The sequence below is a fragment of the Natrix helvetica genome (genome assembly GCF_964273705.1).
Source record: "Natrix helvetica genome assembly, chromosome: 9".
NCBI lineage: Eukaryota > Metazoa > Chordata > Lepidosauria > Squamata > Natricidae > Natrix > Natrix helvetica.
This window is the reverse complement of record NC_138560.1, coordinates 4,651,520-4,715,173: the sequence shown is the minus strand read 5'-3', so window position 1 is coordinate 4,715,173 and position 63,654 is coordinate 4,651,520. Positions and strand designations below refer to the sequence as shown.

General features: G+C 46.1%; 1 protein-coding gene across 1 annotated transcript; it reads left to right on the top strand.

Annotated features, from left to right (window-relative positions):
• The first annotated feature begins 16,918 nt into the window (after positions 1-16,918).
• GRIK5 (glutamate ionotropic receptor kainate type subunit 5) lies at positions 16,919-52,449 on the top strand. Its single transcript, XM_081961491.1, is given in 20 exon segments — positions 16,919-17,048; positions 17,874-18,038; positions 18,646-18,743; positions 19,416-19,581; positions 22,557-22,735; positions 23,736-23,789; positions 28,683-28,844; positions 30,892-31,044; positions 32,336-32,440; positions 34,409-34,516; positions 37,574-37,777; positions 41,408-41,521; positions 42,652-42,688; positions 42,691-42,760; positions 44,469-44,642; positions 46,483-46,648; positions 48,188-48,413; positions 49,072-49,200; positions 50,268-50,389; positions 51,966-52,449. Coding segments are annotated over 20 exon segments (2,874 nt in total). The 5' UTR covers positions 16,919-16,963; the 3' UTR covers positions 52,323-52,449.
• The last annotated feature ends 11,205 nt before the right edge of the window (positions 52,450-63,654 follow it).

Below are 63,654 nucleotides of genomic sequence, written 5' to 3'. Positions count from 1 at the left end.
CCTCTTCTTTTCCTTCCCCCTCCCCCTCCCTTCCTCCTCCTTATCCTATCCCTTTTCCCCCTTTCCACATCCCCAATTCTTTCTTATTTTGTTTCCTCCTCACCCTTGCGCTGTTTTTATCTTGTCAAACATTTCTTCAGTAAAAGAAATCATGCATTTTTAAATTAAAAAGCATGTTGGTCCATCCTTGCCAGTCTGAAGAACCCAAGAAAGTCCATTTCGCTGCTTTTTGTGTGTTGCTTAAAGCCTGGGTGAAGTGCCCCCTTGAAGTCCTCCCGGCGTCCTCAGTTGCTTCCTCGCCGTGTACCAAACCTTCAGAGGCTGGAAGGGTTCCATCAGCTCTTTGTACAAGAAGAAAGAGATTTAAGGAACCTTTTTGCCCTGCCTCTGAAGGTCTCTGGATGAAATCAGCTATTTTGGTTTCGCCTTTTTGTTTTGGAAAAAGGTCTCCTTGGGGACACCTGCCAGACATCGAGCAGGGATGGGAAGACTGCTCTCGGCTCCCAGGGCAGTTGGAAAGAAGAGAAGAGAAGAGGAATAGGAATAGAATGAAGAGTGGGAATAGAATAGAATAGGAAAAGAATGGAGTAGAATAGAATAGGAAAAGAATAGAATAGAAATTAGAATAGAATAGAATAGGAAAAGAATAATTAGAATAGAATAGAAATTAGAATAGAATAGAATAAAATAAGAGAAGAATAGAATAGAAATTAGAATAAAATAGAATAGGAAAAGAATAGAATAGAATAGAAATTAGAATAGAAATTAGAATAGAATAGAATAGAAATTAGAGTAGAATAGAATAGGAGAAGAATAGAATAGAAATTAGAATAGAATAAAATAGGAAAAGAATAATTAGAATAGAAATTAGAATAGAATAGGAGAAGAATAGAATAGAAATTAGAATAAAATAGAATAGGAGAAGAATAGAATAGAAATTAGAATAGAATAGGAGAAGAATAGAATAGAATTCTTTATTGGCCAAGTGTGATTGGACACACAAGGAATTTGTCTTTGGTGCAGATGCTCTCAGTGTACATAAAAAGACAAGATGCATTCGTCAAGAATCATAAGGTACAACAGTTAATGATAATCATAGGGTACAAATAAGCAATCAAATCATACTAGGAAACAATCAGTATCAATCGTAAGGATACAAGCAACAAAGTTACAAGTCCTGCAGTCATAAGTGGGAGGAGATGGGTGATAGGAATAATGAGAAGACTAATAGCAATAGTAATGCAGCCTCAGTGAATAGTTTGACAGTGGTGAGGGAATTATTTGTTTAGCAGAGGGATGGCATTCGGGGGGGGGGGGGAACTGTTCTTGTGTCTACTTGTCTTGGTGTGCAGTGCTCTATAACGTCGTTTTTAGGGTAGAAGTTGAAACAATTTATGTCCAAGATATGAGGGGTGTGTAGATATTTTCACGGCCCTCTTTTTGACTTGTGCAGTGTACAGGTCCTCAATGGAAGGCAGGTTGGCAGCCATTGTTTTTTCTGCAGTTCTAAATATCCTCTGAAGTCCGTGTCTGTCCGGTTGCATTGCAGAAAGGGGGTAAGATGAAGAAGGGGGTGGCTAATCCCTTAAGCTTTATTATCTTTTCATTCTCATATTTTCTCCCTCCCCCTGCTCTGTATCGATTCCACAGATGCTGAGTTCTGTTTTCCAATTGTTCCTTTTGCCCAGGAAGCATTTGATATGCCAAAAGTACCGTTAATACGGTCGAACTATCAGATAAATACAGACCAGAACGGTTTGGCGGAGCCATGAAGGCTCACCACAAAGAGTGCATTATAAATAGAAAACAAACATGTCAAAGAATGTTAATTCATTCCCCACCTACTCATGTTAAATAGCAGCAGCTCCTTGCTTTCTTTATTTTTAATTTTTTGCTCGGTTTCACCGTCTGCCTCAACGGAGGGCTGTTGCTTGTGTTAACAGCCATCCTGAATGGGGAAAAAAAATATCTCTCGATTAGTTGACAGCAAGGCCTGAATTAAATCTCTGTGATTTGGGTGTAGTTGTGCGTCATGCATGTAGGTTGGGTTATATTTCGTTTCCGGTAGTAAAGCGTAGAGTGCGAATTTGCATTGTTTCGCTCACCCAAGTTTGCAAGGCGGGGTGGAAGGACAGAGGGAGGTTTGCAAATTTGATTATGCCTCTGTGGAGTGTGGGAAGAAGACCCCCTCAGGACATTGAATGGAAACTTTGATCTGACACACTGGCTCTCACCCCCCCCATTTTTAAAAAGATGGGTGAATGTTAAGTGGTTAAGCCGCTGGCCTAGAAACTAGGAGACTTGGAGTTCTAGTCCTGCCTGACGCATGAAAACCTAGCTTGGTGACTTTAGACCAATCACCAGGAGACTGGGAATGCTAGTCCCGCTTTAGGTACAAAAACTGACTTTGGCCAGTCTCCAGGAGATTGGGAGTTCTAGTTCCGCCTTGGGAATGAAAACCAGCTAGGTGAATTGGATCAATCATTAGGAGACAGGGAGTTCTAGTCCCACCTTAGACAGGGAAGCTGACTGGGTGACTTTGGGCCAGTCACTGTATCTCACTGTAACCCAACACACAGGGTGGCTATTGGGGAGGGGGGGAGGAGGGGGGTATGGTATTTAGCCATATTAACATTACTTTCAGCCTTTCAAATGTTTCTTGGGCAAGAGACGATTAGAAAACAGAACAACACACCAAGTCTCTCTGGAATCAATACAGAGCATATATGTGTATGTATGTATGTATGTATGTATGTGTGTGTGTGTGTGTGTGTATGTATATACACACACACACACACACACACACGTTCACCACTTTGAGTGATTTGTAAAAAATAACAAAGGGAGGGCACAAATGAATAAATACAAGCAAGACGTAAGTAAATGTTTAGTCACTTTTCCTGCCACTTTCAAGGGTGCAGTTTAAATCTTCACTGTTTGCTGAATGTGTAAATTGGAGCTGAAAAGTGGAGATGGCTCAGTTTTGTTCCATATATAGCCTTGTGGAGTCCTTCTGTTTCACGAACCTAGAATACTTAAAGGGAGGGGGGGGGGTTAGTAATGGATTTGCAAGGTTGTATGAGGACAATGAATTATCCAGTGTTTTATGCACCGTTTTGGAGGGCCGTGGAAAAGTTTCTTCAGAAAGCCGGAGATATGGATGAGATTGTGTTGGCCTTGTGACAAAACATCGGCGAGAGGGGAAAGCATCTCACATTTTCAACTTGCAGGCAAAAGGTGGGGTAATTACAGGTAGTTCTCGACTTACGACAACAATCGAGCCCAACATGGTTGCTAACGGAGACAGTGAAATGAATTTTGCCCTGTTTTATGACCTTTCCCGCCGTGTTGTGAAAGTGAAACACTCCCGTTGTTAAATTAATAACATGGTTGTTAAGTGAATCTTCTCCATTTGATTTACCTCATCGGAAGGTCGCAAAAGGGGATCACTTGGCCCCGGGACACTGCAACCATCATAAATACGAGTCAGTTGCCAAGCATCCGAATTTTGATCACGTGACTGTCTGAATTCTGCAATGGTTGTAAGTGTAACCAACAGTCCAAAGTTACTTCTTTCAGTAATGTTTTAACTTTGAATGGTCACTAAATGAACTGCTGTAAATTGAGGACTACCAGTATTCCCCTGTCCCAACCAGGTAGTCCTCAACCTATGACCATAATTGAGCCCACGGCTTCAGTTGTTAAGCAGATCACCATATGACCACGTCCATTTTTATGATCCTTTTCATTAAGCTAACTCATGGTTCGCTATGAAGGGTATTTGGTTTTTTTTATTTTTTTTTGCTAGAAGCCAGAAATAAATGCTGGTTTTTCTGGTAAAATTGTGTAAATTGTGGTCTTGTGACTGTAGGACGCTGCAACCGGTTATAAACGCAGGACGAGTTGCCAAAACACAGTGATGTGACAGCAGCGGGGAGGGCAGCTGTTTGGATGCTTGAATCCCTTTTTGGGAGATCCGTTGTAACTTCGGTCACAAAGCAACCGGTCGTAAGTTGAGCACTGCCTGTACCCCCCCGCATTGTATTCAGAACACAATGGTGGATAGAGCACACAATTCTACAGCTGCCGTGGTGTCTGTTTAACGCCCAGTGGGGTTGTTTCCCTTTTCGCTGAGCGGGATTCTTCCGTATTTTAATACCTGTAGATAGGCAAAGAGTTAAAATCTAACATTTTACTCATCACTGCCAGTGTCCTGCTGGTGTGAAGATCACCTGTTGGTTTATTTACTTTATTTTTGCTAGACGGCTTCTGGAGACATAGCAGGCCTGGTGGGGGGGAAATGGCAAATTTCCCCTTCCCACCTGCTCTTCCTTTTAGCCAGCTAATAGATAGATAGATAGATGGATGGATGGATGGATGGATGGATGGATGGATGGATGGATGGATGGATGGATGGATGGATGGATAGACAGATAGATAGATAGATGATAGATAGATAGATAGATAGATAGATAGATAGATAGATAGATGATAGATAGATAGATAGATAGATAGATGATAGATAGATGATAGATAGATGATAGACAGACAGACAGACAGACAGACAGACAGACAGACAGACAGACAGACACCCTGTTTCCCTGAAAATAAGACCTCCTCCGATAATAAGGCAAATTGGGCTTTTGAACGCATGCACGAAAATAAGCCCTCCCCGAAAATATTGCAACAGAGCAGCAGCCATGAGGGGACCACGCTCGCCGCCTCCTGCACCTCAAAAATAATAAGACCTCCCCTAAACATAAATAGTTGGGGGGGGGAATTTTTTTTTACACTGTAAAAATAATTAGAATGAGATAAGTGATCACATAAAGGTATATTGTTATTAAATAGATAATTAAAAATGCAAGGGAACTAGGCTTGTTAAAAGGGAAGAAATTTTAAATTGTAATTGATCATATGATGCAAAATGAAAGTAAGGTACCTATTCATGAGAGGGAGTGACTGGCCCAAAGTCACCCATATGGCTTTCAAGCCTAAGGCGGGACTAGAACTCACAGTCGTCTGGTTTCTAACATCGTGCCTTAACCAAATCCCCAAGTTTCAAAACACTGATCTAGAATTAATTTGGTTTTGTTTCAGCTTAGTCTGTTGGTTGAACCTAACCAGCATGGTTTATAAGACTTCAACATACCATGCCGCATGAATCCATCTACTTCAGAAGTGGTATTCAGCCAGTTCTGACAGGTTCTGGAGAAACGGTAGCGGGAATTTTGAGTAGTTTGAAGAACCGGCAAATAGGCTGGCCACGCCCCAGCTGCCTCCCAGCCTCCCAGTTGATCTTCTTTTGTTGCCCTGAACAGGAGAACGGAGCTGGAAAGCAGGTTAGTGGGGTGGGGAGGGAATGGGAATTTTGCAGTAACCTTTCCTCAGGAATGAGGAGGGAATCGGGATTTTGCAGTATCCTTTCCCTGCCACGCCCACAAAGCCATGCCAACAAAGCCATGCCCACAAAGCCATGCCCACAAAGCCACGCTCACAGAACCGGCAGTAAAAAAATCCCACCACTGATCTTGTGTAGTTTGTTTAATAACAATATATATGCATGTATACACACACACACACACACACACACACGCCCATGCGTGCGCGCACACACACACACACACACGGTGTTAGCATGATCCAGAGAGCTTGTTCAAAGGGTACCTTTCTCAAATCTTTGGAGAATAATATGCAGACAGAATTATTCAGAAATTAGAAGGTTGGAGTATTTAGATTTGCTCCATAAATCTATTATTTTATTCTATTTTATTCTTCCTTTCCTTTTTTCTTTTTGTAACCTTGTTTGCATGGACTTAAGCAAGCATTCAATGTTGTTAACCTGCCGGGAGGATTGTGACCGGGTGTGGGGAAGGCATTTGACTGGGTCTATTGCTTGTTTGAACTTTGGATGCAAATACTCCGGTTTTTTTTTTTTTGTTTTTTTGTTTTTAAAAAATGTGCTGTGAATACGAATGACGCTCATGCAAGTCAATGAGGGAGAACTTGGCATTTAAATATTCCGTTAAGCAGCACCTGAAAACGGAGCCCCAAATTTCCAAGCTGCAGGCAGAGGCTGGCCCGAGGCGCTGTATGCAAAAGGCTCCCGAACCTTTAGAAGGAAACGAAAATTTGCAGAGCCTAGTCCAATCTGAAAAGCTCCTGGGAGGACAGGATGATCACTTTAAAAAATTCTAAAAAAATAAGAATAACCACGGGGAGCGAGGCTGAGAGCTCGCCAAACACTGTAGGATAAAAGAAGAGGCTGAATAAGATTGTTTTCCCTGCACAAACACTTTGCCCCCTCCCCTGCTTGTTTATATTTATTTATTTGCTCGTTTGTTTGAATTTTATCCTGCCTTTATTGCTTTATAAGTAACTCAAGGTGGCGAACGTACCTGATACTCCTTCCACCTCCGCTTTTCCCAACAACAACAATCCTGTGAGGTGGGTTGAGGTGAAGGAGGGTGACTGGCCCAAAGTCACCCAATAGGCTTTCGTATCTGAGGCGGGACTAGAACTCACAGTCGCTTACTGATTGGCCCGAAGTCATTCAGCAAGCTTTCATGCCTAAGGCGGGACTAGAACTCACCATCTCCTGGTAAGTGGCCCAAAATCACCCAACAGGTTTTCATACCTAAGGCAGGACTAGAACTCACAGTCGCCTACTGATTGGCCCAGCAGGCTTTCATGCCTAAGGCGGGACTAGAACTCACCATCTCCTGGTAAGTGGCCCAAAATCACCCAACAGGTTTTTATACCTAAGGCAGGACTAGAACTCACAGTCGCCTACTGATTGGCCCAGCAGGCTTTCATGCCTAAGGCGGGACTAGAACTCACCATCTCCTGGTAAGTGGCCCAAAATCACCCAACAGGTTTTCATACCTAAGGCAGGACTAGAACTCACAGTCGCCTAGCAATTGGGCCAAAGTTCCCAGCCGGCTTTCATGCCTAAGGCAGGACTAGTGCCCACAGGCTCCTGAAGATTGGCTCAGATTCACCCAGCCAGCTTTCATGCATAAGCTGAGGCTAGAACTCACAGTCTCCCAGTTTCTAGGCCACCTGCTTAACCAGTACTTCAAACTGTCTTATCTTTATAAATTGTGAGGTATGAGTTAGTTGCTGAAAAAGAGGGAACATTGCTTCTCTTTCCAGACCAAGGATCCTATTCATGACCTCAGGAGTTATGACCTCCTTGAGTCACATTGCAAACACAGAAGAGAGTCTGGTATCCCATGGTGTGCAAATGAGGACTCATGGGTCTTCTGATCCCAATAAGCTCTAGAACTGTGATGGCGAACCTATGGCAAGCGTGCCACGGGTGACAGGCGGAGCCACCTCTGGGAGCACATGAGCCATTGCCCTAAGTCATCTGCAGTGCGCATGTATGCTCCGGCCAGCTGATTTTTGGCTTTCGAAGGGCCTCAGGAGGTCCAGGGGACGCTGTTTACGCCCTCCCCGGGCTTCAGAAAAGCCTCCGAAACCTGGGGAGGGCGAAAAACGGGTCTATCGGGCCTACTGGAAGTTTGGAAATGGGCCGGGGGAGGCCGTTTTTGCCCTCCCCAGGTTTCAGGAGGGGGGGTCGTGTGCACATGGGGGGGATTGAATTATGGGCGTGGGCATGCACGCTTTCGGCACCTGAGCCAAAAAAGGTTCGCCATCACTGCTCTAGAACGTCTTATAGAATTTGGGCCAAATTTGAAGGCTGACAAGAGAAAAATTGAACATAGAATAACAGACTCTGAAGGGATCTCGGACATCACCTGGTCCAACCGCCTGCTCAGGCAGGAGACCCTATACCAGGGGTGTCCAAACTTGGGAACTTTAAGACTTGTGGACTTCAACTCCCAGAATTCCCCAGCCAGCCATGCTGGCTGGGGAATTCTGGGAGTTGAAGTCCACAAGTCTTAAAGTTCCCAAGTTTGGACACCCCTGCCCTATACCATTTCAGACAAGTAGCTGTCCAGAAATCACACCTAAAGTTCATTTCCCCATCCTTCCCCATTAGGAGTCCTTGGTGGCCACAGGGTGGGAAAGCCAAGGAGAAAATGAAGAGCTGACTTTCTCTCTGGCTCCAACCTCATGGTGGGCCCCAGTTGCTCCTTCTTTGAAGGAACTCTCTTCCCTTGGAGGAGAGAAGGGGCAACTCAGTTGGGAAGGGCCGCAGCGCTGCAGATGGCTTTGCCTAGCAACCGTGGCATCCTTGTTAGCAGCTTCTTGTTGCCTGGCAACCGTAGTCACGTGGTACCAAGAGGCTGTTTTCCTCATTAGCCGAGCCAGGCTGGAGAAGTTGCTCACAGCAGTTCCTCCTTATTGCCTTGGCCTAAAGGAGGGGTGGTGGTGGTTTCCAACCTTGGCAACTTTATGACTTGCGGACTTCAACTCCCAGAATTCCTCAACCATCCTTGAAGTCCACAAGTCTTAAACATTGCCATAGTTGGAGACCTCTTGGTCTAAAGCTTTGGGCCTAGATAATGCTAGGATGGGCAATACGCTTGCCCTCTTTGGGGCAACTAGCAATCATGTCATGTGTTCTCTCAGATTTTGGGGCATTCACAAACTGATAGAAAAGGCACTCTGCACATGGTCAGGGAGACCCCACCAATCAGCAATATCCCAGGCCAGTGGTGAAATTCAATTTTTTTTTTACTACTGGTTCTGTGGGCGCTGCTTGGTGGATGTGGCAGGGGAATGCAAAATCTCCATTCTCTCCCCACTCCAGGGGAAGGATACTGTAAAATCTCCATTCTCTCCCCACTCCAGGGAAAGGATACTGTAAAATCTCCATTCTCTCCCCACTCCAGGGGAAGGATACTGTAAAATCTCCATTCTCACCCCACTCCAGGGGAAGGATACTGTAAAATCTCCATTCTCTCCCCACTCCAGGGGAAGGATACTGCAAAATCTCCATTCTCTCCCCACTCCAGGGGAAGGATACTGTAAAATCTCCATTCCCTCCCCACTCCAGGGAAAGGATACTGTAAAATCTCCATTCTCTCCCCACTCCAGGGGAAGGATACTGCAAAATCTCCATTCTCTCCCCACTCCAGGGGAAGGATACTGCAAAATCTCCATTCCCTCCCCACTCCAGGGGAAGGATACTGTAAAATCTCCATTCCCTCCCCACTCCAGGGGAAGGATACTGCAAAATCTCCATTCCCTCCCCACTCCAGGGGAAGGATACTGTAAAATCTCCATTCCCTCCCCACTCCAGGGGAAGGATACTGTAAAATCTCCATTCTCTCCTCACTCCTGGGGGAAGGATACTGTAAAATCTCCATTCCCTCCCCACTCCAGGGGAAGGATACTGCAAAATCTCCATTCCCTCCCCACTCCAGGGGAAAGGATATTGCAAAATTCCCATTCCCTCCTCACTTCTGGGGGAAGGAGACTGAAAAATCTCAATTCTCTCCCCACTCCAGGGGAAGGATACTGCAAAATCCCCATTCCCACCCCACTCCAGGGGAAGGATACTGCAAAATCCCCATTCCCTCCCCACTCCAGGGGAAAGATACTGCAAAATCCCCATTCCCACCCCACTCCAGGGGAAGGATACTGCAAAATCCCCATTCCCACCCCACTCTGGGGCCAGCCAGAGATGGTATTTACCGGTTCTCCGAACTGCTCAAAATTTCCACTACCGGTTCTCCAGAACTGGTCAGAACCTGCTGAATTTCACCCCTGTCCCAAGGCCTTCTCTGAAGGCTTAGCTTTCAGATGTTTGGGACAAGGGCAACCATGGGCTTGCGTCCTCTTGTGTTAGTCAAGAGGGTGGCCATAGTTGGGTGGCTGAAACACCACAATTAAAGGTTATGAAAGGTGTAAGGCCACAGTCAAGCAATAACAGCTGCCATTTTGTCTTCATTGATCTATCTGGTGGACAGATAACAGAGCTCAGCTACCGTTAACCTGAAGACAGCAGTTTAAGATGGAAGGAAGTCTTGTAGGCAGAATTGAGGAAGGTAAATTCGCTGAGGTAGCTTTAAATATATTATAGTAAGTCATCCTGAAAATTCTATTAGGATAGATCTGCAAATGCTGTTAGGATAGATGACTGGATGCACTTAGATTTTTTTTAAAAGTCCCGCCTTTATTATTTTTATGAATAATTCAAGGAAGTGGATATCTCCTTCCTTCCTCATATTTTTGCCTACCAGAAGAACTCTGAGAGATGGATTGGGCAGAGAAAGAGAGATTGGCCCCAAATCACTCAGCCATCTTTATTGGCTAAAGCAGGACTAGAACTCACGGTCTCCTGGTGACTGGACTTCAACTCATTTCCAGCCACTTTTCATGTTTAAGGTAGGTGGGGCTAACTGTCACAAAGTCACCCAGCTATGTTTCACAGCTAAGGCGGGTCTAGAACTCACAGTCTCCTCGTGATTAGCCCAAAGTCACCTAGCTGCCTTTCATGCTTAACGTCCGGACTAGAACTCTCAGTCTCCTGGTTTCTAACTTCACCACTAGACCAAACTGGCTTTTTCTCCATCTTTTTCCTTCGCTCAAGAGGCCAGGTGGATAGGCCTCAAAATCAAGCAGAAGAAGAGCCGTGGGGCTGTGGGGGTGCCATGGGGGGGAGGGGAGAGATTTAATAGTGGGCTCCTGCTGAGCAATGCATCTTGGCAAGGGCCCAACAGTGCCAACTGCTGATGCCAGCTCTGCTACGGGCTTTGCCAGGAGTTCATCTTCACTCAGCATGCAAATGAAAGAAATCATTAAAAAAAAGGGGAAAAAAGACTCGGTGTGAAAACTCTTAGAAGTTGGTTCTGGAATTCAGTTTGGAGACTGTTGTGAAAATGAATCTCTAATTAATTTTGGAGGCACATTTTCGAGAACGGATTTATTGAACAGCGTAAATGCCTGCTGCGAAACACAATCCTTAATTGGAGCTGGCGTTGAATAATCAGAATATAGACTACTAGCTGGATACCCGTGCTTCGCTACGAAACCATGTGATTGGGCTTGATTAATATAAGGCAACTGGCAGTTGGAACAGAGTTCTTTTCAGGTGGGGAGGGGGAGTAGAAGGCCTAACTCCTGAGCATCAGAGCTTGTTAATATAATACTGTATAAGAAATACTGATGATCTGATGGTTGTTTTGACAAATCCTTTCTTAGTGAGTACCCAGAAACCAAGGGAACCTCTTTGAATAGTAGTAAAGGTAGCCATCAACTTGCATCCATTCCTTTAGTGACCGAAGTTACAATGGCATTGAAAAAAGTGACTTATGGCCGTTTTTCATACTTGGGACCATTGCAGCATCCCCATGTTAATGCAATCAAACTTTGGGCATTTGACAACTGTTGTGTGTTTATGCCAGTTCCAGGTTCATATGACCACCATGTGTCCCCTTCCCAGCCACCTTCCGACAAGCGAAATCAATGGGGGAAACCAGATTCACTTAACAACTGCATGATTCACTTAACAACTGTGGCAAAAAGGTCATAACATGGGGCACAGCTCACTCACCAGTTGTCTTGTTTAGCAATGGAACTTTTGGCACCATTGTGGTCGTACGTCGATGACTATCTGTAGTATTGGATTCCAAAATGTGGCCTTTGTTTTCCTGTCATTGGTTCCCAGTTTTGTTACGCATTGATAAATCATCTAGGCTAGAGGTAGGTGACTATGGTCCCTTCACGACCTGTGGACTTCAACTCCCAGAATTCCTGAGCCAACCAAGAGTGAGCAGCGATGGCCTCTTTATGACCTGTGGACTTCAACTCCCAGGATCCCTGAGCTAGCCATGCTTGTATGGGAATTCTGGGAGTTGAAGTCCACACATCATAAAAAGGCCATAGTTGTCCATCTCTAGTCTAGATCTGTAGGATTGATGAGAGAGCACTGAAGAAACAAACATCTCCTGTGACGTTAGCTTGGATGTGTGGCTACTCCAGGTCTCCTTTTTCTGCGACAGAATGCAGGGAGGCGTCCTTTGTGAACGTAGCATGGAAAGGATCATTTTCTTGCGCCAAATGGCAGGGCCTGCTTCTTCCCCTTAGGCCAGGGCGTCAGCAACCCACGGCTCTGGAGCCACATGTGGCTCTTCCATCCCTCTGCTGCGGCTCCCTGTTGCCGGTCTGCTCCACAATTGATAGGGCTTTTAGTTAGGACAGGTAGATGAAAAAGGACACCACACTAGGAGGAGACTCTGTGGTGGGGGGAACCGGACTTCTGGTCGGCTCTAGAATTGAACGGGGGGCTTCCGGTTAGGACCTTTGCGGCTCTTTTGAGTGTTTACATTTGCAAACTCCTACCTTAAGCCATTGAAAAAAAGAGAACGTTGACAATAGCCACAGAAGAACGACCGATTTTGCTACCAGAAGCTGGGCTGTCAAAACTTCATATGGCGGTGAAAAAAAGGACCCCGGTTCATGGTCTCCAACTTCGCCAGCTGTAGGAAGAAGGAGCCCCTCCCTCCTTCCTCCCCAGGCTTCCCAATTCCGTCTCCCCTTCTTCTCTGCAGCCTGCTTGCTTTCCTTGGAAAAAGCCCAATCTAGAAATCCTCACCTCACCTTTAAGCCAAGGATGGTTGTGCAAATGTCAGCCTCCTCTCATTGTTTGCAGATCCGTTTCATGCTGGTGCCCCTGAACGTTCAGCCTTGCACAGAGGAGAAAGAAATTGCTGCCTGGTGCAACGGTGGTGGAAAATCCACCTTTAAGTCCTGGAGAAACTGTGTCGGTTTTTCTGGCTCGCTGGATGCAATCATGGCACCTCCAGAAAAAACCGACTTTCCCCCCGTCACGTTAGCAAATAGGTTAATGCCCTCAGGAAACTCAAAAGTGGGGTCTCCTCTCCCTGTTGTTGGCCTCCAGTACAGCTAGTCCTCGACTTACAATCATTCGTCTTAGTGACCATTCACAGTATCCCTGAAAAAGGCGACATACGACCGTTTTTCACACTTATGACCCTTGCAGCCTGCCCACGGTGGCGCGATGAAAATTCAGCCTCTACTAGAGCTGAGGTAGGAAGTCCTCAACGTACGACCGCAAACGAGCCCAGCATTTCTGTCACTCAGCTGTTAGAACCAACTTCTGCCCACATTTAACGACTTCTCTTGCCACAGTCGTTAAGCGAATCGCTGCCACGGTTAAATTAGTAGCACAGTTGCTAAGTGAATCTGGCTTCCTCGTTGGACTTCGCTCACCCGAAGGCCGTCATGCACCCGTCATAAATACGAGTCCGTTGCCAAGCGGCCAAATTGTGACCACGTGACCATGGGAACGCTGCAACGGTCGTAAGCGTGAATAACAGTCCGAAGTTACTTTTTTCAGTGACGCCGTAGCTTCGAATGGTCACGAATGGAACTGCTGTAAATTGAGGATTTCCATTTTTAATGTCAGTACTTTTTAATTATATCTTAATGTCAGTACTTTTTAACATATTGTAAAAACTAATGTGTATTGCTGGTCTTTGACCGTAATAAAGATTTACTTACTTACTAAGATTACAATACAATACAATACAATAGTAGAGTTGGAAGGGACCTTGGAGGTCTTCTAGTCCAACCCCCTGCCTAGGCAGGAAACCCTATACCGTTTCAGACAAATGGCTATCCAACATCTTCTTAAAGACTTCCAGTGTTGGGGCATTCACAACTTCTGGAGATTACTTGTATTCCCCTGTCCCAACCATGTAGTCCTCAAGCTAGGACCATAATTGAGCCCACAGTTTCAGTCATTAAACGGATCATCACCTGACCATGTCCAATTTTGATTGTAAGTCAAGGTGTAGCTGTCATTCAGGGACACGAGGCGTTTAAACTGGTTTAATGGAGGCTTTTTTTTAAAATTCTTTTGCTCTTTTGTGGCTGGGCTAACTTCTCTGTGGGACTTGATCTCCTCCCAGGTAAGATTTCAGAGTGCAGGACCTGATCTTTATTTTTATTTTTTAAAGCTTTGGTCCTTCTTCCCCGCTTCACCTGGACCGATATCTCCCTCCCCCCTCCCTCCTGTTTGCCGGTGATGGATGGAAAACAAAAATGAATGCTCAAGGTGAACACACAGTACTAGGACAAGGGAGTGTTGCTGACTCGGCGCAAAGCAGGACGGGTGTCATGTGCGACCGGGGTGCGTTGTACATGTGCGCTGGGGTCCTTTGCAGCATCAGCGGTTGGAAGGCTGCCTGAGGCTTAGAGGGGGGGGGGGAAATGCTGGAGTGAGCAGCCACTAGGAGGCGCTGTGCGGAAGGTTGGCATTTGGCCATGGGACCACTTCCATTTCTCTACTCATTTTTGCTGGAGGCCCAATGAGGATTCGCAGTTAAAGGAAAGATGTGCTGAAGTGAAGGGCAGGGAGTGTCACATGGGTCACCAAGGGCGTAACGGCAGGCGGGGGAAGCTCTGCGATGCTGGCAGAAATGGGGGGAGGGGGAGGAGCAGCATTTTCCCGAAGACCCTGCAGGAAGGAGCAAAAGAAATATTTACTCTAGGTCACCTCAGGTTTATTACTACGGGTAGATGACTTAGTCCCCATTCGTCTTAAAGTAAAGCATCCTTAAAATCTAAACATAAAAGTCTTTCTTTTGTTCTCTCTCTCTCTCCCTCCCTCCCTCTCTCTCTCCCTCCCTCCCTCCTCTCTCTCTCTCTCTCTCCCTCCCTCCTCTCTCTCCCTCCCTCCCTCCCTCCCGCCCTCCCTCCCTCCTCTCTCTCTCTCCCTCCCTCCCTCCTCCCTCTCTCTCTCTCCCTCCCTTCCACCCTCTCTCTCTCTCCCTCCCTCCCTCTTCTCTCTCTCCCTCCCTCCCTCCCCTCTCTCTCTCCCTCCCTCCCGCCCTCTCTCTCTCCCTCCCTCTCTCCCTCCCTCCTCTCTCTCTCTCCCTCCCTTCCTCCTCTCCCTCTCTCTCTCTTCCTCCCTCCCTCTTCTCTCTCTCTCTCTCTCCCTCCCTCCCTCTCTCTCTCTCTCCCTCCCTCCTCTCTCTCCCTCCCTCCCTCCCTCCCCTCTCTCTCTCCCTCCCTCCCTTCCTCCTCTCCCTCTCTCTCTCTTCCTCCCTCCCTCTTCTCTCTCTCTCTCTCTCTCTCCCTCCCTCCCTCTCTCTCTCTCTCCCTCCCTCCTCTCTCTCCCTCCCTCCCTCCCTTCCTCCTCTCTCCCTCCCTCCCTCCCTCCTCTCTCCCTCCCTCCCTCCCTCCCTCCCTCCTCTCTCTCTCTCTCTCTCTCTCCCCCTCCCTCTCCCTCTCTCTCTCTCCCTCCCCCCCTCTCTCTCATCGTGATACGTGAACTTCAATGGAGAATGGGGAGCACACCATTGGAGCAGGAAATGGATATGCTGAAATGCCAGTATGGCTGAACGTATGCCTCAAGAAGACCCCTTCTAGCCCTCATTCCTCCAACCACGTTTATGATCCTGTAGCTAGTCTGCCTTGCTGAGTCCTGAGATCAGTTTGTGTCGAGTGTTTTAAGGCACCAGGCTAGGAAGCAGAGTTCTAGTCCCACCTTAGGCCTGAAAGCCAGCCTGGGGACTTTGGGCTGTCCCTTTTGGTCAGCACCAACTCACCTCACAGGGTTGTTGTTGTGGGGGAAAACAAGGAGGAGGAAGGGACGCTGGAGAAGTTCACCGCCTTGAGTTTATTAGAAATAATAAAGGGAAAATATAAACAAGCCAAGCAAATGCACAACCGATGGGGGGGAGAACCCTATATTTCTGCCTGGGTTAATTAAAAAGGTAACGAACCAATAAACGGTAGGGGGAAATTAAGGATGCTTTATGCATGCAGGGGGAAACAGTGAAGCATGAACCTGTGGTCTGAAGCCAATTTGCAAGGTCCCCAAGAGAGACGGCGCAGGGTTTGCAATCCTCAATCTCCTTTGATTCAGCTAAATTTGCAGATCGGGGGCTGGTTGAACTTCCTCTTGCAAAAACCTTTTAAAAGGCTTTTTTAACATCTACTGTGTTTCCCTGAAAATAAGACCCTGTCTTATTTTCGGGGAAACACGATCGATGTTTTTTAAAAAACCCTTTTAAAGAGTTTTTGCAAGAGGAAGTTCAACCAGCCCCCGATCTGCAAATAAGACAGGGACTTATTTTCTTTTGACCCCCGAAATAAGGACTTGGCCTTATTTTTAGGGAGGTCTTATTATTTTTGAGGTGCAGGAGGCGGTGAGTGTGGTCACCTTATGACTGCTGCCATGTTGCAATATTTTCGGGGAGGGCTTATTTTACCACATGGACTCAAAAACCCAATTGGGCTTATTATCTGGGGAGGTCTTATTTTTGGGGAAACACCATATTAAACCCAAGTTTCTTCTTGCTCTTGCTCCATGTCGTCCCGATCAGCAAATTCCCTGCTTTTACCTGGGTTTCAAGTATTTCCAGAACAGTGGTGGGTTTCAACATTTTTTAGAACCTCTTCTGTAGGTGTGGCCTGCTTTGTGGGAGTGGCTTGCTGGCCATGTGACTGGGTGGGAGTGGCTTGCCAGCCATGTGACTGGGTGGGCATGGCCAATTTGTAAAATGTGGTGAAACTCACTTAACAATGCTCTTGCTTAGCAACCAAAATGTTCGCTCAGGAAGTCTGGCATTGAAGTGTGCAAGTCTTAAAGCTGTCAAGTTACAAGACCCTTGCACCCCTAACCCTTTAGAAAAAAACCCCCAGGGGTGTTCAAACTTGACAGCTTTAAGACTTGTGGACTTCAACTCCCAGAATTCCTCCTCTCGCTCTTCATCTTGATGATGTGCGGACGGGCGGGGGGAGGGAGCTGGAACCGGTTCTAAACGGCACGGTAGATTTGTGGAACCTCTTCTATAGAAAAGGTTAGAACTGGCAGGAACCCACCCCTGTTCCAGAAGAACTAAATTACAACCGCTGGGATCTTCCTTCTGTGAGGTCATTCGCCTTCAGTTGTCAAATGCTCATCCACTGAGACCTGTTCCAGGTACTCATGCAAGGGGGGGGCATCTCTCTGTCCTGCTTGCAGGTGGCAGCGCAGGGGCCACGGCCGAACATTCTCCATGAGGAGGGGTAGAAGATGCCGGCTTTGCCCGCGCTGCTGCTGCTGCTGATACTCGGCTTCACCCACCAGAGCCTGGAGCTGTTGTCCTCTCTGCGCATGGGTGAGTAGAAGACTTTTCCTATGGGACAGTGGGGGGGGGGATCAGTGGCATGGCTTGCCTCCAGAAATTGTGGGGCTCCCTCACTGGAGGTTTTTAAGACGAGGCTGGAGAGCCATTCGTCTGAAACAGTTTAGGGCAGGGGTGTCAAACTCAATTTCATTGAGGGCCGCATCCAGGTGGTGTTTGACCTTGGGGGTCTGGGGTGGGCATGGCCCAAGTGCTCTACCAGTGAAAACAGGCTTCCATTCATTGTACTGGCCAGGAAATCTGGGAGATGTCATCTCCACGTATTTGAAAGGATTGACAGTCATCTTTCGGATGTGGGTGAGAAAGTCAACTTCTATGCTCCAAAGAGTTTCATATCAGATGAAAGTTTCTTTGGCAGTGATCAAAACAATCCTTCCTTCCTTCCTTCCTTCCTTCCTTCCTTCCTTCCTTCCTTCCTTCCTTCCTTCCTTCCTTCCTTCCTTTCTTCCTTCCTTCCTTCCTTCCTGCTTTCCTGCTTTATCTGATCCTCCTTCTTCTATCTCTCTGATCCTTCCTTCCTGCTTTCCTTCCTTCCTTCCCTCCTTCCTTCTTCTATCTCTCTGATCCTTCCTTCCTTCTATCTCTCTGATCCCTCCTTCCTTCCTTCCTTCTTTCCTTCCTTCCTTCCTTCCTTCCTTCCTTCCTTCCTTCCTTCCTTCCTTCCTTCCTTCCACCTCTCTGATCCTTCCTTCCTTCCTTCCTTCGTCTATCTCTCTGATCCTTCCTTCCTTCCTTCTTTCTCTCCCTCCCTCCCTCCCTCTTTTTTGTACCCATCATCGGTTCCTGTCTGACGACAAGCTGCCATTTTGGATGACCAGACTGTGTGTGGCCGTGGGGAGCGACTCGCCTTAGCTTTGGCCCGCGAACACATCAACAGCATCATCGAAGTGCCTGCCAAGGCCCGGCTGGAGGTGGAGATCTTCGAACTGCAGCGGGACAGCCAGTACGAGACCACCGACACCAGTACGTTGGGTGCCCTCACCCATCTCCATTCCCCCCCCCCCCCACAGATTGTACAGTATCCTTCGCCTGGAGTGATGGAGGGAATGGGGATTTTGCAGTATCCTTCCCCAGCCACACCCAACAAGTCCGCCCCACCCACAGAACCAGTAGCAACAATTTTTTGAATCCCAGCACTGTTGTGCACCCCTGGTTTCGATAGCTTGCTTCAGGGGAAGATTGTCAACGCGGCTTCTCCGGCAAAAATTCTCACAGCATCTCTGGAATGCTGCCAGTCTCTCCCAATAGTTGGGCCAGAGATTTCTGTCTTGCAGGTGAGGAACAATAGAGGATAGTGCTTAGAAGTAACTCTTCTCTTTCTTGCTTCTTGGAGCCCGACGGGTAACGAGACTAGAATAAAGACTTTTTCACCTGCTAAGTTCTAGACTCTGGTCTTTTCTACTTTGCCAGTATGACATGACTGGCAGAGAGTAAAAAGAGAAGTCGTACAATAGAAGCTTGCAAAGGCTATAATTTTGCACAATGCAGGAAGCTTGGATTGTGGAAACATCAGGGTGTTTGGGTTATTTTTTTCCCCCAACCTTCTTCCCACCTTCTCTTTTTCATGCAGTGTGTCAGATCCTGCCCAAAGGGGTCGCCTCGGTTCTGGGACCAGCGTCCAGCCCAGCCTCTGCTTCCATCGTCAGCCACATTTGTGGAGAAAAAGAGGTTAGTGGACCCTAACCCATCACCATCCCTTAGATTTTTGGCATCGTCTATCATTTAGTAAGAGCAATAGCAATAGCACATACCGCTTCACAGGTCTTTTACAGCCCTCTCTAGGAGGTTTTTTCCAGAGTCAGCCTCTTGCCCCCAACAATCCGGGTCCTTATTGTGACCCACCTCGGAAGGACGGAAGGCTGAGTCAATCTTGAGCTGGTCAGGATCGAACTGCTGACAGTGGGCAGAGTTAGCCTGCAATGCTGCATTGTAATCATTGTGTACCATGGAAGGGAGGGAGGGAGGAGAAAAGGAAGAGCAATAGCACTTAGACGTATGTACCTTTTCACAGTGCTTTACAGCCCTCTCTAACTGGTTTAGAGAGTCAGCCTCTTGCCCCCCAAAATCTGGGTCCTCATTTTACCCCCCTCGGAAAGATGGAAGGTTGAGTCAACCTTGAGCCTGGTAAGCTCAAGGTTACCCTATCTTATCCTACCCTTATTATTCCTATTCCTATTTCATCCTGTCCTATCCTATCCTATCCTATCCTATCCTATCCTTATCATTCCTATTCCAATTGGCAGGTTGAGTTCTGTATTCGTTCTGCCCTGCTTTTGTAGTCACCCAAGGAGAGCAGCCTTATTGTCAAGAAACACCGACAATGTCCTTATCTCCCCCTAGATCCCCCACGTTAAGGTGGGTCCCGAGGAAACGCCAAAATTGCAATACCTGCGCTTTGCTTCGGTCAGCCTCTACCCCAGCAACGAGGATGTCAGCCTGGCGGTGTCTTGTATTCTGAAGTCCTTCAACTATCCCTCTGCGAGCCTCATCTGTGCCAAGGCTGAATGTAAGGATGTCACTTGTGCTGTTTGGCAAGGAAGAAAGTTTTAGGGTGCTTGGCATAGGGTGTGGGTGTGGGGTGTGGGTTGTTCTCCATGTACCTTTGGTTGATGGTAAAACAGGGAGCCAGGATTTACATCCGCCTGAATGAACATCATGCCCTTTTGAAAGAATCTTGCCAAGAACCCCAATGGGTGGCTGTATTGCACAGTGGGCAGAAGAAGTCCCTATTTTAAACTGATGTGGACAAAATAAGCTCAGCTAGCCCTTGGAGTTCAGGAACAAAACAGCTGATCAAGTACAAGTGCACTCTATTTCCCCCAAAGCAAATAGAAACCTGATTCTTCTTGTAGCCCGCTGCGGCCAGTGGAGCTGGCAGAAGATTCAGACAGCGAGGAGGTTGGGGAGGAACATGGGCCAGTCCTGGAGTCTAGGAAAAGCTCTGATGAGGGATCTGTGTTGGAGACAGAGGGGGGACAGAGCCGTATGCCAGTTATCAGCTGCCTTCAGAGTCAGACATAAGTGAGGCAGACGAACAGCTGGAGCCTGTTCCCAGTGTGCGCATGCGCAGAGTTGCCAGACGAAGGGAACAGCTAAAGAACAAGGGTTGACATGGGAGTAAGGCCACAGGTGGACGGTGAATGGCCCCTCCCATAGGGAATAAAAGAGGAGCGAAAGGGGAGTAGAGTTTGCAGGAGACCATTAGTTCATTCCTGCATTCTTGCCAAGTATTGCGGCGTCTGGAAGATCTCAGCCTGGCAGCTCTCCAAAGCCTGATAAAGGTTGGTCATTGTGAACTATCTTGAAAGACTGAGGGAGAGGAAAGACTTTGCTGGAGAGGAATTCACTGTCAATTAAATCAAAGGGGTTTATCGGGACGAGGACGAGGCTTGGTGCTGCTGGGGAAGCCTCAGTCAGAACAATTCTGCTGCTGACTAGATGTAATCAGTGCTAGCAGTAGAGGAAAAAATGCAAGGAGGGCAGAGGAAGAAAGACAGTAAATTTGAAACAAGCATCAATTTTTCTCTGAGTGATTTTAAGTGTAGGAGTGCTTATATGTTCCCAGGAAACTTACTGGATAAAATCTTCTTTTTTCTCTGAGTTTAAGCTTAGTATAAGATAGACAAAGCTGCTTTCAGAGGTGTTCCAAGTAGCACACCCATTGAAAGCAGAATCCTGAGGCAGGTCGATTCCTCAAAGAACAGCTCTGCTATTGTATTGTATTGTGTTGTATGTTTATTGGATGCATCAAATCAGCACAGCCAGGGAAAACCAACTCTGAAAAATTTGCCCTAGTCATGACATAATTAAAACAACATTTAATCCCCTCCCCTATTGTCACAGGTCACATTCTCCATTCAAGACATTTGGCGGGCGCCATGGTTAACTTTCCTCCTCCTTCAATGGCCACCTGTTTTTGACCTTGGTTCCCAAGAGAAAGCTTTTTGTTTTGACTACCAGCTAGATTATCAGGTCTCCCCACTCCCCACTTACGAGTTCGTGGCAGCTCTGAGGCTGCAGCAGATGGCTTCAGGCAGGCTCGCTTGAGAGTTGACAGGTAGTCAGCCATGGTTACTAGCACCCCCCAGCCAACGTGGCCTCTGTGATTGATGGGAATGGTAATCTGAAGAGTACCTGCTTGAAAAGGCTGAGATACAGGTAGTTAAATCTGCATTCAAAATCAAAGAAGCTAAATTAACAAGCCGTTAAGAACATGCAAATAGCAATGGCTGCTGAGGTTGGGGTGAGCAGAGATTATGCCTATTAAAATTATAGCAGGCAGGAGAGAGAGAGTATAGAGTTAATAATAACAGTCCTTCAGATAAAATTGGAGCAATTTTATTCAGGACTGCAGTCGTGAAAATTGCGTCCCTCCGTTCAGCCTGCTGAGCTGCTGATAATTATCAACACCTCCCTGCGACTGTAATTTTGGATTTAGAGGGGTAGGGGGGTGGGGGTGGGGGAAAGCAGACATGTTAAATGCAAAAATCAATTTAGGGTTACGTCTCTTCGTCTCTCGTCTGGGGTGAGCGGATTCGAAGAGCAACGTTCCTTCCCTCAAAAGTTGACGGCTCGGCAGAGGGTCCACCAGGAGACCCTCTTGTGAAGATCAAGCTCTCGTCGTGTTTTTGTGTTTTCCCGAAAAGCAGACGTCAACAGAGCCTTGATTCCCCGAACAGGCTCGGAAATATGAAATCATGTTTTATTTCAGTGCAGAAGAATTGTTGTGGCCTGCCAGTGGCCAACGGGGCTGACAGCAGAGTCGGAGAATGAGGAGGAGGTTGGGGAGGAGCATGGGCCAGTCCCTGGGGAAGGCTCAGACGAGGGCTCTGCGTCGGAGGCAGAGAGGGGGCCAAGGCTGTCTGGCAGTGATCAGGTACCTACGGCACTATAGTGAGGCAGAGGAACAGCTGGAGCCTGTTCCCAGTGTGCGCATATGCAGAGCTGCCAGAAGAAAAGAACAGCTCAGAAATCAGGGTCGACTTGGGAGTAAAGTCACAGATGGAAGGTGATTGTCCCCTCCCATAGGACATAACAGAGGAGCGAAAGGGGAGTGGGCTTTTGCAGGAAACCATTCATTCAGTCATTAGATTCATTTCAGGAGTGTGAAGATCTGTCTGTGAATCTCAGAGACTCTGCGCCCAGTCTTTCCTTGCACAGCACCTCATTTGGAAAATATTCACATGGCAGCTTTCCAAGATAGATAAGTTCTGTGATCATAAATATTCCTTTGAAAGACTGTTTGCCAGCCTTGTGGAATGGGAATGAGAGGAATTCACATTTGTTTCATAAAAGGGGTTTTGTTGGGACCAGGACTCTGCTTCGTGCTTTTTGGGGAAGCCTCGGTCAGAACAAGAGTTTACGTTCTGATTGAATGTGTCCGGGGGCCAAGTGGGAAGTCTTGAAGGCAGACCACAGGACTGAAGCTCTGGCTTGGAGAGAAGGTTGGCATAACCTCCTGCTCCTTTCTCTACCCATCAGGCCTGTTGAGGCTGGAGGAGTTAGTCCGCCAGTTCCTCATCTCCAAGGAAACCCTCTCGATCCGGATGTTGGACGACACCAACGATCCCACACCGCTGCTCAAGGAGATCCGAGACGACAAGATCTCCACCATTATTATCGACGCCAATGCTTCCATCTCTTACCTCATCCTGAAGAAGGTGAGAGAGACTGCCAGGGCTGAACAGAGGCAGGAACACAAAAGTTTTGGGGTTTGCCAATCGGGCAGAGTAAGCAACCTAATTTAACCCAGAGGTTTGGTTCGATGGTCTTTGGTCTTTCAGCATTATCTGATCTGTTTGTTCTTTAGGAACCCATGTGTCCCAAGTGTTGGATATGCCTGGTATAAACCTTAGTAGGATCAAAGTATAAACATGTTTGTACCTATTTGGGATCACCTGAAATACATTAAAATTTTTAGTCACCTGGTTATGTTGAAAAGAGCTGGAAATGATAGTATGTGTTGTGGACCAACAGCGGTCGGCTGAGCTGTTGGTGGAATCTGACAGCGATGAACATTATGGGATTGCCCTGGAGGCTGAGGAAGACTCTGGGGGGTGTTCGGAGTCAGAGCAGGGACTAGAGAGGCCTGTTGGCCATCAGGTGGCATCTGAGTCAGGGAGCAGTGAGGAAGAACAGAGAGAGGCTGTCCCTGACATACGTATGCGCAGGGCTGCGAGGAGGAGGGAGCAGCTTTGGAAAAAGGGTCAAAGAAGGAAATAGGAGCAGGTGGCTACTGATTGGCCGCTCCCGGAGAGCTTATAGGTGGGGCGACGGGAGGGAAATTTTGCAGGAAACAACTTACTGATCCAGCTGTAGAGAAAGATTGGGAGAATTTCGTGAGTTCAAGCCTTGTTTCATAGAGAGAGCTTTCTGGGCTCCCAGCCATGGGGTTGCTTATCTCCCGCCTTACTTGTGGCAGACAGCCAAGTCTGCGTCCGTATATATTGCAGAGGCTTGGGACAGAACAATATGTCAGGCCAAACCAGTCCAGCAGCTTCTGACCTGCCTGGTTTTAGAACCACCAATCATCCATATTAAATTTCTCAAAAACTTAGCAAATTTTTCTGGTGTTCTCAGCAAGCATAGCATAGTGAATGTTGTCAAGAAATTGAGATGTTCCCATTGTTGATTCTCGTGAACTGTATTTTCCCCCCCTAGGCTTCAGAGTTGGGGATGACATCTGCCTTCTACAAGTACATCCTGACGACCATGGTTAGTATCCTTGTGTTGTGGCCTGCCAGCGGCCAGTGGAGCTGGCAGCAGATTCGGACAGTGAGGAGGTTGGGGAGGAACATGGGCCAGTCTTGGAGTCTGGGGAAGGCTCGGATAAGGGCTCTGTGTTGGAGGCAGAGATGGGGCCAGAGCCATATGCCAGTTATCAGCTGCCTTCAGAGTCAGACATCAGTGAGGCAGAAGAACAGCTGGAGCCTGTTCCCAGTGTGAGCATGCACAGAGTTGCCAGACAAAGGGAACAGCTAAAGAACAGGGGTCGACTTGGGAGTAAGGCCACAGGTGGACGATGAATGGCCCCTCCCAGGGGAAATAAAAGAGGAGCGACAGGGGAGTGGAGTTTTCAGGAGACAATTAGTTCTCTTAATTGGTTGCCAAGTTTTGCAGCTATCGACCTGGCATGCATGCCCCAGGAAGCTTAGCTTCCAGTTTCCGGCATGCGCATGCATGCCAGTCACCTGGTCTTCCAGTTTCTGGCACACACGTGCTCACGGAATCCAGAAGAGCAACGGGCAACGGTTGGCATTCCCAGAGAGAGATGGCTCTGCATGCCACTTCCGGCATGGGTGCCATATGGTCTCTTTTAAAAACCCTTGTTTGATGCTTATTTTTCACTGCTCCCTCAATATTAAGACGGTGCATTGCCCATATTAAAATATAATATTACAATACCTCTTAGCAATTCCTTAAAGAAACTGCCTCTTTTTCTAGAATCTTCCCAGGAAAAGACATAGTTGCTTTAAGACCGATGCGCTGTTTGGGTCCTGTGTGTTCCTAAGCATCTCTGGGAATTGCATTTGAAGTGTTGTGCAGCTCCACTTAGCATTGCAAAATGACAACTCTAAAAGAGCTTCCAAGACTCATAGCTTCAGGGCAGTGTGTCAGAGGAGAATATCTAAGCGCTGCGCGGCTTGTAGCTCAGGCTGTTATAAGTAGACAGAGAAAGCCAACACGAATTGTGAAGTGTGGACAAATGCACAGGTGCTTGGTGTCAGTGTAGGAGGGACACTATACTGCTTAAATAACTCCATTTTATTTAAATAAAACCTGATTTCCAATCTAATCAGCAAAGCAGAGGAATGTAAAGTCCATTTAAAAACAAAAAACAAAAATCAAAGTTTGTTCTTACTCATTTTTTGATAAGTAGAATTCTTTATTGGCCAAGTGTGATTGGACACGTACGGAATTTGTTTTTTGTGCATAAGCTCTCAGTATACATAAGGAGAATAAAAGACATCAAGAATAAAAGATACAACAACACTTAGTCAAGGTTACTACCGGTAATAAGCAATCAAATCATACTAGGAAACAAATAAAAACAATACAAATTGAAAGATACAAGCAACATGGTTATGGTCATAGATATTAGGAAGGAAGAGAATAATAATATTTTTTTCTTTTCTAGATGTTTCAGATTTGCATGCCTTTTCCAAAGACGGCTTAAAAATATTCCTGAAAAGGAAAATGACTTTGCAATCTTTTACATTTACCTTATAAATGTTGTTACATTTCAGAGATCGGCTTTTTAAATCTGCATTGGCAGATAGCAGAAGTCTATTAATAGAATTCAATTGCATATATGACTTTATAGGGTTGTATTATGGGACGTGGTGGCTCAGAGGCTAAGACGCTGAGGTTGTCGATCAGAAAGGACGGCAGTTCGGCGGTTCGAATCCCTAGCGCTGCGTAATGGAGGGAGCTCCCGTTACTTGTCCCAGCTTCTGCCAACCTAGCAGTTCAAAAGCACGTGAAAGAACAAGTAGAAAAATAGGAACCACCTTTGGTGGGAAGGTAACAGCGTTTTGTGAGCCTTTGGCGTTTAGTCATGCTGGCAACATGACCACGGAGAAGTCTTCGCACAGCGCTGGCTCTTTGGCTTTGAAATGGAGATGAGCACCGCCCCCTAGAGTCAGGAACGACTAGCACATATGTGCGAGGGGAACCTTTACCTTTACCTTAGGGTTGTATTAATTTATCTCTCTCTCTATGTATGTGTCTAATTTAGTGTTTCTTAACCTTGGCAACTTGAACACATGTGGACTTCAACTGTCTGGGGAATTCTGGGAGTTGAAGTCCACACGTCTTCCAGTTGTGAAGTTTGCAAAACACTGGATTAATTTTATGTTCAGAAAGACAGTTGATGCTTTTTTATAAGTGGATGAATGTAACAGATTACAAATCATGCCATCCTTTTCTTTGCAATGTCTTTATAGTTCGTTTTGATTTTTTGCAATTCTTTGAGATGCAGAGTGGGCCAAAGCTAAAAACGATGCCACCAAAATGCCAACCTTTAACAATTTAAAAAAAAATGCTTTATGACTTCAACCCTGCGTGGATTAATTAACAGGGAGCAAAAATGACCCATCGTGGCAGGTTAACGCTGACGTGGGATCCGCCCTTCAGAAAGGCGGGTGGGCAGGTTGAAGAAATGTGTGGGATGGTGACAGAAAAAAATGCTTGTTTTAACTTAGGCTTATATTTAAATCTAATTGCAGTTAAATTAAATATAACTATTTTAATGACTCCCACACTCAAATAATAGATCTTTGGTTTATATCTCCTTAAGTCTGGAGAACCCCAGTTAAAAGTATGTAATTTTTCCTTGGGTCCCATAAAAAACGATAGTTCAGCCTCCCAGTCTGCTCAGCGCAGGTTTTTCAAATGTTTATTCCATCTTTTTAAAACCCCCCCTTTTTTTTGAGGACTACCTGTATAACTGCCTTCGTAATGGTTTCAGGTGTCAAAAATAAATCAAGTCAAGATGAAGCTCTTTAAAAAAAAATTAATATGGATTTTACTTGGAAACTGTAAACAGATTGCCAGAGGTTTTTATATCCCTGTAATCTAGTCATAGGGACACGGTGGCTCAGTGGCTAAGACGCTGAGCTTGTCGGTCAGAAAGGTTGGCAGTTCAGCAGTTCAAATCCCTAGCGCCATGTAACGGAGTGCGCTCCCATTACTTTTCCCAGCTTCTGCCAATTTAGCAGTTTGAAAGCATGTAAAAAAGATGCAAGTAGAAAAATAGGGACCACCTTTGGTGGGAAGGTCACAGCGTTCCGCGCGCATTTAGTCATGCCGGCCACATGACCACGGATACATCCTCGGACAGCGCTGGCTCTTCGGCTTTGAAACGGAGCTGAGCACTGCCCTCTAGAGCCGGGAACATATGTGCGAAGGGAAGCTTTACCTTAATCTAGTCATTCTTTCACCAGTTGGAACCAAATTCTCAAAAGCATCATCTTTGACTTCACACCTGACTGTCATTTGCTCAATGTAAAGTGACACGGATCCTCGTTTTATTTTAACCTTTATATATTCCCCGACTGCATCTTCTGTGGTCAGGATGTGTCTGTCAGAGACACTTTCCCTTGCCAGGTGATAAATTATAGATGGATTAAATTTTCTATCGAGGTACTGGATAGCATTGAGGCAATGCAAAATCAAAGCGTTCCATTTGTTTCTGATCACATTTTTGCCAGAATTCCGAGCGGCTGATAGAGGGGTTCAGATGAGGGGATACTGATTTATCTTTCTTTATGCGATTGATCTCCCTCTCAATCTGGAGGGCCTCCAGATGGTTAATTTGCTTTATTGTTTCACCATCATTTCGCCTTCCTGTTCCTTTCTCTCTGGAGGGATCCCAACGAATCAGGAATCGTGAAATAAACATATAGGTGATCCTAGGGACCAGGATTTCCGTGGTTCAAACAAGTGAAGAGAGTCAAGCCCAATTTTACAATCTTTTTGCCACGGTTGTTAAGCAAATCATGCGGTCGTTAAGCAAATCTGACTTCCCGCTTTGATTTTTGCTTGTCAACAACCAGCTGGGAAGGCCACAAGGGGCAATTATATGTAATCGGTGGCTGCAATTGTTGTAAATACACACCAGTTGCCAAGCCCCCGAATTTGGGTCGCGTAACCGTGGGGATGGTGCAACAGTCGTAAGTGCGAGGTCTTGTCCTAAGCCACTTTTTTTTTCAGTGCTGTTGTGACTTTGAACGGTCACTAAACAAAGGGTTGTAAGTTGAGGATTACCTGGAATTTAGTTTAGTTTACTGTCATTGCACCTTGTACAACAGAATTAAATGCCATTTTCAGTGTACATTATACATAAAATAAAAATAAAACACAAACACACCTCCTTCTCATGCTATATAATTGAAATTGAAAACCCCTGATATTGCATTAATATTGCACTATACAGTAGAGTTCAATATATAGTTACTGCCCTGGGATAGAAGCTGTTTTTCAGCCTATTTGTCTTTGTTTTTATTGTCCTGTACTGTCTGCCAGATGGAAGTTCAGTCCACTAATTCCACATCAGTCCACTTTATAATGCCTTGGTAAGGCCACACTTGGAATACTGCATCTAGTTTTGGTCACCACGATGTAGAAAAGATGTGGAGATTCTAGAAAGAGTGCAGAGAAGAGCAACAAAGATGATTAGGGGATTGGAGGCTAAAACATATGAAGAACGGTTGCAGGAACTGGGTATGTCTGGTTTAATGAAAATAAGGACTAGGGGAGACATGATAGCAGTCTTCCAATATCTCAGGGGTTGCCACAAAGAAGAGGGAGTCAAACTATTCTCCAAGGCACCTGAGGGTAGAACAAGAAGTAATAGGTGGAAACTAATCAAGGAGAGAAGCAACTTAGAACTGAGGAGAAACTTCCTGACAGAACAATTAATCAGTGGAACAAAAGTTGCCTCCAGAAGTTGTGAATTCCCCAACACTGGAAGTCTTTAAGATGTTGGATAGCCATTTGTCTGAAATGGTATAGGGTTTCCTGCCTAGGCAGGGGGTTGGACTAGAAGACCTCCAAGGTCCCTTCCAACTCTGCTATTGTATTATAATGCGTTCACCATCTTTCCAGGACTTCCCAATCTTGCACTTGGATGGAATTGTGGACGAACATTCCAATGTCCTGGGCTTCTCCATGTTTAACACCAGCCACCCTTTCTACATGGAATTTGTCCGTAGCCTCAACATGTCATGGCGGGAGAACTGTGAACTCAATCCTTACCCAGGACCGGCGGTAAGTGTGACAACCCAGGAAGGAGAGATGACCCTACAGGTGCACGTGTGTGGAAGGATTATCTAGCGCAGGGGTGTCAAACTCAAGGCCCGCAAGCCAGATCCGGCCCACGGGATGCTTAGATCTGGCCCACAGAGCTTGGAAACAGCGAAGGATCAGCCCACGGTGCCTCTGCCAGCGAAAACGGAGCTTGGGAGGGCTGTGTGTGGTCCTCCCGACCTCTGTTTTTGCTGGCAAAGCGCTCGGGCCACCACAGTCGCCGCCAACACGAGTCGAGCTGGCCACGCCCACCCTGACCACACACACCCATCCCCCCAAAGTCAAACACAACCATGATGTGGCCCTCAATGAAATGGAGGTTGACACCCCTGATCTAGCTGAGTAAGGACCACGGGATTTGAAAAAGTGGTGCATCTCTTCTTACAAATGGAGCTACAGAATAGCAATCACAGAATCATACAGTAATAGTCTTTCTGGGTTCCTCTACATCAGGAGTCTCCAAACTTGGCAACTTTGAGGACTTGGGGTCTTCCTCAGCTTCAGCAGCCAGTTGAGGAATTCTGGGAGTTGAAGTCCACAAGTCTTCAAAATTGCCAAGTTTGGAGACCCCCCTACGTATTTGTGGGGAAATGAACATCCGTCATCGTTCTCTTTGGAGAATTGTGACCTTCAGTTGCTTTCGAAAGGAATGTCTGCAGATCGGTGATGGAGTCTATCCACTGTTGTCATTTGCTGGTGACCAGAACCCATTTTTCTAACCTAATGTCAATCCACCCAAAGGACAAGAGGATTGTTAGCCCCAACCTTCCCTAGCTCTGTTTTCAGTTTCTTAGTATACCGAAATCAACTGAGCCTCTAATATTATTAAATAAACTTGGCAGGCAATTAAAAGGCCTGTAAAAAAAATCACCTCTGGCTTGCCTTGATCTGAAGTTTGAGTCAGTTTTGCTCAGTCCATCGTATGTCATAATTTGTAGTTCATTAAAGGGAAGAGAAGGGGATGCAACTCTTCTTAACCACTACAGCCATGACTGCTTTCTTGAAGATAGAAATTAATATACATTGAAAATAAGCAAGGGTTTATTTGCCCGGATATTCATTGGAATAGATATCTTTGATGTTCATTTTTTTGACATTGGCAGAAAGTTTGAGTTGGAAATTGTCTGGCAGTTTTAACATCTGAAGAATGTTGGGTTGAAGAGAAGTGAAGTTAGGAATCTATGTTTCTTGATGGACTTCAGCTGTCTTCAATACAACATCTGCAGGAAGGATGTTGTGTTGAAGAAGAGTGGATTGTTGTGTTGAGAAACAAAAGATGTTAGGTTGAGGGAGGATGGATTGTTGGGTTGAGAAACAAATGGTGTTGGATTGAGAAAGAATAGATTGGGAGGTTGAGGAACAAATGATGTTGGGTTGAGGAAGAATGGATTGTTGGCTTGAGGAATGAAGGATGTTGGGTTGAAGAAGGATGGATTATTGGGTTGAGAAACAAAAGATGTTAGGTTGAGGGAGGATGGATTGTTGGGTTGAGAAACAAATGGTGTTGGATTGAGAAAGAATAGATTGGGAGGTTGAGGAACAAATGGTGTTGGGTTGAGGAAGGATGGATTGTCAGTTTGAGAAATGAAGGATGTTGGGCTGAGAAGGATGGATTATTGAGGTGACGAACAAAGGATGTTGGTTTGAAGAACACAGCTGAAGTCATCTGAGAAGACATGGATTCTTAACTGCAGAGTCTCCTCACTGCTTCTAACTAAAATTATTTCTGTCCAGCTGAGCTTCAGGATAAACACTCCTCCACTGTTGACTTGTAGAGATTGTTCAAGATCAGGTTGACTTCATCCCGGTGGAGCACATCCACGCTCACTATCTGACTCACCCAACCCGCCTCCCGTTCTGCAGCTGCACAGATGTTTTAGCGTGGTAGCCAAAGGAAGAATAGCTCTGGAAGAACAGGGTAGCAAGGAGGTGCCCCTGTCTGTGCCCGTCCCCCTCCCCACCAAACGCCATAATTAGCAGCAGCTGGATTATTTTTGTTCCCCTCCAGCTATCAGCAGCCCTCATGTTTGACGCAGTACATGTGGTCGTGAGCGCCGTGCGGGAATTGAACCGTAGCCAGGAGATTGGGGTGAAGCCCCTGGCTTGCACATCAGCAAACATCTGGCAACACGGGACCAGCCTGATGAACTACCTGCGTATGGTGAGAGGCTGCTTCACCTAGAAATGACAGTTCCCTCCCCCCCTTTTTTTTTCAAAAAAAGCAAAACAAAACCACGGAAATATGGGACATGTGTAAGCGTCGATGTCTGTCTTGTTAGATTTGCCCAAAGAAAGGTCAGATGTTCTCAGTTGGAGCAAATGCGCCAAATGCCCGCAGGTCCCCTAAGAGAGATGTGGCCACTGACTTTTCTGCCCTTGCAACAACAATGGAGGGAAAATTTATCCAGTGAAGTGGATGTGCACAATTTGGTGACAAGAGATTTAATAAAAACTATCCAAATTTAGCATTTGGGGTGAAAAACTGGCTGCCAGTTTTTGTTCACTGTGTTGTCTAAACGCAGCCAAAATGGGAGTCCTCCCCTGCCTTTTTCAAGATTTGGCAAGGAAAAAAAAACACCCTCGGAGCCGTGGTAAAATTCCATTTTTTTTTTTACTACTGGTTCTGTGGCCGTGGCAGGGGAAGGATACTGCAAAATCTCCATTCCCTCCCCACTCTGGGACCAGCCAGTGGTAATATTTGCCGGTTCTCAAAATTTCCGCTACCGGTTCTCCAGAACCTCTCAGAACCTGCTGAATTTCACCCCTGCCTCAAAGGCAATTTTACTAACACATTTCTGTGGCACAACTTAGCACAGGGGTCTCCAAGCATGGGCGCTTTCAGATTTTTGGACTTCAACTCCCAGAATTCCTCAGACAGCTGGATTATCCAGTGATCTAGATCAGTGGTCTCTAAACATGGGCACTTTGAGATTTATGGACTTCAACTCCCAGAATTCCTCAGCCAGCCATTCTTCAGCCAGCGGGACTATCCAGTGTCCTAGGTCAGTGGTCTCCAAACATGGCCACTTTAGGACTTGTGGACTTCAACTCCCAGAATTCCTCAGACAGACATTCTTCAGCCAGTGGGACTTTCCAATGTCCTAGGTCAGTGGTCTGCAAACATGGCCACTTTGAGATTTGTGGACTTCAACTCCCAGAATTCCTCAGACAGCCGGACTATCCAGTGTCCTAGGTCATGGCTGGCTGAGGAATTCTGGGAGTTGAAGTCTACAAGTCTTAAAACGCCCCGTGTTTGGAGACCACTGACCTAGGACATGGACTAATCTTCTTCCTTATTTGGGAGGTTGGAAGAGAACCAGAGTTCTCCCTTCTCAGGCTAATTGTAACTTGTGAGCCCGTTTTGGCCGTGCCTCGCTCTCATTCTCCTGTGTTCTTCTCTCTTGTCTTCTTCGATTTGCGCCCCATTCCTCTGTCTCTCCATCCCTGGCTAGGTAGAGTATGACGGGCTGACGGGACATGTGGAATTCAACAGCAAGGGTCAAAGAACCAATTATACCCTGAGAATTCTGGAAAAAGGACGACACGGACACCGGGAGGTAAGAGGACTAGTGTCAGGCCAGCAGTCATATTCCTTTTAGGATCTTCGACCTGCCACACTTCCTATTATTTTACTATGTTGTTTCATTAGTGGGGTAATTGGGAGGGGGAATAGTAAGGAGCAGAATGTGTTGTTGTCAAAATAAAACATTCCTTTCTAGAAGCCCAAGGTCATCTTTTGTCTCCGCACCTCTGCACCTGACCGGAACTAGATGGGTGGAACTGCCAGCATGGCAGAAGAAGATTGGACCATGGGATGGACTTGTGGGTGTGGGGGCAAGGTTTTGAACTTTCAACTGGTGGAAACCCAGGAAGCTTTCAGATTCAGGTTTCCACAGTTTGTACCAACATGTCTCTCTTATTAAATTGGAACTTTGATGAAAGCTGTGCCTTGGATTCTGATTTAATTCTGGATGATATTTGGAATGCTGACAATTAGAGCTTCAGCTTAGGATACCCCGTTTTTGCAGAGATTTCAAATAGCCCTCGACGTACAACGGTTTGTTTAGTGACCGTTAAAAGTTACAACGGCACTGGGAAGAAAAAGATACCATCGTTTTTCACACTTAGGACCTTTACAGCATCCCCATGGTCACCTGATCAAAATTCGGACTCTTGGCAACTGGTTCCTATTTATGACGGTTGCAGTGTCCCGGGATCACGTGATCCCCTTTTGAGACCTTCTGAAAGTCCACGGGGGAGCCAGATTCACTTAACAACTTAACAACGGGGTTAGACACTTGACACCTGCAGCAGTTCACTTTCTTGCCATAGCTTTGGGATGGGATGAGACTCACTTAACAGCGATCTGGCTTAGCAGCTGAAATGTTGGACTCAATTGGGGTCATAAGTCGAGGACTGCCTGGGTACAGAATAAATCTAGTAAGAACCTATAGGCCGGGTCTCAGGGTTCCGAGTAACACCCGTAACAAAATAAGACTCCGAAGCTTGAAATTCCTCAAAGTTCCACTTCATTATAGAGATGTCATATTGGGACATCTGGGAAAATCCGAATCCGAAAGCTTCCAGGGTTTCCCCACCCAAATGAAAGACCAAATAATAATAATAATAATAATAATAATAATAATAATAATAATAATAATAATAATAATAATAATAATAATAATAATTTTATTTGATTAGCCGCAACCCTCTCCCGAAGGACTCGGGGCGGCGTACAATCAAACAGATAAAAAATACACATAAGACAAACATATATACAAAAGAACAGAGACATATACATATGTGCATGGAGGAGGATGGACTTAAGTGAAAGACAGTTAAAAATACAATTTAAAATTCCCTAATAAAATTACCAAATTAAAAAACCCATCAGGAGCGTTACTAAGTTATGGTCGAGCCAGGCCAGCTATTTGGAAAAGGTGGGTCTTGAGCTTGACACGGAAGGAGCGGAGGTCAGTAGTAGTCCTAATATCCGGGGGGAGGTCATTCCACAGGGCTGGGCCCGCCACAGAGAAGGCTCTGCTCCTAGGCGCCGCCCCATGGCACTGTCTGGTAGACGGCACCTGGAGAAGTCCCTCTCTGTGCGAGCGGATGGGTCGTAGGGATGTATGGGGCAGAATACGATCCCGCAGGTAACTAGGTCCTGAGCCATGGAGCGCTTTAAAGATCGTAATCAAAACCTTGAAACGCACTCGATAGACCACAGGAAGCCAGTGCAGCTCGCGCAGGAGAGGTGTCACATGGGAGTACTTGGTACTCCCCATAATCACCCGCGCGGCCGCCACAGGTCCATCACAAGGCCCAATCAGGCACCGTCCCAACTGGAGATGCCTCTCAGTCACACCACTCCTGGTGCAGGGCAAGATGACCTTGACTCTCTGGGAAAGGAACGTTATTTAGATTGTATATCTCCCATACTCCATATAATCCCCCCCTCCCATGGCAGGCCTGAGGGCCCAATGCAAAAGATGGTTTCCAGGCCTGACACCGTTCTTTCTCCACAGATTGGGGTGTGGTACTCTAACAAGACTCTTGCAATGAACGCCACAACGTTGGATATCAACGCCTCAGAGAGCCTCGCCAACAAGACTCTGGTGATCACCACCATCTTGGTAAGTGCCCTCCTTGTCTTATTCTTAGGGGGTCTTTCTCCACCTTTTGAAAAGCGGGCTTTAAACAGTTGTGCAGGTGACTTGGTTAAAGGGTGACTGGGGGCCCCTTGGAGATGCGAACATGAGGAAATTGTAGCAGGGGTAAAATTAAGCAGGTTCTGGAGAACCGGTAGCGGAAATTTTGAGTACTGTATTTTTCGGAGTATAAGATGAACCAAGGTTTTGAAGAGGCAAATTTAAAAAAAAAAAAAGTTTTGGCACTCTGCAAACCTCCCAAAAATGGTCCATTTTTCGTGAAAACGGGCCTGTTTTTTTTTCTCAAAAAAAGGGCATGAATAGCCTTTAGGAAACTTGTAGAGGGCTCCTGGGGGGGGGGGGCGCAAAAACAAGCAAAAAAACAGCTCGTCTTTTGTCCAAAAAAGGGCATGGATAGCCTTTAGGAGGCTTATAGATTGCTCCTGGGGGCTAGGGGGGCAAAATTGAGCAAAAAATGGCCCGTTTTTTTGCAGGGCCATTTTGGTGAAGGGGGCCGGGTTTCGGGAGGCAAAAAATGCTGCATTCAGTGTATAAGACGCACCCAGATTTTCAGCCTCTTTTTTGAGGGCAAAAAGGTGTGTCTTATACTCCGAAAAATAAGGTAGTTTGGAGAATCGATAAATACCACCTGTGACTGGCCCCAGAGTGGGGAGGGAATGGAGATTTTGCAGTATCCTTCCCCTGCCACGCCCACAGAATCGACAGTAAAAAAAATTAAATTTCACCACTGAATTGTAGCTTGTTCCAGTGTTTCATGTGAGAAACAGACTCCTATGGCAAAAATGTCCTCTTTCCTGTTTGGTGGTTCCTTGATTCATTCACAGACCCAAAGATGATTGTGGAAGGTGAATAACAGAATAACAGAAGAGTTGGAAGGGAGCTTATAGTAGAATAGAATAACAGAGTTGGAAGGGACCTTGGAGGTCTTCTAGTCCAACCCCCTGCTTAGGTAGGAAATCTTGCACCACTTCAGACAAATGGTTATCCAACATTTTTTTAAAACTTCCAATGTTGGAGCATTCACAACTTCTGGTGGCAAGTTGTTCCACTGATTAATTGTTCTCACTGTCAGGAAATGTCGCCTTAGTTCTAAGTTGCTTCTCTCCTTGATTAGTTTCCACCCATTGCTTCTTGTTCTACCTTGGAGAATAGTTTGAGAATAGAGAATAGTCCTGCTCAGGCAGGAAACCCTACATACCATTTTAGACAAGTGGCTGTTCAGTCTCTTCTTAAAAACTCGGAGTATCCACAATTTCTGGAGACAAACCGTTCCACTTCTCGCTGCCAGGAAGTTGCATCTCTCCTTGATTAGTTCCCACCCATTGCTCCTTGTTCTGTCTTCTAATGCTTTGGAGAATAGCTTGACTCCCTCTTCTGTGTCGCAGCCCCTCAAATATTGGAACACTACTATGGTGTCTCCCCTAGTCCTTCTTTTCATTAAACTCAGACATATCCAATTCTTGAAGCCATTCTTCATATGTTTTAACCTCCAGTCCCCTAATCCTCTTTGTTGCTCTTCTGTGCACTTTTTCTAGAGTCTCAAGCTCTTTTTTTACGCAGTGCCAAACTTCCCTTGACATAGCGAAGACTACCTCCAAATAGTTTGGAGTAGTTCTTTCCTTCCAAGAAAACAGTTGAAACGGCTGCTTGAAATGGTCAAACTCTTCCGTCTCATCTCAGGCTGAAAACGGGATGGTGGTTGTGATGGGTAAACAATAATTAATGCCTGGCAAGCTCTTCCCTACAATGGACTGATGACAAGCGTGCTTCAGTTGAGAAGGGGGAATAAAAATAAAAGAATTAGGCAAATTAGCGAAGAGCCGTGATTGCGTCTGTGATTTTCATGCACAAAAGAGATGTCCGTCCTTCTGCGTATGAGTGGGTACAGAGAAACAAAGGCGCAGATTGTTGGGTTGTTATGATGTGCTGTTGTTGAACCTCTGGAGGGATGTGGCTGGTTCCTCTAATCATTCAGGGACCAGGCGCTCTTGAGCTAATTTCAGAAGTGCTCTTAAGTGGTCAGGACAGATTTCTGGGGGGAAACCATGGCTCCATTCTCTAGTAGGCTGATGAATGGAAAGGGAAAGAGGGAAATAGAGGAAGAGGGAAGGGATGGGAAAAAGGAATAGCAACCCCATCCTCTCAGGGCCATTAGACCAATAGGTCAGAGAGTCAGTTTGGCCTAGTGATTAAGGTGCTGATCTATAAACCAGGAGACAGTGAGTTCTAGTCCTTTAGTTCTAGTTCTAGCCTTAGACATGAACGAGGGCTGGGAGTTTTGGGGCCAATCATCAGGAGACTCCTGAGTTCTAGTCCCGCCTTAGATATGAAAGCCAACTGGGTGACTTTGGGCCAATCATCAGGAGACCCCTGAGTTCTAGTCCCGCCTTAGATATGAAAGCCAACTGGGTGACTTTGGGCCAATCATCAGGAGACTCCTGAGTTCTAGTCCCGCCTTAGATATGAAAGCCAACTGGGTGACTTTGGGCCAATCATCAGGAGACCCCTGAGTTCTAGTCCCGCCTTAGATATGAAAGCCAACTGGGTGACTTTGGGCCAATCATCAGGAGACCCCTGAGTTCTAGTCCCGCCTTAGATATGAAAGCCAACTGGGTGACTTTGGGCCAATCATCAGGAGACCCCTGAGTTCTAGTCCCGCCTTAGATATGAAAGCCAACTGGGTGACTTTGGGCCAATCATCACTCGGAGACTCATGAGTTCTAGTCCCGCCTTATTCATGAAAGCCAATGGGGTGACTTTGGGCCACTCCCTCTCTTTCAACCCAACCACCTCGCAGGGTTGTTGTTGTGGGGAAACTAGGAAGGAGGAGGAATATTATGTATGTTTGGGTTTGGGGTTCTCTTGACCAAAAATATGTCAAATCTTGAGGGCAGTTGCCTGTTATCTACTAGCTCAAGAGTCTTCACACTTGCCAACTTTAAGACTTGTGGACTTCAACTCCCAGAATTCCCCAGCCAGAGCAGGCTACCTCATATTATATCCTGGCTTTCCCACTTACAGGAGAATCCCTACATGATGCGTCGGGCAAACTTCCAGGAACTATCCGGTCCTGCCCAGTATGAAGGCTTCTGCGTGGACATGCTTCACGAACTTGCCGACATCCTTAAATTCCGTTTCCAGATCAAACTGGTGGATGATGGGCTTTACGGGGCTCCTGAACCTAATGGGTCTTGGACTGGCATGGTGGGAGAACTCATTAACAGGGTAAGGCTGTTAGGAAAATCTCAGGTTGTTAGTCTTTTCCCCCTTACAAAAATTTCCATTAACCAGACAGATCTTCACAGTCAAATTGCATGTGGAAAGCAGGTGGAAGTTGGTTTTAGGAACCAGACTTGGAATTTTAATCTGAAGATGTAGGATGCAGGATGGGGGGAGATCAATATAATAGAGCCACGGTGGCGCAGTGGTTAGAGTGCAGTATTGCAGGCTACTTCTGCTGATCACCGGTTGCCAGCAGTTTGGCAGATCGAATCTCACCAGGCTCAAAGTTGACTCAGCCTCCCATCCCTCTGAGGTTGGTAAAATGAGGATGCAGATTGTTGGGGGCAAAAGGCTGACTCTGTAAAACCGCTTAGAGAGCGCTGTAAAGCGGTATATAAGTCTAAGGGCTATTGCTATCCCAGGTTTGGTGCATCAGCAGCTTGTGAAGGAGGGAGTTCCCCCCCCCCCTTAATTAATGAGGTATGGACCGTCAGCCTTCCAAGCAGCATATCTCCGAATAAGCAGAAAAATAAAACCCGAGAACATATTCTAATAAAACAAACTTTAATATAAAATAAAATACAAATCTTACTATCTAAATCTTACATTCTGGCAAGAGCTATGTTGCCCACCTCCTTCGGCAGGCAAACGGAAGATCAGAAGGGAAGTAAAGAATGTGTGACGTATTATGAAACATGCGCAGTAAATCATTGTCAGATAAGAAACATTTCTACAGTATAACTCAGAATATAAGCTCAAGATGACAAACCAATCAACGCAGTGACACAGCTAAACGGTCCTGGCTTTTTCTGCCTGGCCATTCAATTCTTCAGAATGCTGTGGGATTAACGGTGCTTTTTTCTTCTATCCCTCCCAAGAAAGTCAGCTCTAGCTACCACCTGCTAGATTAGCTCAAATGCTTAAAAATATGTCTAGCAAATGTTGGAAATGTAACCAAAACAACCGAGCACATTTTATCATTTGCAGTGGACTTGTGTCAAAGGGAAAAAAAATGGACAAAGATACACAGGTGGTTAGAAAAGATGACAGGAAGACCTGCAGATTTAAAACCTGAATTGTTTTTATTTGGTATAATATCAGAAAAACCTTAATAAGAAAAGTATGTGTTTAATATTACATGCGAGTCCCTTGGACTGCAAGGCGATCCAACCGGTCAGTCCTAGAGGACATCAACCCTGTCTGCCCTTTAGAAGGCCAGATCCTGAAGAGGAAACTCAAAGACTTTGGCCACCTAATGAGAAGGAAGGACTCACTGGAGAAGAGCCTGATGCTGGGAAAAATGGAGAGCAAAAGAAGAAGGGGACGGCAGAGAAGGAGGTGGCTGGATGGAGTCACCGAAGCAATAGGTGTGAGCTTCATGGACTCCAGAGGATGGTAGAGGACAGGAAGGCTTGGAGGAATGTTGCCCATGGGGCCGAGATGAGTCGCACACGACTTCGCAACAAACAACAATATTACACATCTTAACAGCAGCGAGGATTATTTTTGCACAAAATTGGAAAAATGAAGATATACCATAAGACAAAGAAGTACTCAAGACGATGCTAGATTGTGCAGAGATGGATAGAATGACACTGAAAATGAAACAGAAAGAGGATGTAGAATATTATCAAATATGGAATTTATTTTACCAATGGTTGGAAGAAAAGGGAGGGAGACAAAGGATGTAATTTGTGTTGTTAATGAAATAGCCAGACAACACAATGTTTTATTAAGCACTAAGAAATGTATTTAATAGAAAATCAATAAAAAAGAAAGAAAGTCAGCTGTGTGCAATGGCAGAAAAATGATAAATAAAGAGACGGTAGAAGGGGGAGAGAGAGAGAGACTGTGGGTCAGATCTGATAACAGCTCCCTGCAAATAGAAAGCTATTTTGGTAGCAGGCTGGGCTGGGATATTTTCTCAATGATGATGCTTCTTCAAGAACTGATGCTGGTTTGTTGTTTGCTTTTGCTTTTATCCCAAAAGAGAGAGACAAAAATGGCATTTCTGCTTCTGGGATATGAATGGGTTGGAGTAGACCACAATTGAACATTTGTTTGTGGGTGCACTTAGCCAGCACAGAAAGACTCTCTACAAAATGACTCACAATTACTCAGTAGTAGGCGAGCCAGATCTGGATTCAAACATTTGGATAAGAAAGCAGCAAGGAGATATTTATGTCTCTCTCTCTCTCTCTGCCACCTTTCTAATGGTTTTTGAGGTTTCTGCAAGCAAGATCTGGTAGCTCAGATCCTCTTTTAACAACCCCCAAATCCCTTGTGGGGTGGAGTCTGAGCAACGGAATGGAGCTGTGTGTGTACTGGCCGGATGCCCTTCCTGTCACCAGGGCAGAGTTTTATTCAGCAGATATATTCTCGTTGTGCCCAGAGAGAGAAAAATATCTGCCTCTACCTAGGATCGAACTCACAGCCTCCTGATGGTCAGGCGAGAGTTCCACCTCTAGGCCACCACACCTGGTAGCTCAGATCAAGGCAGTTAAAACAATCAAAGGATTTGCTGATAATCCTTGATTTACAGTAGTTCATTTAGTGGCTGTTCAGATTACAATCACCCCATAAAAAGCTAAGTAGGACCGTTCGTCACGCTAACAACTTGTGAAGCATCCCCATTTTTTGCCGCAGTTGTTAAATAAATCACTGCAATTGTTAACATTAGTGACACAGTTGTTAAGTGAGTCTGGCTTCCCCCATTAACTTTGCTAGTCTGGAGGTCGCAAAAGGTGATGACACTCCTAACGTCCCTAACTATGAGTCAGTTGCCTGTTGTGGCCCGCCAGCGACCAGCGAAGATGGCAGCAGAGACGGACAGTGAGGAGTATGGGGAGGAACATGGGCCAGTCCTGGAGGCTGGGAAAGGCTCAGACGAGGGCTCTGCATTGGAGGCAGAGACAGGGCAGAGGCCATCTGGCAGTTCTCACCTGCCTTCGGAGCTAAACGGCAGTGAGGCAGAGGAACAGCTGGAGCCTGTTCCCAGTGTGCACATGCACAGAGCTGCCAGAAGAAAAGAACAACTCAGAAATCAGGGTCGACTTGGGAGTAAAGTCACAGTTGGAAGGTGATTAGCCCCATAACCCATGGGAAATAAAAGAGGAGCGAAAGGGGAGGGGGCTTTTGCAGGAAACCATTCATTCAGTCATTAGATTCGTTTCAGGAGTGTGAAGATCTGTCCGTGAATCCCAGAGACTCTGTGCCCAGCCTTTCCTTGCACAGCACCTCATTTGGATAATATTTACATGGCAGCTTTCCAAGCTAGATAAGGTCTGTGGTCCTAAATCCACCTTTGAAAGACTGTTTACCAGGCCTTGGCTGAATGTGAAGGAGAGGAATTCACATTCATTTCATAAAAGGGGTTTTGTCGGGACCAGGACTCTGCCGCGTGCTTTTTGGGGAAGCCTAGTTCAGAACATTGCCAAGCATCGTGAGTTTTGATGAACAGGGTAATAAGTCGCTTTTTTCAGTGCCGCTCAAACGGTCACTAAATGAACTGTTGCAAGTCGAGGATTCCCTGTAGTCTTTGCTTGGGTTCCAACCAGCCAATTAAAACCTAGAGAGCAGCAGTGTCACTCTGTGCACGAGATGATTAGCCCTCCCTGTGCTTTGCTTTCCCAGAAAGCTGATCTGGCGGTGGCTGCCTTCACCATCACAGCCGAACGGGAGAAGGTCATCGACTTCTCCAAGCCCTTCATGACGTTGGGAATCAGCATCCTGTACCGTGTACACATGGTAGGCACAACTCGGTCTTAAAAATGGGGGGAAGAAGAGTGGGAGATCACCTGAGAGATCCGGGAGAGATCTAATGTGATCACTTCCTTCAGGCCTTTCATTACTTCTACTGAGTCAAGAAAAGGGACGCAGCGGCTCAGGGACTAAGACGCTGAGCTTGTCGATCAGAAAAGTCGGCAGCTCGGCGGTTCAAATCCCTAGCGCCGCGTAACGGAGTGAGCTCCCGTGACTTGTCCCAGCTTCTGCCAACCTAGCAGGTCGAAAGCATGTAAAAATGCAAGTAGAAAAATAGGAAACACCTTTGGTGGGAAGGGAACAGCGTTCGGTGCACCTTTGGCGTTGAGTCATGCTGGCCACATGACCACGGAGACGTCTTTGGACAGCGCTGGCTCTTTGGCTTTGAAGCGGAGATGAGCATCACCCCCTAGAGTCGGGAACAATTAGAACATATGTGTGAGGGGAACCTTTACCTTTACCTTAGTCAAGAGATGGTAACAAAATTGCACTTATTAAATATAGTGCTATATTTATAATGCAGGACATTCCTCAGCTTGGAAACTTCCAGATGTATGCACCTCAACTCCCAGAATTTCCCCAATCATCCCAGGATTTTGAAACTTAAGTCCGCCCATAGAGAACCAGTTTGCTGCAGTCACTGAGGACACTGGAATAGAAACCAAGGCACTGGGAGTTCTAGCCTGCCTTGGACACCAAGTTAACATGGTGACTTTGGGCGAGTCTTTTTCTTAACCTTAGGAAGAAGGCCATTGCAAATCATTTCCTAACACCAGACCCCAAAACAGTACCGGGGCTTTGGAGTTACACACACACACACTGAGGGAGGGAGGGAGAGAGAGAGAGAGAAAGGGAAAGAGAGAAAGGGGAGAGAGAGAGAGAAAGGGAAAGAGAGAGAGGAGACGAGAAGGAGAGAGAAGAAGAGGAGGGGAAGAGAGAAGAGAAAAAGAGAGGAAAGAAGAAACAAGAAGAGAGAAGAGAAAGATTCACACATCTGGAAGTTGGCTCAGTTGCAAAAAACATATTTTAATTCAACACACTCTTTGGAACTATGCTTGATATTAGGAAATTCAAAAACACTTCAGTGAACCTTTTCTACTCTTTTTTTTTCATAGGGACGCAAACCGGGGTATTTCTCCTTCCTCGACCCTTTTCCCCAGCTGTTTGGCTTTTCATGCTTCTTGCCTATCTCGCCGTTAGCTGCGTCCTCTTTCTCGCTGCTCGGTAAGTCCTACCTATGAGAGATTCATCCTAGGCTTAAGTACCACACCCATGGCACCTGAAGTGTCGTCTCAAGTAAGTGTGGATTCCTTCGATGAGCGTTTCCCAACCTTGGCAACTGTAAAGAGGTGTGGACTTTGATTCCCAGAATTCCCCCAGCCAGCAGGCCATGTTGGCTGAGGAATTCTGGGAGTTGAAGTCCACCCATCTTCTAGTTTCCAAGCTTGAGACTCACAGCCTCAGATACTACTTCCAGGCATGTTGTTTTGTTCTGAAATCCGTTGTCAGTAGGTAGGACCAGACTGAGTCTAATAAAAGTTCTCATAAAGTCATTGCATCCTACCTGGAAATCATTCTGAAGCAAGGAAAAGTAAGCTCGCATTTCAGGGATCTAAAATTGTATACAAATCACCTTTTGTAACCTTTGTCTTTGCTAGAGAGATGATTATTAGCCCCACAGAAGAAATAGGGGTGTTGCAAATGGCTCAGGAGGGAGTTTCTGGGACTGTATCGGCCAAACTTTCCAAAGGTGCTTTTTCAAGGAGGCAACTGGACTTTCTTGTTTTTTTTTCTTCTGAAGACGTTTTGCTTCTCCTCCAAGAAGCTTCTTCATCTCTGACAGGATAGTGGGGAATGGAAGGATTTATTCTCCTTGCAGACAGCTGGTCATTTGCATCCTCTTTAGAGGGTCGTTGAGGCCACTTGGAGGCTTGCCTGTGTCCTCAGGAGGGTCACCTGAGTGATTCCTGTAGTCTGGCATTTTTTTCTTTGGAAATCCATTCCTACACCCACACCGTTCCAAGGGTCTGCATCAGGGGTGGGATTCAGCTGGTTCAGACCGGTTCGGGCAAACCGGATGCTAATTTTACACCTGATAGTTGCAAGGACTGGCTGGCCCTGCCCATACTGCCCCTCCCCTCCCCGGAGTCTCCACGCAGCCCGTTTTGGATACCAGATAAGTGCAGGGCCCTGTGCGGAGGCTCGGGGAGGGGCGTGAAAAACGGGCCTCCTGGGAGTTCCAGAAGTCTGGAAACGGGCTCGTTTTTGGCCTCCGGAGGGCCTCCAGAGCCCCAGCGAGGCCATTTTCATCCTCCTGGGGACTCGAGGAAAGTCTCCAGAGCCTGGGGAGGGCAAAAACTCCCCCCCACCCCCGTGGTGCAGGAGGCCAAGTAGGCCATACCCTCCATGGCCACACCCACCCAGCAACTGGGCAGAGAACTGTTTTCTAAAAAAATTTGAATCCCACCCATGGTGTTCATCCCAAATCGTATAGCTAAAAGTCTGTAGAAATTCTCAGCTAGAAGAGTTGCTTTGCAGAGTGAGAGGGTGGCGGCGTATACCGTATTTTTTGGAGAATAAGATGCACCTTCCCCCCCCCCCTTAAAGAATGTGAAAATGTTGGTGCGTCTTATGCACCAAATACAGCCATTTTTGGCCTCCCAAAACCCCGCCCCTGCATCCCATTTTTGCGAAAAACGGCCCGTTTTCTGGATGTTTTTCGCAAAAACGGGGGCGTTTTTGCCTCCCCCCCCAGCCCTGCTGAAGCCTGCAGAGTGCTTCTGGGGGCTGGGGAGGACAAAAACTTTTTTCCTACTTACCTCTTCGAAATCTTGCTGCGCCTTATACACCTGTGCGTCTTATAGTCCGAAAAATACGGTAAATGTAATAAGCGAACAAGGAAAGCAGCCTGAAATGTTCCTTCCTTCCACAGGCTGAGCCCTTACGAATGGTACAACCCTCATCCTTGTCTCCGGGAGCGTCATAACATCTTGGAAAACCAGTACACGCTGGGAAACAGCCTCTGGTTCCCAGTCGGGGGCTTCATGCAACAGGGCTCAGAAATTATGCCCCGAGCTCTTTCTACCCGTTGTGTCAGCGGCGTCTGGTAAGCAACTGTGTGACCAACAGCCGAGCCAGCTGAAAGAGGCAAATTGTGCAGAGGGAACTTCCACAATCTCTTCCCCTCCCACCGAAAAGACGGCATGGGGGACAGGCAGTCCTCGACTTACGATCACGATTGAGCCCAACCTTTCTGTCGCTAAGCGAAACACTTGTTAAAGGAGTTTGGTCCCATTTCACTATCTTTCTTGCCGCGGTTGCTAAACGAACCACGGCCATTATTACGTTAGTCCCATGGTTGTTAAGTGAAGCTTGTCGGAAGGTCACCAAAGGTGGATCACATGACCCTGCAACTGTCATAAATACGAGTCCATTGCCGAGCATCTGAATTTTGATTTTCGTGACCTTGGGGATTGTGCCACGGTCATAAGTGTGAAAAACTGAAGTCCCTTTTTTCAGTGCTGTTGTATCGTTGAATGGTTGTAAGTTGAGGACTGCCTGTATTTAATTTGCAACAGGTTTGGTAATATCACAATCGTCTTATCTTCTACCTATTTTGAAATATTTAATGTCTAGGGAACTTGGTTGTTGTTGTTGTTTCCCCCCCACTCTGGAACACAGTCACCTCTTAAATACATCATACCCGCACCTACAGATTTCAATGTTTTTAAAGGAATACTAATGAGGTTTGCAATCCTTAATTGGGAGCTTAATTGGCACTAAAACTTTAGCTGATTAATCAGTGGGGAGCATTTTTAATTGGTGAGAACAACACTTCATCTGTGGGATTGTACATTAAGGGCACATTGGTTTTGGCATGTTGAGGCAATAGGCAATAATTTCTCTTTTTCAAACAATGATTTCCAAGGAGGAATGGCAGTATATCGGAGTGTAGGTTGTTGTGTCTTTCCTTCAAAAATCTCAGTGATGTTTAAAAAGTAAAGGTTCCCCTCGCACATCTGTGCTAGTCGTTCCCGACTCTAGGGGGCGGTGCTCAGCTCCGTTTCAAAGCCAAAGAGCCAGCACTGACGTCTCCGTGGTCATGTGGCCGGCATGACTCAACGCCGAAGGCTCACGGAACGCTGTTCCCTTCCCACCAAAGGTGGTTCCTATTTGTCTACTTGTATTTTTCATGTGCTTTCGAACTGCTAGATTGGCAGAAGCTGAGACAAGTCACGGGAGCTCACTCTGTTACGCCGTGCTAGGGATTCGAACCGCCGAACCTCCGAACCTTTCTGATCGACAAGCTCAGCATCTTAGCCACTGAGCCACCGCATCCCTACTGACTTATTAGTTTTAGCGACGTCCAACTTTGAGGGATCTGTTAAGATCAGATTACAAATAGGCCTCGAGTTACGACCACAATCGAACCCCAAATTTCCATTGCTAAGCGAGTCAATGGTTAAGTGAGCTTTGTCCACCCCATCTTGTGACCTTTCCTGCCACAGTTGTTAAGCAAATCACTGCAATTGTTAAGCAAGTCACACAGTTGTTAAGTGAATCTTGCTTCCCCGTTGATATTGCTCTCAGAAGGCCACAAAAAGCAGATCTCTTCAAACTCTGGAAGGCTGCGACCGTCATAAATACACCTAGTTCTCGACTTACAGCAGTTCCTTTAGTGGCCATTCAAAGTTACAACGGCGGCACCCACCGCTCGCACACTTGCCCGTTGCTTGTGCATAACCATCCCCTCTCCCCCCCCCCCCAACCACCGAGATGGAAAGATTTGCGGCCGCTGTCTTAGGAAGCACATCGAAAGAATTGCCTTGCCAAGATTTGTACATTAAGTAAAAGTTGACGATGAAAAGTAGAGATTTTCCCGTGTCGCTCTAAAAATCAAACCGGGCTTCCTTGTTGTTGTTGTTGTTGTTGTTGTTGTTATAAAGGTGGGCCTTCACTCTGATCATCATCTCCTCCTACACGGCCAACCTTGCTGCCTTCCTCACCGTGCAGCGCATGGAGGTGCCTATAGAATCGGCGGACGACTTAGCCGACCAAACCAACATTGAATACGGCACCATCCATGCCGGTTCTACCATGACCTTTTTCCAGGTGAGCATCGTTTTCTCTTTTCCTTGCTGAGGACTGTCTTCTCTAAACCCCTTGCCGTCTTAGGTGATGGGGGCTACCGGGAGGTTGGGCATGGCAGAGTTTTTGTAGTCTTCCCCAAAGAAGCCAAAAACTGGTGCGGACTAGTGGCGCTCCATTGTCTGGATGTGTTAGTTCTGAAGGCCACGCTTGTACACCTCTGTAGTGTTTTGTTGAGGACATTGCTTTCTACTTGATTGTTTGTCTGGTATTAATTCCTTCTTATCTGGGTGTCAGAGAGGATGCGTTCTGGTCTTTTTTGTTTCTTTCTTTGGTTTTTTTTTAATGGTCTCTTTCGAATGGTGTACAAACGTGGTGTATTTCTATGTGCCTGTTAATGGTTGGTTTGTCTGAATGATAGGTTTCCAGGAATTTCCTAGTGGTTTTGGGATTTTTGCTTGGTCTAGGAAGCTCACGCTTTCCCAGATGAAATAATGGTTGAGTCTGTCTATTGACCAGTCTACTTGGATCTCTTCTCTTTTCTCTTCCCTTCCCTTCCCTTCTCTTTCCTTCCACCCTCCACTTCCTTCCTCTTCTCCTTCTCTTTCCTTCCTTCCTTTTCTGGACCTTCCTTCTTCTATCTCTTCGATCCTTCCTTTTCTTCCTTCCTTCCTTTCTTCCTTTTCTGATCCTTCCTTCTTCTATCTCTCCAATCGTTCCTTTTCTTCCTTCCTTCCTTCCTTCCTTTTCTGATTCTTCCTTCTTCTACTCCGATCCTTCCTTTTCTTCCTTCCTTCCTTTCTTCTTTTCTGATCCTTCCTTCTTCTATCTCTCTGATCCTTCCTTCCTTTTCTGATCCTTTCTTCTATCTCTATGATCCTTCCTTCCCCCCTCCCTCCTTTCCTTCCCCTTCTTTCTTTCCTTCCTTCCTTCCTTCCTTCCTTCCTTCCTTCCTTCCTTCCTTCCTTCCTTCTTCTGGCAACCTGTATCCATAGTAACAGCGGCTGTCTCCACTCCAAGAGACCTTAATGAAGGGAAATCAATCATCAAACAAGGTTGCAGGCCTTGATGACAGAAAAGGAAAACCTACACCTGCTTTGCTCAGATCTCTGAAAATTGGTTTCTTATGCTGATCCAAAAAGCCCAGCTTGTTGCAGTCTGCAAGACCATAGTTATTTTTAACAAGGAGACCGGCTTGGCCCTGCCATGTTTAAAATGCTTGGCTTGAATAATTGGGGTTTGTCTTTGTTTTAAAACCAAGTTTCTTAAAAGCTGCCTTTCTCTTTTGGCTCTGCCACAGCATTTTAATGATAAGCCGAAGCAAAACAAGACCAATTCCCCCCCCCCCCCCCATTTTGAGGAACACCTGTTTGTTGGGAAGGGACACTAGAGAGGCAGGAGAAGAAATATATGTCTCTATTATAAACTCCTTAGAAAAAGTTTGCAAGAGCACTTAGTCAACAAACAATAAAGGCACGAGTCATTCTACTACGTGGTGCCTGAAAGTGGTCCATCTGTCCCATTAAAGTTCCTGATGTTTTGTTCTTCTCTCTATCCAATCAGAATTCTCGCTATCAAACTTACCAGCGCATGTGGAATTACATGCATTCAAAGCAACCGAGTGTCTTCGTAAAGAGCACGGAAGAGGGAATTGCTCGGGTGCTGAATTCAAAATATGCCTTTCTTTTGGAGAGCACGATGAATGAATATCACCGGAGGCTCAACTGCAACCTGACCCAGATCGGGGGGTTACTAGATACCAAGGGCTATGGCATTGGGATGCCCCTGGGTGAGCAGAAGTAACTGGCTTGGCTTGGAGGAGAAGGAGGAAGAGGAGGGGGAGGAGGAAGAGGAGGAGGAAGAGGAAAAAGAGAAGGAAGAGGAGGAGGAAGAGGAGAAGGAGGAAGAAAGGGAAGAGGAGGAGGAAAAGGGGGAGAGGAGGAAGAGGAGAAGAGGAAGAGGAGGAGAACAAGGAAGAAAAGAAAGATGGAAGAGGAGTAGGAGGAAGAGGAGAAGGAAGAGTGGCAGGACAAAGAGGGAGGAAGAGGAGGAGGAAGGGGGAAGGAGGAAGAAAGGGAAGAGGAGGAGGAAAAAGAGGGGAGAGGAAAAGGAGGAAGGGGAAGAGGAGGAGGAAGAGAGGGAAGAGGAGGAAAGCAAGGGGGAGGAGAAAGATGGAAGAGGAGGAGGAGAAGGAAGAGGAGGAGAAAGGAGGACAAAGAAAGGGAAGAGGAGGAGAAAGAAGAGGAGAAAGAAGGAAGAAGAGGAAGAAAGGAGAGAGGAGGAGGAGAAAGGGGAGACGAAGAGGAGGAGGAAAAAGTGGGAAGATAAAAAGGAGGAAGAAGGGAAAGAGAGGAAAGAGGAGGAGGAGGACAAGAAGGAGAAGAGGAGGAGATGATAGAAGAAAGCTGATTGGTTTCCCATGGTTTGCCCCCTTATCCTTCTCGCAGGTTCTCCATTCCGGGATGAGATCACCCTCGCCATTCTGCAGCTTCAAGAAAACAACCGATTGGAAATCCTGAAACGCAAATGGTGGGAAGGAAGCAAATGCCCTAAAGAGGAAGATCATCGGGCCAAAGGTCAGAGGTTAACAAGTAGAAAATTGGAAGGGTTGATGGTCACCAGTTCTGGTCTCTTAAGTACAAAACGACCCGATCAATAGATGACTCACCTTTTCAAATGATGACCTTCCTGTCCAAACCTCAGTGGGCGGCCATACTTGGCCTACCCAATCTAGGCTTGTAATCTACTGGGGTCCCGTCTGTCCCCGAGTTAAGAATAAGTCCTGTTCCTAAGTGTGACTTTAACTTGAATTCTTACGTAGCGTACGGATAAGGCTCAGAGGTGGGATTTGCCGGTTCGTACCGATTCGAGCGAACCGGTAGTTAAGATTCTGCGCAGTTCGGTGAACTGGCAAATCCCACCACTGGCCTTGCTCTTTTTTCAGGCCGTTTTCCGGGCCGTTTTTTAGGCCAGGACATTGCAACCGTCATAAATATGAACCAGTTGCCAAGCATCTGAATTTTGATGACATGACATGATGACATGATGCTGCAACGGTTGTAAGTGTGAGAAACGGTCATAAGTCACTTTTTTCAGAGCTGTTGTAGGGACCGTGAACTAGGGGTGGAATTCAGCAGGTTCTGACAGGTTCTGGAGAACCAGTAAGTGGAAATTTTGAGTAGTAGAACCGGCAAATGTCACCTCTGGCTGGCCCCAAAGTGGGGTGGGGATGGGGATTTTGCAGTATCCTTTTCCTGCCACGCCTACCAAGCCACGAACCGGTAGTAAAAAAAAAAAGAATTTCACCACTGTTGTGAATGGTCACTAAATGAACCGTTGTAAGTGGAGGACTACCTGTATTTCATGGGCGGGGGGGGGGCGTTGCCTGCAATCCCAGATGTAATTTTGCAAAAGCGGCCTCTTGTGGCCATACAGTAGATTGCAGCCAGGAAAAGGCTGAGCTGGCAAGAGGTCTCTTATTATGACCAAAGTTGCCATTGCAACTTTGAATGGTCACCAAATCAACAGTCGTAAGTCGAGGACCACCTGTGCTTCCTACGGGAGGGACATATGCATCCATGCTCAGGTGTCTCCTCTCCTCGCCTAACAACTTGTATCGTTCACATGTCCTTCTTTACTCCAGGGCTGGGTATGGAGAACATTGGAGGGATATTTGTGGTGCTGATCTGTGGACTCATCATTGCCGTCTTTGTGGCGGTCATGGAATTTGTGTGGGCCACACGGCGCTCAGTGGAGCATGAAGAGGTGAGTGAAACTGGGGAGAGAAGGGAGGAAAGCCAAGGCTAAGAAGGAAGCTATGCATGCTTCTTTACAACCAGCCTGTCGACGTTCCAAATATCATGCAGAATTAAACCAGAGCCCAAGGCAGAGCTATCCTTAAAGTTCCAATTTAATAAGGCAGACATGTTGACACATCTGTGGAAATCCCAAATCTAAAAGCTTCCTGGGATTCCACCCAGTTGAAAGTTCATGATCTTTTCCCCACACCCATAAATCCATTGCATGGTCCAATCTTCTTCGGCTACGCTGGCATCTCCTCCCCGCTGGTTCCCGTCAGGTGCAGAGGTGCGGAGACAAAAGATGACCTTGGGCTTCTAGAAAGGAATGACAACAACACATTCCACAATTCTACTCCTTTCTATTCCCCCTCCCAATTACTACACTAATGAAACAACATAATGAAATAATAGAGAGTGTGGCAGGCCAAAGATCCTAAAAAGGAATATGACTGCGGGCCTGATACAGCCTTAAGCAGAGAAGGAGTTGAACCACAAGCTCTTGCAAAGCCACAATTAAAAGTGTCAACGGTGGTGATGTGTATCCGTGACAAACAGTTGGAAATCGAAGGGTGGGTTTAGTAGCCCCGCATAATCCTTACTAAAAGGCAACTGGACTTCGTTTTTCCTTGAAGATGTTTCGCTTCTCATCCAAGAAACTTCTTCAGTACATTGCTCATACTTCCAGAATGACACTAGTTTGAGCGCAGACGGTCTTCACTTAACAACAATAATTGGGACTGGAATTTGTATCACTAAGTGTGACATCACGTGTCCATAATGCTCAGTGAGGGAATTTCTGGCACTTCCAGTTGCTCTCATTCAGCAAATCCTTAATGGTTGTTTAAGTGAGGATGTTGCATGGTCTCCATTTGTGACCTGCCAGCTTCCTTATTGACAAGAAGGTCGCAAATGGTATTTACGTGAGCTCTCAAATGACGTAGGTAGGAGGACCGATGGTAAGTGTCATTTCTTCAGCATTGTTAAGTTTGAACAGTCGTCGAATGGGTGGATATTAAGTGAGGGCCACCGGTATTTTGTTGTAGGGGTAGTGCTCAACTTATAACGGCAATTGGGACCGGAATTGCCGTCATTATGTGACACTACATGACGATATTGCTCAGTGACAGACGTTCTGGTGATCCAAATTGCTATTGTTAAACAAGAACCTTGCAGGTCATTAGGCAACGATCTCCAGGACTTGCGATTTCCTGATGGCTTCCCCAATGACTTTGTTTGCAGGAAGCTGACAAGGAAATTGTGATCATGGGATCACAGCTTGTTGCAACATAATCACGAGAGCCGGGGGGGCTGAGGGTTCACATTACAGTCACATCTTTGTGGGGATGCTGCGATTGGTTGTAACTACACCCTCTCAGCCCTGTTGTAAGTTTGAACCATCTCCCAGAATTCCCAGCCCACGCACATTCAATCTGACTGAACGCTATAGGATCTCCTGCTGGAACAAGGGGTTAAACTCGATGACCTCCAAGGTCCCTTCCAACTCTAATATTCTGACTGTTCTTCTTTTCCACCTCCTGCAGATCTCGGTTTGTCAAGAGATGCTGAGGGAGCTACGTCACGCCGTTTCTTGCCGCAAGCCGACTCGCTCCCGACGGCGACGGCGTCACTACCCCATCCGCGGGGGCCTTTCGCTGCGATCCGTCCGGGAGATGCGCCTCAGCAACGGCAAACTCTATTCGGGGACTTTAGTGACAGAACCAGGTCCTCAGCGCCTGCTGGAAGATCCCCCCAGGCCTTGTACCCACGTCCGCATTTGCCACGAGTGCCGGCGCATCCAGACTCTTCGGGGAGCTCCCCCGCCGCCCCGGGCGCCCCCGCCGCCCGAAGAAGGCACTCCACGGAGGGCAGCCCCCCGCGAACTCAACGAGCAGGAGTGACCGCTCCCTGCCCTTGCTTTTGGGGCCCCTCCTTGTGGACCTTGCCTTCGCTCGCCGGCGGAGGTGCCTCCAGTTAAGAGATGTACGCTATGCGTATGCCCTGAACGAGGGAACCCAAAACTGGGAGGACCCACCCAGCCCCACACAGGGACCCTTGCCCTTGGGGGCTGTGGAAGTTTGCAGCTCTCCTTCCAAAGTGGCCTGGAGAAAGAAATCCACCTACTCGTTCCAAAATACATGGGATGGAGGGGGGGGGGTTCCCCTTTTTTGTGTCATCCTCCTTCTACGAGAACGAAGTACTCATGCCTGGTCTGTTCCCCCGTCTCCCCCTAGCTCTCACCCTTGGGTGAGTTGTTCCATAATACCAGTCTGGGCCACAACAAGAAAAGAGCATAGCCGTGTTGTGGGGGGAGAAGAAATCCCCAAACTTAAGCTACTTTTCAAGAAGAGTTTTCTCCTCTAGATCGTCCTCCATGTTTTCTGGACCTCTGGCCTCCCTCCAGCTCATCCCAGCCCCTCCACCTACTCTCAAGACAGCTTTTGGGCTGCCCCCCCCCATTCCGTCAACCTCTGGAGGATGTGCTCAGCAGCTGTACTGAAGGTCAAGGAAACCGGTGTGGGGTATGACCCTCCAGCTATGGGAAGGGGGCGGGGAAGAGGGGGAGGTAGGGTCCCCACTCCTGAAATGCCCCACCCACCCGCCCACCCCAGCAGAAAGCACACTTAGCTCCGAGCCACTCCCAAACTCAGCTAAGATGAGTACGGTTTGAGGTTGTGTGGACAGAATAAGCATTGGACACTAAGGTTACGCTCGGAATCCGCTCAAATTGTCTTTGCAGAAGTCAGGGGACCCAGTCGGTTCCACACACGGAGATCCCAGGACCTTGAAGGAACAGCTGGAAGAAAAGAGCAGAGGTGACTGACAGACCAATTTCAGAAGGGGGAGATTCACAACCCAGGATGCTTGCTCCCCCAAAGCGGGGAAGATAAGTGGGTCTGTGGAGCTGCGTCCTCACAATATATTGTCTGTCTTTTTTTTTAAAGTTTTGTTTCATTATTATTTTTTCCCTTTTGGGATAAATTTCTATAGAAGCCAAAACAAAAACAACAACAACAACAAAAAATATCTGGAGACTTTAGTGAACAACCCCAAAAGACAAAATAAATGTGAAAATACCTGGTTCTTTTAAGTGAGTGATGGGAGAGGAAGTCTTTTTTTTTAAAATGCTGTTTGTGAGAGTTCCCTACGCTTGTGGTACGGTCGCAGGTGTGTATACACACACACACACACACACACACACAAACATACCAGGGGAAAGGGAGCGATCACTGCATAATTTGCTTTTTGTTTTGTTTTCTTTACTAAGTATATAGGAATTCATGGAAAGAATGAACAAAAGTTGAGAAAGCTTTATGGGGGTGGATGGGACTTTTTTTTTTTCAAATGTCGCAATGAATTGGGTGTCCCAACCCATAGGGACATTGTCCCAAATGTCCCATCTAAGGGACTGCCCCAAAGAAGAGGGAGTCAAGCTATTCTCTAAAGCACCTGAGGGTAGAACAAGAAGCAACGAATGGAAACTAATCAAGAAGAGAAGCAACCTAGAACTGAGGACAAATTTCCTGACAGTGAAAACAATTAACCAGTGGAACGACTTGTCTCCAGAAATTGTGGGGGCTCCAACCATGGGAGGCTTTTAAGAAGAGATGGACAACATTTGTCTGAAATGGTAGAGGGTCTCCTGCTTGAGCAGGGGGTTAGACTAGAAGATCTCCAAGGTCCCTTCCAATTCTGCTATTCTGTTCAAAAAGAACATGAGGGAAACAAAGATTGTGCTGTTTACTGAAAATCTTCACGGATTCAGAATCCCATAAGTTGAAACGATACTTTCCTTTTGGCTTTAATTCCTCAGGGTAGAAGGAATAATAATTAAAATTAAAAGAAATGGATGTACATTAATATAGGAACATACTTACATATTTACAGGTGTGTGAAAAACGTAGGGGTGAAATCAACTTACCTTCGCTACCAGTTCAGGCAATATGAGCGAGCAAATACTCCTTCCTCTCCTATTTCCCCACCTCTGCGCATGCGCAGGACTTCAATTTCTGACGATCAGCTGTGACGCGCAATTCAAATTAGCTAGAAAGCAGGAAATCCAACGATTCTAGGGAATATAAACCGTGTGTCACAGCTGATCGTCGGAAGTACCAGTTCACCTGAATTGGCAGCATTTTTTTCACTACCGATTCCGGTGAACTGGTAGCATTTCACCCTTGCAAAAAACCCTCACATAATTTTCTTCATTGCTGTTGTGCACTTAATGAACTGTTATAAATTGAGGATTACCTGTATCTTCCTTGCCCCCAAAATCCATTTTTATGGGATTTTGAATTAGGGTGAATTTGGGGCTGCAAATAGAAGTGGATTTGGGGACAGCGTTTGATGAGTTGCCTGCAAGTTCCTTACCTGGCGCTCCCAGAATAAATCCCATGAAAAGCTTGCGTGAAAATCCCACGGCTGATCAGATTCGCAATTGTTTTTTTGCAATCCTGGAATATGCGGTGTTTCTCAACCTCAGGAATTCGAAGATGAGTGGACTTCAATTCCCAGAATTCCCCAGCCAGCCATGAATTCTGGGAATTGAAGTCCACGCGTCTTCAAATTGCTGGGGTTGAAAAACGTGGCTGCCATGGTCCTAGCAGGTTGTGCAAAATTATGAGGGAAAACTTTTCAGACATAACATTCGGTCTAGGACCGTGTTTCTCAACCTTGGTAACTTGAAGATGTCTGGATTTCTACTCCCAGAATTCCCCAGCCAGCGAATGCTGGCTGGGGAATTCTGGGAGTTGAAGTCCTGACATCTTCAAGTTGCCAAGGTTGAGAAACATTGGTCTAGGACAGTGGTGGGCAACCTTTTTTTTCAACTGAGCCAAATCTCGCCAAAACCACGATTGAAATTTACTTTGAGAGCCACATTTTTAAAACCGAAAATACATAGGATGGTACACTGTTTTTAGTTTCAATAAGTTTTTATTGAGAATATTCTGCATGCAAGTATCCACATAGGTCGGGAGGATACAAATAACAAAACTAATAAAACAAAAACTTTAGAACGATATTATTTATCGATAACGTTAAATTCCGTAAAATTTGCCTTACAATGTAGAGAAAATTACATCCTGACATTGACTGACAAAGTCACAACCACTAATGTGAACATTGGCCTTGCATTTCCTTGGATAGTTTGATTAAGTCAGGTTTGTATGTTGTTGTTTTTAATTTCATCTCTCTCTCCCACTTTCTTTTTTTCTTTTTCTCTCTCTCTCTCTGGCTCTTTGCCTCTCTCTCCCTCCCCCCCCCATCTCTGTCACTCTGTGTGTGTGTGTGTCTGTCTGTCTCTCACTCACTCTGTGTGTGTGTATGTCTGTCTCTGTCTCTCCCTCTGTCTCTCTCCCCTCCCTTCCTCTCTCTCTGTCACTCTGTGTATGTGGGTGTGTCTGTCTCTCACTCATTCACTTAATCAATCACACAGAGAGAGTGTGTCTCTCTGTCTGTCTGTCTATCTTTCTCTCCCTCCCTCCCCCTCTCTCCCTCCCTCTGTCTGTGTGTGTGTGTCTGTCTGTCTGTCAGTCTCTCTCTGATTCCCTCCTTCACTCCCTCTCTCTGTTCCTCTCTCTGTCTGTCTGTCTCACACACACACACACACACACTGTGGTCACCTTGTTGAGTGTTCCAATCACATTTGAAACACTCAACAACTGGCCTGCATTTATGGTATTTTGCAGCATTCTGCAGTCATAGGACCAAAATTGGTTGTCACTCACCCGGGCTTTTGCAGAAGCTTCCCTCCGAAGCCCGAGAGGAGGGAGGGGAGCGGGCACCCGGCACACAGAAGAGCCGCATTAAAGGGTGTAAAGAGCCGCATGTGGCTCCCGAGCCGCGGGTTGCCCACCACTGGTCTAGGATATCCATCAAGAGGGGGAAAAATATCCCTTCATTTTTAAGCCATCGATTTTAGCCAGTCGCCGGTTCTCGTTTATGTTCTTCACTACCAACAGGGACATTTTTATGGATTGACACTTATTGATTGGCACGGCTATTATTTGCAATTAAAGCATACTTCTGTAAAAGATAAAGAGTACATTTTTTTCCATCCCCCGTGTCTCTGGAGGGCACGCTGTAGCTGAATTTATTATTTAGTCCCATATAAAGAAATGAATTCAGTAGGGTTTTTTTTTTAATGGCTTCTCTTTCATTATTTTTCCTGCCTCCCGTTTCCTTGGTAGAGTAAAGGTAACCCTTTGACCCCACTTTTTAAAATGTTTATTTTCAAATAAAACCTCGCGGATTCACCGTACTGCATTTATTTTAGGTTCGGCCGCTCAATTTAATAAATTATTATTATTAATTATTATTTATTGCCATCTACAGGAAGAGCTCAGCTCAGGAGCACAAAATTTGTGTTGCTAAGTGAGACATTCCTTACGGGATTTTTGCTCCCTTTCTCGCCACACTTGTTAAGTGAATCACTGCAGCTGTTCAGTTAATAACACGGTCGTTAAGCAAATCTGACTTCCCCATGGATTTTGCTTGTCAGACGGTTGCAAAAGGACATTGCATAAATGTGACTTGGTTGCCAAGCATCCAAATTTGGACCATGCAACCATGAGTTATTAAATGGTTGTGTGAAAAATGGTCATAAGTCACTTTTTTCAGTCCTGTTGTAGCTTCAAACAATCACTAAACAAATAGAGCTAAGATTATGGCTACCCATCCAATACTATACAATACAATAGCAGAGTTGGAAGGGACCTTGGAGGTCTTCTAGTCCAACCTCCTGCCTAGGCAGGAAACCCTATACCGTTTCAGACAAATAGCTATCCAACATCTTCTTAAAGACTTCCAGTGTTGGGGCATTCACAACTTCTGGAGGCAAGCTGTTCCACTGATTAATTGTTCTAATTGTCAGGAAGTTTCTCCTCTGTTCTAAGTTGCTTCTCTCCTGGATTAGTTTCCACCCATTGCTTCTTGTTCTACCCTCAGGTGCCTTAGAGAATAGCTTGACTCACTCTTCTTTGTGGCAACCCCTGAGATATTGGAACACTGCTATCATGTCTCCCTTAGTCCTTCTTTCTATTAAATCCATAACAACTCAAGCTAGTTTAATGCCTTCAGTCGTTGTGGGTGCTTTATCAGTGGAGGATTTTAAGAAGAGACTGGACAGTCACTTGTCTGAAATGGTGCGGGATCTCCTGTTTGAGCAGGGGGCTGGACTAGAAGACCTCCGAGGTCCCTCCCAGCTCTATTCTGATCCAAATAATGTGTGAAATACAGCCTTGATTTCCAAAGCCTGCTTGCAATACTAACGTCCTAACACCAGGTGGCAGAGTGTCCCTGAAATGGAATGGATTCGCCTAAAGGGGGGGGGGGGACAGCATTTTTTTCTCCCTTCCCCCCAAAAAACCTGTGAATCACCTCTACATATTTAGTTCAATTGCACCGTAATTTAGTTTTTTCCAGGTTTCAAATACAGAATATTCCTTCTCTCTCCTCTTTCTAGTTCAAGTGCATCTTTTTTTTTTTACATTTTATCTTTTTAAAAAAAAAACAACAACTCTGACCTCAATTGGCAAGAGGTTGGCCCCAATTTGCATCACAGAAGCCTCTGCTAGTCTGAGGACAAGATTATCCACTATACCAGCAGCCCTTTGCAAATCAAATTATACTAATCTGAGGTTCAGAGGACACACTAGATCAGGCTAATAGGGGATTGCAGAGTGCCTGAACTAGAGCGGCATTTGCTCCTCCTAAAATACGGTTATTTGATTTGGGCAAAAAAAAAATCCCAACAACCCCACATCGTATGAATGACACCCTGATCTTTAGAGAGCCCAGGATCTTGCTGTTTTAATTTCCCACAATGCCCCTGAGCAACATTGCATGAGAAGGATTCTGGGAAATTAAAACTGCTGCCCCGCTTACTCCCTGGGAAAAGGTTATCCCTGTCTGTGTTTTGATGGGTGTTGAATAAACATGGATCTATTCAATGCTGTAAAGCAGAGGTCTTCAAACAAGCCAGCATAGGTTGTGGACTTCATAGCTGGCTGGGGAATTCTGGGAGTTGAAGTCCACAAGTCTTAAAGTTGCCAAGTTTGGAGGCCCCCCTCCCCTCCCTCTGTAAAGGATTAAAATGGCTGGCTGCCTTTAACAACAGAGCAGCAAAAATAGCTTCAGCAGGTCCAAGTAAGTCCAATTTGCTTATATGTTGTACTTTCTATATTTATATTACACTTTTGCTTATTTATTAGATTGCTACTCCACCACTACACCATCTCACTTCATTGACGTGGGCCAGTATTCAACAACATCATAAAAAAACACAGGAACCCCCAAACGAAAGACCCAATTAAAAAGAGAGTTTAAAACAAGTCTAAACAAACAAACAAACTTGCAAGTTTCCAGCAAATAAACAGCGAGGTTCAGCATCCTAAATCTGGGTTAACCGTTATGCTTACAGAACATGCCATGTCTGAACCAATAAATCATACTTGTCGCTTAAGGTGGTAGTGACCCAGTTCACATAAAATGCTATTCCTTTCTTCTCTTTCAAGCGGTTGTGGTTAAGCTTAAGTTATCTCTGAAGATTGTGGGCTGAGAAATGCAGGTAAAATATTTTTCACCGCTTTGTCCTAAATATGTTACTCTGTTTAATAACGGCGGGAGATAAGCAGTAGCTGGACAGGGAGAATTTCTGCTCTCCTGGCCATCGCTTAGAAGGGGCTTGATTAGATGACGAATGGGAGTTTGGGCTTTAGCAGATCGTGGGAACCCATCCGTTGCCTTGGCGTGTTTTGGGAAACGAGCCATTAACCGAGGGCGTAATATAGATGGGAGAGATCGTACGCCATCAAGTTTGTGTGGACGTGTAGAGACCACATCAATGTTTTCCTGGAGGTTCTTTTATGCCCTGGAAGGTTCTTTTGGGAGGGGGAGGGGGTGGGCTACGTGTGTTTGCAACCTAACAGTTGGAGATCGAAGAACGTGGTTAGGGAATATTGGGGGGACAGGCAGATGGAGAAGGGAGAAGAGGCCTTGCCTATTTTCTTCTCCTCTCCTGTCCTCCCCTCCTTCTTTCTTCCTTTTCTTCTTCTTCTCTCTTCCTTTCTTTTTCTCTTCTCTTCTAGTTTTTCTTCTTTTCCTCCTTTATTTCCTCTTTCTTTCTGTTTCCTTTTTCCTCTTCCTTTTCTTCCTCTCTCTTTCTCTTCCTCTTTCTTTCTTTCCCCGTTTCTCCTTCCTCCTTCCCACCCTCCTTCTCTCTCTCTCTTTTTCCTCTTTTTTCCTACTTCCTTTACCATTTCTTCCTCTCTTTCTCTTTCTTTCCCTTTCTCCTTCCTTCCTCCCTCCCCTTTTCTTTCTCTTTCTTTCTTTCTTTCTTTCTTTCTTTCTTTCTTTCTTTCTCTTTCTCTCTCTCTTTTTTTGCTTTTTTACTTCTTCCTTTTCCTTTTTGTCCTCTTTCTCCTCCTCTCTCTCCCTTCCCCTGTTCATTGGCACAGATAACCATTTGGGTTAGCCAGATCATAGGTTGTTTCTCACCGCAGAGCTGAAAGGGAAAGAGATGGAGAATCTAAGCGAGGACAACGGAAATAGCGTTATTTTACCTTATGGGGACGGAGGTGGTGAACAGACAGCTGGGAGTTCCTTCCTGCCATCCCTGTGGAATCTCTGCAAGAGAAGCATCCTTACAGCTGCTCCCGCCACTTTTGATGCATGATTGACAGTCATAAACAGGGCATATACCAGCGCAGAGATACGCAGCTGAAAGGGGGTGGGGTGGGGGGTGAAAGTCACTGTCTCCCTCTGGAGGTCAGCTGCCTGTCTGCACTCATCTCCCCCCTCCTCCCCCATGGGCTTGAGATCCTCTCACGACTGGGAGATGCCAGGCAGCTCTCACAGACAACGGTTTGGTAACTGGAGAGCCAGCCTGCTTGGGCAAGGCGGTGGAAGAGGCATGCCGGGAATGGGGAAGGGAGTGGAGGAGAGAGGCTGATGGAAGGGACACCGAGGAAATAGAAGGCTGGGGAAGGGCAGCTGGGTTTAAAATTTTCTAATCACTTTTACCACTTGTGTTCCTGCCCTTCAACAAAGGAGAATATTTGTAGCTCAGGGCGGGAATGATGGGTCCTCGGTGCTCTCTGAGCGTGGTTGTTTTCTTGCAGACGTTTCATTACCCAACTAGGTAACATCATCAGAGTCACTAGCACCGATGTTGCTTAGTTTGGATAATGAAATGTCTGCAAGAAAGCATCCAAACTCAGACAGCATCAAGGACCCCACAATCTTCCTCTTCCTTCTCCTTTTCCTCTCCCTTCTAGGTCTGATGAAGTTATTTAGTTGGGTAAGAAAATGTCTGCACCAAGCTCAGAAAGCACCAAGGACCCACAGTCCTCTCCCCCCCCCCCCATTCTAGTGCTGATAATGTTGCCTAGTTGGGTAAGAAAATGTCTGCAAGAAATCCACCAAGCTCAGAGAATGCCAAGGACCCTGGTTCCTGCCCTTCTTACAGGTGGGATCCTCATTCTGCCCATCCCAGAGGACAAGGCACTTTGGTGTAATCTTGCAAACAGCCTGGGCAGCTGGTGTGGTTGCTCCCCTTGCCACCATTCCTGCAAGGAAGAGAATATCTCTTGTGTCAACCAGCCACGAAAGCTGTGCTTTTCACATTGGCATGAACGTCAAAGAAGCTGACCTTGAGCAGGCTCAAAACAAAGCTGATCTGAATCAGGATCTCGATAAACCACGGGCGGGAGACCACAAGGAATCTCCCAAGCTGGGGGTGGGGGCAGGGGGAGAGATGGAAACGTCAAAAGGTCTGACAAGGCATTTCATTGGGGGAGAAAGCAATGACGTCACACTCATGTTGCTGCCAAGGAAATTATAAGGCTAAAATCCAAGGAGATTTTCTCTCTCTCTCTCTCTCTCTTTCTTTAAGATGAGCAAATACATTTCCCTCACTGCAGAGAAGAAGCATCCTTTGGTATCTGCTTAAGCTGCATCTTTCTGGTCATTTGGCAATCCTAAAATCCCAGAATTAGGCATCTTCCCAAGTCTATCTCTAGCTTACTCCCTTATGCCTCCATGTTTCCTTTCTCTCCTTTCGGCTGATTTTCTCCCCCTGCCACCCTCACCGCCATGCCTGCCTGCCTGCCTGCCTGCCTCTCTCTCTCTCTCTCTCTCTCATCCATCACCCCACTCTCTCTCCATATCTCTCTCTCTCTGTATCTATCTCTGTATCTATCTATCTATCTATCTATCTATCTATCTATCTATCATGTATCATCCATCCATCCATTTATCTATTGGTCCTGCCTGGATCACAGACTCCCAAACTTGCCCCCCTCCCTCGTTTGGCTTCCTCCCTTCTGTTACTTGCCTGGTGAGGAGCCTTCTCCTTCCCACCCCCTCCTCAGCTCAGCCTGTCGCATGCTATTGTATGCTTGAGTGGCCCCGACCTCTCGGCGGATCAATGGCTGCCATAGAAACGGCCAGTGTCCTTCAGACAGCAAGGGATCAAGGGCAGGAAGTCTAGGATCCGTTGGGGAAGCCCCCTCCCCTCCACAGACAGACTGCACCCAAGGCCATCCCAACCCAACCAGCCTTTTCAAAGAGGATTAGGACAAAAGCTTCCCGTTTGAAAACATGAGAAAGCTGGGCTACACTCCCAGGACTTACGTGCTGGTTGCTAGCTGTTCTCCTTATTTGCTTGTTTCAGTGGTGGAATTCATTTTTTGTTTTACTGCTGGTTCTGTGGGTGTGGCATTGTGGGCGTGGCGTGGCTTTGTGGGTGTGGTGTAGCTTTGTGGGCATGGCAGGGGAAAGATACTGCAAAATCCTAATTCCCTCCCCACCCCACTAACCTGCTTTCCAGCTCCCTTCTCCTGTTCAGGGCAACAAAAGAAGATCAGCTGGGAGGCTGGGAGGCAGCGAGGGCGTGGCCAGCCTGTTTGCCGGTTCTCTGAACTACTCAAAATTTCTGCTACCGGTTCTCCAGAACCGGTCAGAACTGGCTGAATATCTGGTTTGTTTGTCAGTCTCATAGGGACTGACGGGTTGGAAATAAAATGGCTTTGATCTTTTTCTTCACCAGGAAAATTCTCAGCCCTGTGATATCATTGCAGGTGATCCTCGATTTACAACCACAATTGAGGCCAAAACTTAGTTTTTTTTAGAATAGAATAGAATAATGGAATAGAATAGAATAGAATAGAATAAGAATAAGAGTGGAGTGGAGTGGAATGGAATAGAATAGAATAGAATAGAATAGAATAGAATAAGAATAGGGTGGAGTGGAGTGGAGTGGAGTGGAATGGAATAGAATAGAATAGAATAGAATAGAATAGAATAGAATAGAATAGAATAATTTATTGGCCAAGTGTGATTGGACACACAAGGAATGTTTCTTTGGTGCATATGCTCTCAATGTACATAAAGAAAAATAAAATAGAATACATTCATCAAGAATCATAAGATACAACTCTTAGTGATAGCCATAGGTTACTAAGAAGCAATCAAATCATACTAGGAAACAAATAAAACAATATAAATTGTAAATTACAAGGAACAAGATTATAGTTATAAATGGGAGGAGATAGGTAATAGGAAGGGTGAGAAGAATAATAGCAATACAAACTTAGTAGATAATTTGACAGTCTTGTGGGCATTAGTTGTTTAGCAGAGGGATGGCCTGGTGGGGAAAACGGTCCTTGTGTCTTGTTGTTCTGACGTGCAGTACCCTATAGTGTCATTTTGAGGGTAGAAGTTGACACAATTTATGCCCAGGATGTGAAGGGTCTGTAGATATTTTCACAGCCCTCTTTTTGACTTGTGCAGTAATACATTTGTTAAGTGAATGTCTATGGAGCTTCTCAGTCACCCAGGTTAACGGTTGACCCAAAGGTGCTTTTTTTTTCTTCCCAAGAAGCAACTGGACTTTACGGGTTTTTCTTTGAAGACATTTTGCTTCTCCTCCAAGAAGCTTTTATTCCATTTTCCACTTAGATTATATTTTATTCCAATTTCATTTTAAATCGTATTTTATTCCAAGTTCATTTTAAATTATACTTTATCAAATTCCATTTTAAATTGTCTTTTATTAAATTTCAGTAATAATTTGTTTCTGGAACTCTGCACTTTGATGTGGCCCAGTGGCTAATTAATAAATATATAGCAGTTCTTCCTTTGGGACATTAAAATCACTATTCCTAGAATCCAGGCCATCCCAGTATGCCCTAATGGCCAGTTTCCCCAACCTTGGGACTATTTCCTGCATTC